Raw genomic sequence first — 70,597 nt, forward strand, 5'->3', positions numbered from 1 at the left:
AAGGCTCCGCTGATAGCCAGCTGTAGCAGTGGTATAGGCGCAATTAATGTACTGTATACATTCTGCCTGCGGCTATGCAATCCTGACCTGTTCACCGGACGTGCTACCTGTCCCAGACCTATTATTTGACCATGCTGGTCATTTATGAACATCTTGGCCATGTTGTTATAATCTCTACCCGGCACAGCCAGAAGAGGACTGGCCACCCCTCATAGCCTGGTTCCTCTCGGTTTCTTCCTAGGTTTTGGCCTTTCCTAGCCAACGTGCTTCTACAACTGCATTGCTTGCCGTTTGGGGTTTTAGGCTGGGTTTCTGTACAGCACTTTTGAGATATCAGCTGATGTACGAAGGGATATATAAATACATTTGATTTATAGTGTTGTGGCTTTGCTGGCATCCCACTTATGTCTCACTGAGATTTACATGCTTAATTCACCACTGGTGTAGAGACGAAAAAACAGTCTTGAACAGGGTGTAACAGTAGAAATTGCATTAGACAATATTTGCCGCAAAACAAATTCCTTTATTAAGTGTACAAAACATGTGCAAAAATAGTGACTCATTGGAAGAAATACACAAGCATGGCTTTGCCCTAAGAGACCTACACATCAGTCATGAAAAGACAGTGAATACATACAACTGGACATGCGAAAACTATGGTTGACAGAAAGAGGGATGATCCCAGGCTGCAGTCGCCTATACTACAGAATATTGCAAATTGTGGCCTTGGTTTCACAGCATTTGATAAGTACCAAGTAAGTGCCAGCTAATCAAACAAACTGCACATTCATCAGCATTCTCCCTTTGATTTCTGCTGCATCGTGCAAAAAGAGTTAATTAGGAATGACCTCGATGAATGACATTCACAGTTCATCAAATCAAGCACACAGACACCCTTTTGGCCCATGAGCTACTTATGAAATTACCCAGCTCTTTCCTTCGTACTAAACACACACATACAAATGCAAACACATGACAGGGCCGACTGACTAAATCACAGGAAATGACCAGTGTCACGAGAAATTACTGAAAGAGATGTGCAACTTTTTGCAAAGAAGCTAATCATGACTAGAACTACATCAGCTAAACGGAAAAATCTGGCATGCGATGAAAATACTATTTGAGCCACTCACACCAAACATGAAAACACATCTAAATGCTTAACACTGACATATGCGGAAGGGGTTGTATATAGTGTTAGACGTGAATTGAGTAGGGAAAAATAGTGGTCACAAACGGGGAGAAGCGGTACTAGGTACAGCAGTACTACATCTGAGCCATGAAATCAGGCCTTGTCTACAGAAATCCTATCCAATTGCAACTATGGCACTAAAACGCATGACAAGACACTGAACAAGATGCTAAGCTTGACCTAAACTGTGGTTTAAAGGCCTCTTGGGTTGTGCAGCAAAGCAATAGAGAAAGGCACACAGCTTGTGGATTTGGGGTGGATATCCAAGACGCCTCCCAAACCCCAAAAGTAGCACAAACACAAACCTCCCCACAGACAAATCAGAACACTAGTACGCCACTCATCCCGAGCCATCCTTTACCACCACCTTCCCCCTCTCCTTTACAGTATGGTGCACTTTTGCTTCTTCTTCTTGTCCCCGTCTTTCTTGGTCGTGTCGGCCTTCTTGGGCCCGTAGAGGCTGGAGAAGCAGGCCTGGGCGGAGACGGGCTCCCTCAGACTGAGCAGCCACCTCCCCTTGCCGTAGTAGGCCAGGGAGCCGAGCTCCATCTCCTCCACCAGCTCTCCTTCCTGACCCTCTTTCTGTAGCGCTAGGATCTCCAGCAGGTCAAAGCCAGTCTGCTGTGGCTCAACCCCCTCCGCACAGCCCAGGGTGATGTGGGCACGGCTGCCTGCGGGCAGGGTGGCGGCAGCCGGGACTAGAGGGACTGCCTCCTTCTCAGCGTCGGCAGGCCACAGGGTTAACTGATCCTCAGAGAGTGAAACCCGGGCACCAACAGTGCGAGGTGTGACGAAGAGGGCACTGAGGGACAGCTCGAACGCAGAGCCATACAACTCTTTAACAATCTAGAGTGGGAAAAGAGAAAGAGGTCGTTTCAAAATGGTCCCCCGAAAAGTGAAAATGCATTTAAACAACGCACAGTTCAGATTTTAAATTCATAAAACAAGGCCAATTTGAGCTGTGTAGTAAATGGGTTAATAGGATGAGGATGCATTTTACAAATATTTCCCATCACCAATATACACCAAACAAAAATATAAAAGCAACATGTCAAGTTTGCCCCATGTTTCATGAGTTGAAATAAGAAATTATCCAAACGCACAAAAGGCTTATTTTGTGCACACATTTGTTTATATTATATCCGTTTGTGAGCATGTCTCCTTTACCAAGATAATCCATCCACCTGACAGGTGTGGATTTCAAGAAGCTGATTAAACAGCATGATCATTACACAGGTGCACCTTGTGCTGAAGACAAAAGGCCACTAATTTGCAGTGGTGTTACAACAATGCCACAGAAGTTGAGGGAGCATGCAATTGGCATGTTGACTGCAGGAATGTCCACCAGAGTTGTTGCCAGAGAATTGAATGTTAATTTCTCTAGCATAAGCTGCCTCCAACATGATTATAGAGAATTTGGCAGTACGTCCAACCGGCCTCACAACCGCTGACCACATGTAACTATGGCAGCCCAGGACCTCCAGGACCGCCCAGGACCTTCACCTGCGAGATTGTATGAGACCAGCCACCTGGACTGCTGATGAAACAGATTAGTATTTGTCTGTAACAAAACCATTTTATGGGGGAAAACATTCTGATCGGCTGGGCCTGGCTCCCAAGTGGGAGGCCCACCACTGCACCCCTGCCCAGTCATATGAAATCCATAGATTAGGGCTTAAATTAATATATTTAAATCGAGTGATTTCTTTATATGAGCTGTAACTCGGTAAAATTGTTGCGTTTTATTTTTGTTCAATATTCTTTCAGACTTACTGGTTTGTCTGCATATTCCTTGGCTCCCTCAGCCTTGCCATAGTCACAGAATTTGGTAGTGCAATGAAGAGCTCCATTGGCTTGGAAATACTGCTCCAGGTCCACCTCTTTCTCAGCCTCAACAGTGACTGAAAAAAACAAAGCAAGCTCAGTTGTCACAGTCAAGCTCAAGAGACTAAAATCTGATTTAGATATAAACAATATAATTGTGTGTATCACAAGACAGTTGTGCTGAACTCACAGTCAGGCAAGTGCTTCTTGAAGGCCTCAAGCGTGTCCAATGTCTTCAGGAAATCCATGGACGTGCACCTGACCTTGTCCTGGATGCCAGGGAGAAGGAACCAGCCAAAGAAAAGGGGCAGGGATGTCTCCTCAAGAGGAACTTTCATGGCCTGGATCTGGGATTCCTCTAGCCCCCGCAGAGTTCTCTTGGCCAACTGTGGCAAGTCTCTGCTCCACTCAGTGCGGGGCTCCAGAAACATGGCCACCAGCCGGTGCTGCTCTGCTACCTCCCCCAGACGGGCCAGCCGATCATGGGTATGGTTGGTGTCATCCACCACAATCACTTGAGCAGATGTTCCTACACTGCAGCAGGCTACCACAGCATCGTCAAAAGCCTTGTACCCATCTGCCGATGCTTCTGGACTCTCTGGTTTCACACCATGGTCATCAGCACAGCAGACAGTGCAGAGACCCTGGTAGCTATCTGCAATGGCACGTGCCAAGAGGCTCTTGCCGCTGCCGGGGAGGCCTCGGAGGATGATTAGAGTGCGAGAGGTGCGAAGGGTGGCTTTGGTCTGCTCATGCTCCAGGAAAGCGAAAGACAAAGTGCCAGGAGCAGGGACCTGCTCGACAACTTCTGCCTTCTGCTGCTCCACTGCATCACCTTCTGCCTGTTTCTCTGACCCGACTTCTTTTTCAATTTCAGCTTCTACCAGTTTCTTTTCCATCACAGTCTCAGCTGCTACTGTCTTCTCTGCTTCCACCATCTTCACAGTCTCAGCTGCTACTGGTTTCTCTGCTTCCACCATCTTCACAGTCTCAGCCGCTACTGGTTTCTCTGCTTCCACCATCTTCACAGTCTCAGCCGCTACCGGTTTCTCTGCTTCCACCATCTTCACAGTCTCAGCCGCTACCGGTTTCTCTGCTTCCACCATCTTCACAGTCTCAGCCGCTACCGGTTTCTCTGCTTCCACCATCTTCACAGTCTCAGCCGCTACCGGTTTCTCTGCTTCCACCATCTTCACAGTCTCAGCCGCTACCGGTTTCTCTGCTTCCACCTTCTTCACAGTCTCAGCCGCTACCGGTTTCTCTGCTTCCACCTTCTTCACAGTCTCAGCCGCTACCGGTTTCTCTGCTTCCACCTTCTTCACAATCTCAGCTGCTACCGGTTTCTCTGCTTCCACTTTCTTCACAGTCTCAGCCGCTACGGATTTCTTTGGCTCTGGTTCCGGTACAATTTCAGCGTCGGTCGCTCTGTCTGCCTCCACTTCCTTTACAGTTTCAGGCTCCGCTGGCATCTCTGGCACCACCTCCAACACAATACCAGATTCTGCCTGATTCTCAGATTCCTCAGGCCCTTTCTCTTCTGGTTCGAGCAGTTTCACGTCCTCAGATTCTGGCTGTGTGACAAGCTCGGGCGCTGCCTGCTCAGACAGTTTAACAGCCTCTGGGACGGGTTCTGCTATTTTCTCTGGCGCAGTTTCAATGTTATTCTCTGCTAGAGGCTCTGGTGTTCTCTCTGGCATTGGCTGCTTTTTAGGCTCTGCGGTCTGGATGTTTTCACGTTCTACGTACATTGCTGTAGCTGGCTCAGAGACCTCTGTTGAGCTCTCTAGTTCTGGTTGTTTTTCTGGGTACTTCTCTGCTTTAGTCACAACTTCTGTAGAGGTCTCTGGAACCTTCTCAGGAGATACAACCATTTTCATTGGGGATTTTTCTGCTTTAGGCGCCGTCTCTTGCGTTTCTTCTGACGGTCCTGATTCTGTAACCACATCTTGCAAATGCTCCATTTCTTGCCTCGTCACTGGTGATTCTGCAGGATCTATTGGAGAGTCGTGTTGTGACTGGGGGCAGTCTCCTGCTCCAGTCTCCTGTTGCTCTCGAGTCTCTGATGCGGTGTCCAACACCTGGTTCTGCTCAGCATCCATATCTGGGTTCCTCAATGGACCTAATGATAAACACTGGTTTAGACAAAAGACTTAACGTGAAAATACATGCAATGATATGATACAAAATTAAACTCATACAAATTCAATACTTAGGGAAAACAGGAACTTTATCAAAATAAAACTGTACAGCATACAAACAATGCAATGGCGCTGGAATTCATTTAAACTTCAAGCTGTTAAAAAAGACGAAATTTGACAACTCTTCCCTTGTGCAAATATTTGGGATACCACACTTATCTTAGTGAGGGAGTCAAATTATATACTTTGGTTTTTCTAATAAGCGTTAAAGGGAGCAGCAGATTCCTTATTTAATTACTGCACTGCAGCGGTTTCGCTGTGTCGCCCCTCGAGTCCTGCCGACTCAGTGCTCATCGTGGGCAAGGCCTCTGCCAGGTTTGACAAAGGCATTGGGTGGTTGGCTTGGCTCTATCGACCTGATTAATACATGGTTTAAGCACAGCTGGCATATTTGGAGTGGTGTGTGAGACGAGGATGTGTGTAATGTATGCCTTCATGGCTCAATTCTCAAAATCCACATAACCGGCTGCATTATACGTGTAACGTTAGGTGGGGAAGACGTAACTGGGAAAGAAACAAACGTCAATTAGAATGCATGAACATTCATCCATAAAACCGATCAAATATGCATCACCAATTTAGTACGGAATTAGATTGATTAATTAAAAAGATTCAGATATAGGCTACGCAAAATTGGCGAATAAAAAGTAGAGGCGTGCTCAGCCTCCGAAGACTAGGCCGGGGTGAGAAATGAACACCTGCGACTGATTAAACCAACCTTTTGTGTGGACAAGGGCTCGTATAGCCTCTTTAAAAACGCACTTGAATAAAAATCGCAAGTAACACCAAGAAAAGTACGCAGAAATGATAATTTTTGAGTAACAGACGGTCAGTAGCACAATGGACTACTGGTTGGTGAAATTAGACGACAAAACAAAAAAAATCATGGTCATCCCGTTACAGGCTAGAAAAGTTGCCCAAGAAACAAAACGACATTCGAATCAGCTCAAATGCCAATATTTATAGGAAGTGAATATTTAGTAAAAAACAGTCAGATGAGAATAATGTTTAAAGTGCAACAGTGTAAACGCGGCTACTATCATCTAACAATGAAATGGTGAAACGGGGAGTGGCTGCAATGCAATCACCACGCTACAGATAAAACTAATTCAGCGTGGCAATGTCATGTCCAGATTTAGATGCCACATTTGAACAATAACGGTAGCCTATTTCAAAGCTAAAGAAATTGTATGTCTGAAATGCGACTATTTCTGAAAATGTTGATCACGTCAGTCAAGTTCCAAGATCGTACAATATGACAGCAGCTTCTAATCGGGCGATTTAGGATAACTACCATATTGCTATGAATGGGACGAGATTACCGACGGATGTTTCTTACCGTGCCTGTTGTGTCAGGAGTATGCCGCTGACTCTGCAATTTAAGCGTTTTCAAAGCTGGCAAGCAGTGGAGAGTAGGCGCTCCGCGCAGAAATCTGCCCACAACACGCAGGAAACAAAACGGAAACTACTGTCTCTTGAGCACGCGCAAGGCTTCGTGCTCTTGAGGGTGGGGTGCTTCCTATCGTTTGCGCGCCCCCGCTCTTATCAACGCGAACGGCCCAGCAATGACAATGTAGACCTGGCTCCTGGCTGAGAATAAAGTTAAATATGAGTTTAGTTGAATTGAAATTCCACAAGCCATGGCAATAATGCCAGAAAGTCTGATAATTCATGGCATAAGTGACAACAATGAGTCATTTTATATTTTGGCAGTTAATGATTTTAGGTCCACTTCCACAACACATACTCCTTGAAAAATAAAGCTCTGTATAAAAATGTTTCCAGAAACGCATGTTTCGTACAGGAAATTTGCTCAACAGTTTGGGGACTTTATGAGATTAGTTGAGTCTAATCAATTTCTGATCTGATCTGAACATGGCAGGATTTCTTAATACCCATATTAAGGGAACCAGCTACCTAGTGAATAACAGCATTGTCAGCATGCCATTCTGAAACAATGATATCAGAGTGCAGAAGTAAAGGGAACGAGCCTTGTTATCAGATAGAAAAACACCACAGCGAAACGTGTACACAGTTCTAAAGAACTGTAAGATGACTTTTGACTGGGTGCATTGTGCCAGTCAGTACATGTCTGTTGTTTTTGTCTCCAATGGCCTGCTTATATGCACATTGGCACAGGTAATTAAACCCAAGTTACCCAACACCTGCTAGCAGGTTCTGCAGAAAAATGTGCCAGATCAGCAAAAGTTCATGAGTTTCATAAGGCAATCGAAACACATCTTACCCATCTTCCTAACCTATATTTCCTTGTATAAAGCTTCTGGGCAATTCTCTCGGTCTCTCAGATATTGTTAATCTAATTAAAACTACCATGTGTGCCAAGTGCCAACAACTCAACACACAGTAAGTAATTGCTTTCTGGATCATTAGTCGGTGGCACGTTACACTGCAAACAAAAATGACTCCAAAACACTAGGCAAGGCATAACAAAACACTTTATTAATGAGACACTACAAAACACTACATTGGAAACGGGCATTTATTGCAATACTACAGGAAACACATAAATGAAAAGGAAGACTTCAAATTATACTACATAGCTGTAATGATTGAATCCCTGTGTAGATGAATAATAGATTTTCAAAGTAATACATCATAGGATAAATCGATTTTGTTCCCACCCAAGTGAAGTCCTTTCCTCAGCTGTATCTCCTAAGTTTATTCTGTAAGGGGTATGTACATTTTGTATGTGTGCAATGTTTCTATTTCTAAATACGTAAATCAAAAAATAAAATAAAAGTATGCAAAAAAACTCAAGTGGAGGTCAGAGAAGCATGTTTAAAAGACTGTTTTTATTACATTGTCTTTGAAAATCTGTCTGTGGCTCCTCTTCAGTCATCTTCTAATGAGCACTCATAAACGTTGCCTTGCCTCACGGAGAGCCTAAATAAGGGCATAAAATATTGTATCAGTGAGCCATTGTGATTTGACAATAGGAAAGAAGTGACTTGAATTGACAAGGATGATCAGGTAACCTTCTGGATGGCATCCCTAGCAGGGTCATCCTGGAGAACCTTAGCCCTGTCCAAAGCTCTTTCAAAGTGGGCAACACCGGATTTAAAGTTGCCAAGCTTCACTGGGAGGGGACACATAAGGAAATGACTGTTAGGACCAATTTAATGCTATGACTAAGATCAAGTAAACCAAGACTAATCACAGTCTCCATGAAATCAACACTCGATTTCATAGAAACTTTGGACACAACACTCGTGTCCAAAGTTTCTATGAAATCAACACTCGTGTCCAAAGTTTCTATGAAATCAACACTCGTGTCCAAAGTTTCAATGAAATCAACACTCGTGTCCAAAGTTTCTATGAAATCAACGCTCGTGTCCCCAGGTTGTAATTCAAAAGAATCAGCATTGATCAGAATTGCACGGACATTTTGCCATTCAACCCCAGAAAGTCAAGGGAAAGGGGATACCTAGTCAGTTGTACAACTGAATGCATTCAACCGAAATGTGTCTTCCACATTTAACCCAAACCTTCTGAATCAGAGAGGTGCGGGGGGCTGCCTTAATCGACGTCCACGGCATCGACGCCAGGGGAGCAGTTGTGGGGGTTTACTTCCTTGCTCAAGGGCAGAACGGCAGATTTTTCCACCATGCTGGTTCGGGGATTCGAAACAACACTGTACCAACACTCTATCCTCTAGGCTACCTGCCGCCCCTCAATGAAACCACAGTACATAAAAAATAAATTTTATTAATTTGATCAAGCTCAGACATGAGATAATTATATTTTCTTTAAGAGTCTGTAAAGATGAACATAAAATACATGCCAGGGAGCCTTTGCTATACACATCACAACTTATCAACGACTCAAACAAGGGAAGGGTTCCTCCACACTTCTACCTGCACTTACTCTCGGACTGTGCTACCAACACACAGGCGTTCAGTTGCCACTTCTCATCAGCGATTTCATCGGCCACAGCGAGTGAGCGAACGCCGTAGTCCCGGGCCTCGGTATGACGCTTCAGCTCCAGGTAGCAGCGGCCTATCTCATGGAACAGCCAGGTCCTCTCCAAACCGCCACTGGCCAGGGGGATCTTTTCCTCCCAGCTGAGAATGGAGAAGCAAATACACAAACACAGTGAATAGAATGACACAGTGAATCCATACATTAGGAGTCCTTTGTATTAAAGAAAACTATTTGCTTCATCACACAATCAAAACAGATAAAAACACAGATGTGATGCCATATACTTTGAGTTTCCACTTACGCATCGATGGCCTGTGGGAACTTTCCTATTCTGGCGTACACTCGGCCAACATTATCAAGTGCCCTTGACTTTGCCTCTGGGAGTTTGCTGTTGGACAACAAAGAAAGTGAAAGAACACTGTTCAAAAAATAAGATGCAGTGTGTGAAAAGCACTTGATTTGAAATGTGGGTTGTTAGACAATCATATACTCTCCCCTACGTATTTATTACGTATTTTGGCTCTATACGCCAGCATTTTGGACTTGAGATCAAATGTTTTATATGAGGAGACAGTACAGAATGTCACCTTTTATTTGAGATTATTTTCATACATATCTGTTTTACCTTTTAGATATGAATGCACTTTATGTATCTAGTCCCCCCATTTGAAGGTGTCAAGTATTTGGACAAATTCACTTAGTGTATTAAATGGAGTCAAAAATGTAGTATTTGGTCCCATATTCCTAGTACGCAATGACAACGTCAAGCTTGTGACTCTACAAACTTGCTGGATGCATTTGCTGTTTGTTTTGATTGTGTTTTGGATTATGTTGTGCCCAAAATAAATGAATGTATAGAGAAAATAATGTATTGTGTCATTTTGGAATCACTTTGATTGTAAATAAGAACAACGTTTCCGAACACTTCTACATGAATGTGGATGCTATCATGATTAAGGATAATCATGAATAATGATGAGTGAGAAAGATGTACAAAGATCATGCCCCCAATACATGCTAACCTCTCAACATAAGAGGGGAAGTTAGCATTTGATCTCCAAAATCCTGCCGTATAGAGCCAAATTAAACATTTTAGCCTCACTATCAAAATAAATGCGTAGTTGAGTGTACCTTTCAGACTGAAATTAAGTGTCCACTCCACAGCACTCACCATTGTCTGGCGAGGTCCAAGTCCTTCAGATGGTTGTCTAGGGCTCTGTCCATTTTCCCCAGGTCAATCAGGGCATTTCCAATGCAGCTGTGAAGGTTCCCCAGCACCTCTTTCTTATTGGGAACCACCTCCTCTGACCAGCATTGAACTGACTTCAGGACCTCCCGAGCTTTCTTCAGGCTGCTCTCTGCATTGCCTGCAGTCAAAGCTTAGAGGGGGGGAACATCTGTTTACTATTGACCAGGATGTATTGATAAGCATCAAACTACCATATTCATCCTTGGGTCTGTTCTGTCTTACCTGCATCAATCTCTTCCAGGCTCTTGAGTACAAAACGGGTGGGATCAGAGGGAGGGTTCTGCCGGGTCTTGTTCCACTTCTGCTGCATGAGCTTGCGGTCTCTCTCCCGTGCGTAGATGGGCTTCTGCTGGCGCCAGAACTCAGTGCGTGTGTCCAGATAGGTGATGCAGTTGAGGATGAGGTCCTGCAGTCTCTCCCCATCCCGCATCTTACCTTTCACCAAGTCTGGAGGCCATTTATGACTTTGACTTTAATTGAATATTTGCCCTTTACCACACACACACTGGGCTCTGTAATTCATGCTGATAATAATGACTGTGTAAGGGAAATTAAAAGACACGTAGAGGCCAATTCTCCAGATAGGGTAGGTGATAAAAGAGCATCTTCCCAAGTGTGACAGTGTATTGATTGTGTACTGAAACTCAAAGGAAATAGTGAAAATACAAGAACATGCTAAGTAAAATATGTTTGGCTGCGCCACCTTCATCTTTCAGTAGCTTCTCTAGGTACTCCTTATCGCTGTAGAGCTCTCCCAGAAGCTGCTTGGCTGTCTTCTCACTCTTAGGCGTCTTCTTGTTCTGCTGCCTCATCTCCCTTCTCAGGGGGTGAATCAGCCCCTTCGGTCGTCCCTTCTTCACCTGCCAATCAACCCCACACACAGAATTCATCATGAGGATGACATACATGTCGAGGTGGGAGGAATTATGAAAAATATGCCGCTTATCGTCTCAAGGCTTTACCACTGACTCACCTCATCGGCCTTGTGGAAGAAGGACAGGTCGCCCTTGTTTTCCAGTTTCACAGATGAGGGGCCTGAGGTGGTAGAAAGGTAAGATATTTAGAAAACCAGATGGAAAACTTACAAAAACGGCATTAATGAGAACAATGAGGTACTCAATCTGTTGGTCTTTTACAAAAATATTTTTTGACCCAGTACTTACTGCCCACAGAGTTGTCAATAGCCTCTTGGGCCTTCTGGATTCCCAGTCTAAATTCCTGCAGCTCTGGCCTCAGTTTGTGCCCCCTGTGGTAAAACACCAGGGCAAACTCAAAGTCTCCCATGGTGTATAAAGCTTCCGCTTTCTGATACAAACCCTGGGAAATGAGGAATACAAATAAATCAATGGATTTTGCTTGGGAAATTATGACTAAACAGAAACAACAGTGTGCCCTAGTGGTCATTGAAAATAAAAAAGATTTGAAATTCAGTACAGTAGCTGGCCAACAGGGGAATCTGTTCCGTTCCAAACAAAACAGACAATAAAAAGCTTCCCTGAATAACACTGGCTGAGAGACAATACAATGACAGCTACACAATAAAACCAAAGGCTGAAAATAGAACAGGGCTGAATAATGATGCCCAATGTTTAAATTGCACCTTGAAGAATTCTTTGTCCTCCTTGAGAGAGGCCTCTGCATCCCTCAATGCATTACCAGAATCTCCCATCTTTACATAACATTTGGATCTGGCAACCAGACAATTTTTGTCATCTGGCTGAAGAATCAATGCCTGAAAGAAATGTATGAACTGTCATTAGCTACGAATACAAACTTGACATACATGCAGTGTAGACTTGAGTAGCAAAAACGCCACCAGCCACCGACTGAGGAGACAGCCCAAACGACTTGGCAACCAGCACATGCGTTTTCGATTGACAGCTGAGTAACAGAAGAAATTGTCTAAATGCATATACACAGAGATTGCATTCAACCACAGCAAATTGATTATATGGTCATCGCTAAATAGCTAGCTATAAGTGGCTAAATGTTTATTGTTTAGCTATCATTAGAGCTACCCCACAGATATCATCTTTCCTACTAGTCCCTTCCTGGACACCCAAGATTTAGCATTACAAAAATCATGTGATCTAAGGTCATGATGTTTTGACTGCAGTCAACTGCAAGTTTCTTCTCATAACTTCATCCATCTCTTGCATTGTGGGAGGCTCTATTGCCAACCAATCATTCGTTTTTTTTTACATGACCAAAGACATGACTGAAACAGGAACCAACTGTGCCGTGATGTGAATGTGATGTTTGAGGCGCTCTCTCACTAATTGATTGTACAATGTACACACGTATGATTTCCGTTTGTGCTTAGGAGACATGTTTTTTTCAACATTATAATGAAAGCATTTTATAAACAATGGCAACACTGCCATGTTGATCTGAGCCTTGCTGTTGGAAAACCACATTAGTGTCCGACTTTTGGCTGTGTGAGATATACCTCCCCAGTCGGTTGCTTTAGCCTTACCACTCAAACACGCCCACTCTTTTCACCATTTCTCCCAGTGGGCGGTGCTATCCATCATGGTGGGCGTGGGTTTCAAAGTGCAAAGACTATCCGATGAGCGTCCACGTTCAACCGAGAACCCTCCACCTGGGACCTCTTTCATACATTTCAGCCAGACTCGACCCTCAGGACCCAAGGGGTGCACCTATTGGTTTTTGCCCTAGCACTACAGAGCTGATTCAAATAATCAACTCATCATCAAGCTTTCATTATTTGAATCAGCTATGTAGTGCTAGGGCAAAAAACAAAATGTGCAACCCTCGGGTTTACAATTGCACTTTCATATCAGTACATCATTTCGCTGTATTTGAACTAACAATAGCTAGCTACCAGTGGAGGCTGGTGGGAGGAGCTATAGGAGAATGGGCTCATTGTAATGGCTGGAATGGAATAAATGAAACGGTATCAAACATTTCAAACATATGGAAACCACGTTTGACTCCGTTCCACTTATTCCAATCCAGCCATTACTCAGAGACTGTCCTCCTATAGCTCCTCCCACCAGCCTCCACTGCTAGCTACCAAGTGGGTGGACCAGTTTTCCCAAATGTGAACAGTGTGTAAATTAACGTCAAGTTTTGCTTGCTAGCCAAACAACAACGGCAATGCCACTATCAAGACAATATACTATGAAATATATGAAACTGATCATGAGTAGATTTAATTTCACTACGATTGGTAGGTCAACATGCAATAATACCTGTATACTGTCTCTCACTGACATTAATAATTTGCATTGCTGGCTTCATTAAAAACAGTTAATCTGATGGATTTTGGATGTCCTTGGTCTTTTTTTTACACGAGGCCAACTTTAGCCTATTATCCTGGAGGCATACTTACACACCCTGTCTCATTACTTTGCGGGAATGATATCTTTCAACTTTAAACCAGGGTCAGCATTATGGGCGGGCCTTAGGGGGCCTGGTCGCCCTACCATACCTCCTTGCCCATCATCCAAATAAAAAAAATGTCAATGGGGGAGGATGGCCGCGACGTGTAATGGCGGTGGGGCAAGAGAAGCATGGCAAAAATGTTGGACAAAGGGACGAGAGGTCGGAAAAGAGATATTGGGGGTAACAATATGATGTTACTGTTGAAATGGTTGTTGACATGCTGAACAATCCTAAAGGTGGAGTGTTTCAACAGGATATAGATCAAGTTTAATGGGGTTGGGGTGTGGTAAAAGTTAGGGATTTATTTGGTTTTTAATTTTATGTTCATGGTAGTACAGAATAGGGACAGATCATGATTGATCGTACATTCCAGCACAGTAGGTGCACTTTAAACGCTTGTTTGCGGACCATCATCATATTATATCGAAGAAGAAGAAGTGTAATGGCGACTGTTAAGAGTTTCTTGAGTCGACGCTACATGGCGGAAAATTCAAGAACTTTGATTTGCTATGCTCTCCAGAGCTGAGGGCTGTTGAAATGAGTGATAACTGGGGTGGTGTTAAATGTTGAGAAACAACTGAAATTGAAGATTCCCGGTGTCTGTGACGCCTGCCGTTTGGTGTGACGCAGACCCGGTGGAGAGCGTGGTGAAACAGAGAAGATACTGTCTGTCCTGCTGAGTTTTGATGCAGAGTCTTTACCAGACAATATCAAGTTAGGAGGTGTCAGATATCCTGTGGGAGCTTTGGTCCCGACCCCTAGTTTGGTAACAGCTGCTGTACAGTAACCAAATAAACATCTGCATTTTGAGACAGTATTTTTTTTTTATTGAATTAGAATATATTTTATTAACAAAAACACAAAGATGTTGATGAAAAAGTACTGTAGATGCTGTTTTTCATTTTTTATAATACTGGGCTTGCAGTAGTAATGGATGTGAGTTACAGTTCACACCTTGATGAGCAATTAAATTGGACAATAGCTAGCCAAAACGCTCATAACAGCTAATTAGTGCTGGAAACTAATTTGAATGATTGTATAGAAACACACATGCCACATAACAAACAGTTACCTTATAACAAAATAATCTATATCATAAACTGCCTCAATGGCACCCTATCAAATAGAAATGAGTTTAGATGAATATATGGCTTAACATCTTTATTTAACACAGTGTGAAACTGAAGTTTATAAAAAAAAATACAGTTTGCTGCCCATTAGAAAGAAAAGAAGGCGACTAATTTATTCTAGATAATCGTTCATTCAGTTAAACCCATAAAACTGTCGACAACGTGGCCTTATTTTGTAGTCTTACTGTAGGTCCGCAGTAATTTCTTTCAGGCTGGAGTAGATGTGCTCAAAAATGCTCTCTGGTGGTCTGAATGAGCATTAACAGCAACAATGGCTGACAGTAAAATACTATGATTTCACACACTTTAAAAGGTGCCTTACCATACCGCACTGCAGCACAATGCAACTACTAAATTAGGACCCACTTCACATTATATACGCAGCAGTGCCGGTTTGTGCCGTTGAAGATTATGGAGGATTTTGTTTTATGACCATGGCCTTATTTCTATTACAGCATATTGGATGACTCTCATTCATATTCCCATTCACCCAGCTCAATGTAACATCAATAGGTGTAGGCTACTACATGTTACTCAAATTTGCCAAATACCAATCAAGAGATTGCTACAACCTATAGCCTAGAAATGAAAGTTTATATTGTAGGTGCACAGGTCGAGAGACAAATTGGAGTAATCAAGGTGACAGAGACACATTCAATACCGCCTTGCACACTCTTGCCTGCATCTGGGGTGTAATCTTTAGTCCAAACAGTTGCAAAACGTTTCAAGAGTTTCTATTGGACAAATTCAGGTAGGTCCCGCCCCATTTCGTTCTGTTTAAGAATTTTTTTGCCAAAGAATCGGCAGAGTGAATACACCCCTGATCACCCACAGTTCAATTTCATAGCAGCCACATAGAGCATTATCACTTTGCTTGTTGTAAAATTCCTTCTCGCATCTACAAGCTTTCCTTCTTTCACTTTTTCCCTTCACTTGTGGACTTCAGTACACAACACAACAGCTGTCTGTGACTAGGCACAAAAACCTCTCCATGCCAAACCTTCACACCATAACCCCTAACCGCTACACAACCTACATCGTCACCATTTTAAGGTTATAGTAAAACAAAACAAAATAGAACCAACGCATTGGTACACCCACAATCCAATCCCAAGTGTACAATCATGCATCACAGTGTACAGCAAGTAGTTTAGCAGTTAAACCGGTGGGTCCCGGTGTCAATACATTTATAAAACCAAAACATTGACTTGGAAGAGTTGCAGTGTTGGATAGCCTTAGCCAGCTAGCTAACATAAAAAGCATTCCTCTCTGTTTGAGTCAGGATATTTGGGTAGGCTAAATTAGCTGCATTAGCTAAGTGAAAGATAGACTAAGAAGAAAGAAAATACAACGAAATATAGCCAGCTCGCTCTCTCTATCTATGCTGCTTCAACTATTGCCTTTCTTTCTGAGTCAACTACTCACTACACTTTATGCACTGCAGTGCTAGCTAACTGTAGCTTATGCTTTCAGTACTAAATCAATTATCGGATCCTTTGATTAGATGTAAAAGTTGTTAGTTCATACTGCAAGAGCTCTGATAGGTTGGAGGACGTACTCCAGGTGTAGTCATAACTACTGCGAAAGTCTATGGAATGGGGTGAGAACCACGAGCCTCCCAGGTTTGGAATTATTGAAGTTTTGAATTACCCAACGAAAACGTGCAACTGCGACTCACACGGGCCATTGTTTATTTGAAAAAAACATGGCCCTTTATAATGTCCACTTATGTACATATGCTGTATATAGCATCTTAACATTTTAAAACAAAATAGATAAATCATTTGTCCAGCCTTTGCTGCTACGCTTGCAGATGTGCATAATATGCTGCGACCCTAATCAAAAAGTATTTAACAACTCCAAACAATAACTTAGCTATAGGTTGTAAAATGTCAACTTAAAACATGTTTTTCATTGAATGAAACATACATTTTATGGGTGAACACCTTATAGTTTCATTGCATTGACATTCCCAGCATTAGTTAAGTCTGTTTTTGTTCAAAATATTAAGTTATTGAAACTGAAACAGTGCATCCTGAATGAATGGCAGCAGCAAACATAGTACCAGGCCAGCTGTGATTTACAACCTGATAGCAAAATGTTTTGGACTACCAAGAAATGCATTGGTGAATTATATTAATCATGCATTGAACTGCATCCATCTATTCTCCCAACAATGCCTTACTTTACTTCATGGAATTTTGAGTTAAATAGAACCAATTTTAAAACCTCTTATAAAGTTGGTTTTGAAGCATAAACTGTGAATTTGATGTTTTACTGATATTATAATTGCCCATTAGTTTCATATCTGCAAAGTAGTTAAAATGCTGTCAGTTCCACTTTAAATACTTCAAAATCAATTAATTATACAGTATTTGGTTCTCTGAGCTTAACACCACTAAGCACAAAGTAAAGAAAACTGTGACCTGTAATATTTTTTTTAAATATGTGCCAGAAATATATTTGTGCCTCTTTTTCCAAGAAGAACCGTAGTGATTGGATCAGATGTTATCAGAGAATAAAGAGTTGATAGCCTAAACATTGTGGCCATTCGGGTATCTCTGGTGGTTTAGCCATCTATCAAAGTTTTGTTTACAATTTTGTGTAAGAAATATTATAGAAATGTGAATACTGAATGTGTTATGATGAGAAGAAATTCAAGGAAACAGCCAAGAGACCTAGAAACTTATTTCAATACATTTTATTTGCAATGTCCAACAATGAAATATGGTATGAAACAACAGATTTTATTTTCTGTGTTTTCTTTTATCTTTCAGTATGTTTATATATTGTCATCTTTACAGTACAACCAATAAATATATAAAGCACTTCCTAAATAGCACTGAGCCATAAAAATGCATTAACATTTTATTTAATTTTTAAAATAATTTTACCCCTTTTTCTCCCCAATTTCGTGGTATCCAATTGTTTTAGTAGCTACTATCTTGTCTCATCGCTACAACTCCCGTACGGGCTCGGGAGAGACAAAGGTTGAAAGTCATGCGTCCTGCGATACACAACCCAACCAAGCCGCACTGCTTCTTAACACAGCGCCATCCAACCCGGAAGCCAACCACCTGGCAACCTTGGTTAGCGCCCGGCCTGCCACAGGAGTTGCTGGTGCGCGATGAGACAAGGATTTCCCTACCGGCCAAACCCTCCCTAACCCGGACGACGCTAGGCCAATTGTGCGTCGCCCCACGGACCTCCCGGTCACGGCCGGTTACGACAGAGCGCGAACCCAGTCTCTGGTGGCGCAGCTGGCGCTGCAGTACAGCGCCCTTAACCACTGCGCCACCCGGGAGGCTATGCATTAACCTTTTAACCAGTAGAAATAAGTGCAAGTACAAAGTATTTCCTGAATAGCAAATTGTATTCAGTGATACTTATACATTTTGAAAAGTCCTTTATACAAGTCCCTCACTTTAGTCAATCTCTTCAATGGTTGGGCCTTGGGAGCTGACACCAGAGCTGGTCCGTGCCTGATCTCCACAGCAACCTGTGGGCATCCCTCCCTGCTGGTATAGCTTGGTAATGATAGGCTGGCATACTTTCTCCAGCTCCTTTAACTGATGCTCATACTCCTCTTTGTCGCCTAGCTGGTTGTTCTCCAACCAGGAAATGGTCTGGTTGCACCTGTCCATCACTTTCTTTTTGTCCTCCTCGCTGATCTTGCCTTTCATGTTGTCGTCCTCCACGCTGCTCTTCATATTGAAGGCGTATGACTCCAGGGAGTTCTTGGCTGCCATCTTCTCCCTCTGTGCATCATCCTCAGCTTTGTATTTGTCAGCGTCCTGCACCATCCTCTCAATATCCTCTTTGCTGAGCCGGCCCTTGTCGTTGGTGATGGTGATCTTGTTCTCTTTGCCCGTGCTCTTGTCCACCGCTGCTACGTTCAGAATGCCGTTGGCGTCGATGTCAAAGGTCACCTCGATCTGAGGGACTCCTCGTGGGGAAGGGGGGATCCCAGAGAGCTCAAACTTCCCCAGGAGGTTGTTGTCCTTGGTCATGGCTCTCTCTCCCTCGTAGACCTGGATCATGACCCCGGGCTGGTTGTCGGAGTAAGTGGTGAAGGTCTGGGTCTGTTTGGATGGGATGGTGGTGTTGCGTTTGATCAGGGCGGTCATGACCCCTCCGGCGGTTTCGATGCCCAGGGACAGGGGAGCCACATCCAGCAGCAGCAGGTCCTGGACGTTCTCAGACTTGTCGCCAGATAAGATGGCCGCCTGGATGGCAGCGCCATAGGCCACCGCCTCGTCTGGGTTGATGCTCTTGTTTAGCTCTCGGCCGTTGAAAAAGTCCTGCAGGAGCTTCTGGACCTTGGGGATCCGGGTGGAGCCTCCGACCAGGACGACGTCGTGGATTTGGGCCTTGTCCATCTTGGCATCCCTGAGGGCTTTCTCCACAGGCTCCAGTGTTCCCCTGAAGAGGTCAGAACACATCTCCTCAAAACGAGCCCTGGTGATGGAGGTGTAGAAGTCGATGCCCTCAAAGAGGGAGTCAATCTCAATGCTGGCCTGGGAGCTGGAGGACAGCGTTCTCTTGGCCCTCTCGCAGGCTGTCCTCAGTCTCCTCAGAGCCCGCTTGTTCTGGCTGATGTCCTTCTTGTGTTTCCTCTTGAACTCCTCCACAAAGTGACTGACCAGGCGGTTATCAAAGTCCTCCCCGCCCAGGTGAGTGTCTCCAGCTGTGGCCTTCACCTCAAAAATCCCATCCTCGATGGTCAGGATGGAAACGTCAAAGGTGCCCCCACCCAGGTCAAAAATCAGGACGTTGCGTTCCCTGGACTTGCCTTTGTCCATGCCGTAAGCGATGGCTGCCGCCGTGGGCTCGTTGATGATCCTCAGCACATTCAGCCCAGCGATCACTCCAGCGTCCTTAGTGGCCTGTCTCTGTGAATCATTGAAGTAGGCAGGGACTGTGATGACTGCATTGGACACCTTCTGGCCCAGGTAAGCCTCAGCGATCTCCCTCATCTTCACCAGGACCATGGAGGAGATCTCCTCTGGGTTGAAGGATTTGTTCTCACCTTTGTAATCGACCTGAACTTTAGGCTTTCCTCCGTCGCTGACCACCTTGAAGGGCCAGTGCTTCATGTCAGCTTGCACGACCTGATCGTTGAACTTTCGGCCAATCAGGCGTTTGGCGTCGAAAACGGTGTTGTTGGGGTTCATGGCCACCTGGTTCTTTGCTGCGTCTCCGATGAGTCTCTCAGTGTCTGTGAAGGCCACATAGCTGGGCGTGGTCCTGTTGCCCTGGTCGTTGGCGATGATCTCCACTTTGCCATGCTGGAACACCCCCACACAGGAGTAGGTGGTGCCCAGGTCAATGCCGATAGACGGGCCTTTAGCTGATGACATCTTGATGGTTTGGAGTTAGTTGCCTACAAAATAATGAAATATTTTAGAAATTGATATTATTCTATGAAAACCTAGGTGCAAGTAATGTCAATCTCAACCAACAGAGATGTTATCCTAAATATACTTGAATAACAACCAGACCTGGGTTCAAATACATGCGTTCTTAAGTATTTGTAATTCTTATTTTCTGTGTATTTTAATATTTTCAGATAATCTGGTCACTTCTATTTAAAGTATTTTCTAATAATTTCATATAAATACAATTTGAAACTATTTTCAAATACATTTCTAATACACCTAGGAACAAACAATTCTGGGTTCAAATGCATGGAATATTTAAATATTTACATTTTTAAATACACTTGTCTGTGTATTTGAATATTTTCAAATACATGCCAATTCTTTCCAAATATATTTCCAAACACATTCCAATATTCAACTATTTATATTTCAAAATGTACTGTTATTTGAAAGTCCTTGAAAAACAATAATACGCATTTGAACCCAGGTCTGATAACAACACTGTTGTCAATGTTTGTGTTATATATATTAGTGTTATACACTAATACTGGCCAGGCACATATTCAGTGGAGTTGAACAAAGACAATGGCAGACACAATCATTTCTGCTAATCTATTACAGAGAAACTCTTTTCACAACAGGCCTACATTTTTTTCTATGAACACTCCTGAATAATATTGTATTATCTTCACAGAATTAGAGCAGATTTTCTACATAGCTTCATGTTCTATTTCTATCAAGTTTATAACTGTCACGGCCATTATGAAAATAGGGTACTGAATGAATCTCTTTACTTACAGTTTATGAATGTAGAGGTCTTTCGGGCGTGGCTCTTCTCTTTTCTTGCTTTCTTTCTTTTCCCTTTAGTATTCTCGTTGGGTCGATGATTGAATCTGAATGTACTTCACCAGAATATATACCATCCCCATTGCCTGAAAAAAAATAACTTATGATTTCTAGACATTTCTCGAACGCTCTGACTACATTGCCCAATGAGAGCGCAGCATTCCAGCGCAATGACGCACCTGCAAGGCGCATGCATTGCACGCGCAGGAAAATAAAGTTATCGTCTTTCCAGAGCTTTCGAGAGGTGCGGAGACCTGTCTAGAACGCACACACACAGCACACAAATAATGAAACCATTATTTGTCTTGATTAAAATAATCAAAACAGTTAATGATTCAAATGTCAACACAAATGGAATAGCATACGATTCAACCTTATTCAGTCGACGTTTCAGTCTATCGGTTACACTGCAGCTCCTCAACAGTTCACGAGAAGTCAGTCAATAATTTTTGTCTCACTAATGAATAATATATATGTATTGTAAGACAGTTGAGTGCCTATAGGCATACAAGCAACTCACCACAAGTTAATGTGCCTCCAGGGAATATCCTTTTTTTGTATTAAAGCCAGAGTATTTAAGATATCCAGTATTCATTTTTAAATGAAAGACAAATGATGAACACACCAGCTAATCCTTCTCTATTCTATTCAATGCTATTCTGTTCTATACCATTCTAGTCTAGCCTATTCCTTACTGATGGCCCATTAGTTCACATTTGCTTACCACAAACAAGATATCCCCATTATGGGGATATCTTGCTTATGCTAAGCAAATGTGAACTGCTTGTGACATTCTCCTGTGAATTTTAATGACAAAAAACACAAATGGTAGCTAAAGTATTTGCTAATACACTTGGAAAGTATTCAGACTCTTTGACTTTTTCCACATTTTGTCACGTTACAGCCTTATTATAAAATTGATTAAATTATATTTTTTAATCAATCAACACACAATACCTCATAATGACAAAGCGAAAACAGGTTTTTAGAAATTGACACATATTTATTAAAAATAAAAAACAGAAATACATTATTTACATAACAATTCAGACCCAGATACTTATCAGACTTCGAAATTGAGCTCAGGTTTATCCTGTTTCCATTGATCATCCTTGAGATGTTTCTACAACTTGATTGGAGTCCACCTGTGGTAAATTCAATCGATTAGACATGGTTTGGAAAGGCACACACCTTTTTCTATAAGGTCCCACAGTTGACAGTGCATATCAGAAAAAAACCAAGCCAAGAGGTTGAAGGAATTGTCCTTAGAGCTCCGAGACAGGATTGTGTCGAGGCACAGATCTGGGGAAGGGTAGCAAAAAATGTCTGCAGCATTGAAGGTTTCCTAGAACACAGTGGCCTCCATCATTCTTAAATGGAAGAAGTTTGGAACCACCAAGACTCTTCCTAGAGCTGGCCGCCTGGCCAAACTGAGCAATTGGGGAAGAAGAGCCTTTGTCAAGGAGGTGACAAGAACTGATGGTCACTCTGACAGAGCTCCAGAGTGGCAATGGGAGAACCTTCCAGAAGGACAACAATCTCTGCAGCATTCCACCAATCAGGCCTTTATGGTAGAGTGGCAAGATGGAAGCCACTCCTCAGTATAAGGCACATTACAGCCTGCTTGCAGTGATGCTCCCCATCCAACCTGACAGAGCTTTATAAATTTGCTTAAATTTTAAAAACTGTTTTTGCTTTGTCATTATGGTGTACTGTGTGTCAATTGATGAGGGGAAAAAAAAACAATTTAATTAATTTTAGAATAAGGCTGTAACGTAACAAAATGTGGAAAAAGTCAAGGGGTCTGAATACTTTCCGAATGCACTGTATTGTAAACATAATTCCCATGTAGCAGTAGCTAGTTGTATTTATAAATACATCAATATGAGAGGTATTTATTGCTCACAAAATTCACAGACGGTGGTGATCGCAACCTTTCAAAAATATTTTGTGACCCTCCGTCTATCATGGAAACATGATACAAATATATACTCCGTTCATAACCAGAGATGGGAATTGACCAATTATGAAGTAGAGTCATACAGCACCTGCCCGCACCCGCTGGCTTTCTATCCGACTCGCTATCGCAACAATTTCAAAGATTTTACTGAGTTACAGTTCATATAAGGAAATCAGTCAATTGAAATAAATTAATTAGACCCTAATCTATGAATTTCACATGACTGGGAAGGGGTGCAGCCATGGGTGGGCATAGGCCCACCCACTGGGGAGCCAGGTCCAGCCAATCAGAATGAGTTTTTCCCCATAAAATGGCTTTATTACAGACAGAAATACTCATTGGCACCCTCCCCACACCCCCTCAGACGATCTTACAGGTGAATTAGCTGGATATGGAGGTCCTGGGCTGGTGTGGTTACATGTGGTTTGCAGTTGTAAGGCCGGTTGGACGTACTGCCAAATTCTCTACATCGTCGTTGGAGGCAGCTTGGTGGACAATCCTGCAGTCAGCATGCCAACTGTACGCTCCCTCAAAACTTAATACATCTGTGGTATTGTGTTGTGTGACAAAACTGCACATTTTAAAGTGGCCTTTTATTGCCCCCAGCACAAGGTGCACCTGTGTAATGATCATGCTGTTTAATCAGCTTCTTGATATGAAAGAAATAAGCTTTTGTGAGTATAGAACATTTCAGGGATTTTTTATTTTAGCTCATGAAACATGGGACCAACACTTTACATGTTGTGTTTATATTTTTGTTCAGTGTAGTTTGAAGAGAGCAGAGTTGGAGAGACTTGCACTTTCTCTTGAGCTATTTGTATAGCCTACCTTTTAGGAGTGGGACGATTTTTAGACAGAGACTAATATGGATGATCAATATTTATTTCAAGACAATGTAGTAAACTATAACCTAATCATTTAGGAAGTAGATTTCCTTGGAAAGATAACTGCCCTGTGTCTCTCTGCCCATGCAGCTAAAGCCTACTCTGCTTAATTGAGACCACATGAGCACCTATGGTTACTGAACTTGAAGCAGCAAGAATGACGACAGACTTGTACTAGGTTTTGCTTATTATTATTATTATTTTTTAACTAGGCTAGTCAGATAAGAACAAATTCTTATTTTCAATGACGGCCTAGGAACAGTGGGTTAACTGACTATTCAGGGACAGAACGACAGATTTGTACCTTGTCAGCTCGGGGGTTTGAACCTTCCGTTACGAGTCCAACACTCTAACCACTAGGCTACCCTGCCACCCCTTATAAGATAGAGCCTACCTTTTAGGAGGACGATCTGCAGGCAGAGACAAATAAATCAGTAATCAGTATTTATTGAAAATGAAAAGCACAACTCTCACTCACCATGTTAGCCTATGCGCTTTTCGATGATGATAAAACATTTTGATTGCACCTTGGTTGAACGCCCTCCACTTTTTTCCACTATCAATATTTATTTACACACACTGTATAAAATCATAGTCTAATCCTATTTAAGTACATTTCCTTGGAAAGATAACTCCCACGTGATTTTCAACCCATGCATAGGCAGCCTACTCTATTTCAATGAGACCACACATATACTAGGCGCACTTGAACTCGCATGCCCGACTAGGAGAGGAAGGCCACTGAAGTTGAAGCAGCTAATTTTTTTTACATGAAAACAAATGTTGACCGTGAGACAATGATCTCTGTTGGGACCAAGATAATTGCGGCCTGCAATTGGGGGCGTTCCTGCATGTAGACATTCCTATATCTGCAGAAACCCCTCTTTATAATTATATTGGTCAACTTTTAAGCTAGGAGACGGAAGGTGGGCGGTGTGCCAGTACAGTAGGTTGGACGCACAATACGGTTGGATGCCAGCTGCAGATAAACCCCACAGAAGAAGGTGCGGCAACGGTAGATAGCTGGCCATAGACCAGTAGACAGTGTCCTTCGTCCCTGCCTGTTGGGCACTGTTTTCTCGCAGTTCTGTTAACAACGGTGAGGGCAGGTGTTTGGGAGCGAAGGACACTGTTATTTTAGCAAGATAGTCCGGTACACAGCAGGTGGGAGGCGGGGGTGACACCAAGTGCTATCTAGCTAGCATGTGGTGAACCTAACTAGCAAGCTAGCTGTGCTAGTGGGAGGCGGGGGCTACTGGTAGACAGTGTCTTTTGCCCCCGCCTGTCGGGAACGGTTTTCTCCAGTACACGGCAGACAGGGGCGACACTGTGTGCTAGCTAACTACCACATGATGTTGGTCCCGCCTGCTGCGTGCGAAGGACCATGTCTACAGCTAGCAAAGCAGGGGAGGGGTGTCCATTCAGGAACCGATGGGGCTTGGTATGATATGTTACGAATTGGCAAAACGTATATGTTGAAATCAAATCTAATTTTATTGAACACATACACGTGTTTAGCAGCTGTTATTGCGGTTGTAGCGAAATGCTTGTGTTTCTAGCTCCAACGGTGCAGTAATATCTAACAAGTAACATCTAACAATTTCACAACAATATACACAATACACACAAATCTAAAGTAAAGGAATGGAATTAAGAATATATAAATGTCAGAGCGGCATAGACTAAAATACAGTAGAATAGAATAGAGTATATACACGAGATGAGTAATGAAAAATATGTAAACATTATTAAAGTGACTTGTGTTACATTAGTGGCCAATGATCTGAAGTCTATATAGAGCTGCAGCCTCTAATGTGCTAGTGATTGCTGTTTAGCAGTCTGATGGCCTTGAGATAGAAGCTGTTTATCAGTCTCTCGGTCCCAGCTTTGATGCACCTGTACTGACCTCGCTTTATGGATGATAGCAGGGTGAACAGGCAGTGGCTCAGGTGGTTGTTGCCCTTGATGATCTTTTTGGCCTTACTGTGACATCGGGTGCTGTAGGTGTACCGGGGGGAATGTAGTTTGCCCCCGGTGATGCGTTGGGTAGAATGCACCCACCCTCTGGAGAGCCCTGCGGTTGTGGGCGGTGGAGTTGCCATACCAGGCGATGATACAGCCTGACAAGATGCTCTCAATTGTGCATCTGTAAAAGTTTGTGAGAGTTTTCGGTGCCAAGCTACATTTCTTCAGCCTCCTGTGGTTGAAGAGGTGCTGTTGCGCCTTCTTCACCACACTGTCTTTGTGTGGGTGGACCATTTCAGTCTGTCAGTGATGTGTACGCCGAGGAACTCCACCTTCTCCACTGCGGTCCCGTCGATGTGGATAGGGGGTGCTCCTTCTGCAGTTTCCTGAAGTTCACAATCAGCTCCTTTGTTTTGTAGATGTTGAGTGAGAGGTTATTTTCCAGCACCACACCCCCAGGGCCCTCACCTCCTCTCTGTAGGCTGTCTCGTCATTGTTGGTAATCAGGCCTACTACTGTTATGTTGTCTGCAAACTTGATGATTGGAGGCGTGCGTGGCCACGCAGTCATGGGTGAACAGGGGGTACAGGAGGGGGCTGAGCACGCATCCTTGTGGGGCCCCAGTGTTGAGGATCAGCGAAGTGGAGGTGTTGTTTCCTACCTTCACCAACTGGGGGCGGCCCGTCAGGAAGTCCAGGACCCTGTTGCACAGGGCGGGGTTCAGACCCAGGGTCTCAAGCTTAATAATGAGCTTGAAGGGTACTATGGTGTTGAATACTGAGCTATTGTCAATGAACAGCATTCTTACATAAGTATTCCTCTTGTCCAGATGGGATAGGGCAGTGTGATAGTGATTGCATCGTCTGTGCATCGTCTGTGGATCTATCGGGCGGTAAACAAATTGAAGTGGGCCTAGGGTGTCAGGTAAGGTAGAAGTGATATGATCCTTGACTAGTCTCTCAAAGCACTTCATGATGACAGAAGTGAGTGTTACGGCGCGATAGTCATTTAGTTCAGTTTTCTTGCTTGGGTACAGAAACAATGGTGGCCATCTCGAAGCACGTGGGGATAGCAGACTGGGATAGGGAGAGATTGAATATGTCTGTAAACACTCCAGCCAGCTGGTCTGCGCATGCTCCGAGGACGCGGCTAGGGAGGTAATACGGTCGGCATTTGATTGTGAGGTATTCTAGGTCAGGTGAACTAAAGGACTTGAGTTCCTGTACGTTATCACAATCACACCATGAGTAGTTAATCATGAAACATACACCCCAGCCCTCCTTCTTCCCGGAGAGATATGTATTCCTGTCTGTGCGATGAACTGAGAACCCAATTGGCTGTATGGACTCACACAGTGTATCCCGAGAGAGCCATGTTTCCGTGAAACAGGGTACGTTACAATCACTGATGGCTCTTTGGAAGGAAATCCTCGCCCTGAGCTCATCAACTTTATTATCTAGAGACTGAACATTAGCGAGTAATATACTCGTAAGCAGTGGGTGGTGTGCACACCTCCTGAGTTGGACTAGAAGTCCACTCGTTATACCTCTTTTCCGCCGGTGGTGTTTTGGATCAGCCTCTGGAATCAGTTAAATTGCCCTGGAACAAAGGATCCGATTCGGGAAAGTCATATTGCTGGTCGTAATGCTGGTGAGTTACCACCGCTCTAATCTCCAAAAGCTCTTCCCGGCTGTATGTAATAACACAAAAAAATTCTGGGCTAATAATGCAAGAAATAACACGTAAAAAAAATAAAAATACTGCAAAACTGCCAAGGGGCTAGAAGCACGGCTGGCCTTTTTTTTTATGAATTCCATTTTGTTGTGGCTAATGTTAGCTAGGTTAGGGTTACGGTTAGGTTAAATGGTTAAGGGGAGGGTTAGTTAACATGCTAAATAGTTGCAAAGTAGCTCAAAAGTAGTGAATAGTTGAATTTCATAATTAGCTAAAATGTTCAAGTTGTCCATGATGAGGTTTGAACATGCAACCATTGGGTTCCTAGACGTTCCCGTTATAAGCCTATCCACCATCCCTTAAGTAACCTTACCAAACCTAAAATCAAATTTGAGTGTCACGGATTTACGTTAACTATGTTACGTCTAGTCTATGAGAACAGGCTAATGTGTGCAGCCCTCTACGGCGAAGTTGTAAATAGTAGTCGGATGCGATCACGTGCTTTGAACTCGTTGAGAAACGCTGATTGGCTAATGACCAACAACCTGCATAAACCATATACTAAAAGTACAGCGATCATGTTTGTAAAAACATTATATGGTTTAACAACCATATTAATACAATTATTTTATAAATGACTTGTTGTATCATTCAACTTCCGAAAATGTCCTTAATAGGTGACGTGAGAGCCGGAGTGCAGGCTGATTGACGAGGTTCCCACTAGTAAAATTATGTTAGCTACCAGTTGGAGGGGTGTTCCAAGTGAAGTTTTTTTCTGGTCGTATGTGGTAAATTCACATTTAGCACTTGGTTACGAACGAAGCAATACAATAGTCCTCACTCTACCTATTCCTGCTTCCACCCTCTTCCTACTTTTGCCAATCCTCTCTCCCACTAACGTTAGCTAGCTAACTTTACTAGCTACTGTAGCTGCTAGTTACCAACACACAGAGTAAAGTTAAAGCCATACCGTTGAGTAGCTTTCAATGGCTTTGACATACTCTCCTTTCTGGTACAACTGGTCCCCCTCGGCCATGTAAGTAGAAAATGTGCTTTTGGGTCCTTGGTCTCCTTCATTGTCAGACATGTTTGCAACAAAGTCCCAGTGGTATCCTAGCAACCAACATAAGTCTCTCGATGGGTCATTCTATGTCGTCACTAGTTACCACATCCACAAAGGCATAAACCCAGCCTATTTCTACAATTTATCTTCTTAAAACGTGATTTTAAACCTAACCACACTGTTAATATTTTGTCTAACCCTAACCTTGAACAGTTACATATGCATAGGATTTTTTACTCATTCACCACCTGCCATCTCTCCAAAACGCCACAAAAAGTCTGTCTTGCATCCCAAAATATTAATTTTTTAGCACTTTCTTTGAGTTTGGGGTACACCTCGAAAATAAAGCCAAAGGAAATCAAATAAAAACGCAATACAAACATTGACAAAAGGGACATTTGAAGGGTGAAGGGGGGAACAAGAGGCCTACTTTATTTACATGGCTGTTTGATAAAGACTCCATAGTCAAGACTGTTGAGGGCTTCATGAGAGCAAGTCCAGGATGGGGATGCCTTCCTCTTAAAAGTGCACCAAGAGATCTTAAAAATAAGATCAAAACCTCTACCATCCATAATGGCATAGCAATTGTATGATGAGCTCTTTATATTAGCGGCATAATTTACACAGGGCATTGGAACGCAGGCCTGAATAGTTTAATACTTCTAGGGTCATAGCCCAGACAACCTATACATTATACCAGGGTATACTTTTAAACAGCATGGGGAAAATAAGATGTTAACTCATTTGACAGTTTGCCTAGGCACGTTCTAGATAACCCCAATCAGACCGTATGCATTATGTGTGCTGGGAGTGAGATGATACTTACTGTACTAGTTGACTGAGTGGTTGCTCAAGTTCAGCATACTAGGGTACACAGCCAGTTAAATATAGATGTCCACACAGTATCTTATAAAATGGCAAGCACAACCAAATTCATTTCCTGAGTTTGTGCCAAAAGGATGTTGTTCATTGGTGCCCCTTTTCAGTCTTTTCCATTATAGAGGAGCATCCTCATCTCCTGGTAGTGGCTCAGACAGCCAATTTACAATAAATATACATTAAAAAAAATAAGAAAACAGTCAAACTATCAACACAAATAAACACTTTACATTCCAGTAAAATGTACAATGTAGCAACCGGTGAATGGCAACATCAAACATAAAACCTGTGGCGAGGAAGCTTACCACAAGATGGCAACAGGCCTGGCATAGTACACCAGCACAGCCATCTTCTGACTGTACTTAAGCAGTAGTTTATGGATTTAACTCTATTTACCCCAGGCTGTTATGGAAAATAATTAACTGTTCATATAACATGAAATGGAGACAACTTTCATTAAGCAATCATCCACAGCTGCTAAGTCATCTTTTGGTTGTTGGGTATAAAGTAGGCTGCCCACACAACATGCAAGTTGTTCAGTTTCCCATGGAATTTTGCACCATTAAATACTGGGCAATATATGCATGCTTTGAATACGGCTTGGACAGTAGGTCAAATGTAGGAGGTTTGTAGGTCCCCAGGTTCTTCTCAGATTGCCCCATCTTGAAGTCACATCTTGGCCTGAGCCTTCAGAAGGCCAGATACCTGCACAGTCCCGTTTAATAGTTCCATTATGAGTCATACTTGTTTGGGCCAACATTCTTTTTATACAAATTTGAATTTCAATGTTTTTATTGTTTGACAAAATTAAACCAAATATCAAAATAGTATTAGTCTTCAATGGATCCTTGCATCATTCGTTTGTTGCATGATGTGATTTGACAGCATTATTCATTCAGGTAATGACAGAGTCCAACTGAGGAACAGCCAGACAAATTAAAAATGAGGGTGGAGTTGGGGGGTGAATCCATTTGAATAGAGTCCATGATTGAGCTACTGTATAAGTACTAGGATCCTCCAATTAACCAAACTGGAAGAAAAAATTTCCTGGTCCGGATGCTACAACACAAAATAAAAGTGTATATTATTCAACAGAATCTGAAATAGGCTGAATTTATTATTTGTTAAATTGTTTTTAAAAAAGTACTGTTGTTTCCTACAGCAGTTTGTATACATACATTGATTAGCTTCAAAACTATAGCCCTGGCCACCTCCACCACCAAAGAATGCCTTGAAAATGTTGTTGGCGTCAAAATCTGCTGGGGACAGAAACACATTATGAGGATCAACATCACAGCTGAGGGAATCAGCCAGTACAATCTCAGCACAAATTCATAAAACTAACCCTGTAAAGTTAACGTGGTAAACACCCATTTACAGCTCTGAAATACACATGGCTGAACCCAGTTGATTTTTAAATCAAGTAATAGTAATTTAGTCCCTGTTAAAGCTGAAATGGGGGGGGCACCACATTTCACCCCAGCACCTTTGTTATTGTTGACGAAACAGCGCAGAGGAGCAGCCAGCGTTGTAGTGAATTATATATTTTTTGCATTCCAGCAGTTTCAGCCCCTTCCCCCCGGCTGATCTCCAGCCCTCACCTCCCATGTTGCCCGTGTCGTCCTCCAGATCGTGACCACTGTCGTAGCGGGATTTCTTCTTGGGGTCAGACAACACGGTGAACGCCTCGCCCACCTCCTTAAACTTCTTCTCCTCTTCCTTCTGAATCTCAGCACTGGCCGAGCTGTGACGGTCTGAGAGAGAGACAGACAAACCAGGGCCGTCAGTCAGGGGAATTTCCCCTTTGCATAGAAATACATCTCCTGACACTTATTTTGTTATATTAGTAAAATAGACTGGATAGTTGAACTGAGAAATGGGCTCTCTTAGCTACCTGGATGGTGCATGAGGGCCCGTTTACGGTAAGCCTTCTTGATCTCGTCCTCTGTGGCGTTCTTGTCCACTCCTAGCACCTTGTAGTAATCTTTTCGCTTGCTCTTCTTCAGCTCCAACTGTGCATTCTTCAGGAGGTGCTTGTGTTCTAAGGAAAGGAGTTAAGAATGAGACGACAAAGATAGTATTAATAACCAAGAGCAGTTAGAGCACCGTAACAGCAGGAGGAGCTATACAGTAATTCCACCCCTTAGAGAACGACACCTGAGACACTGCGTCATAACAGGGTGTGGGGGGGAAAACAGGAGTGTGAAGCAACAGGACCCAGACAGAGAGGTAGCGTGGCGGCTGGGATGGAGAGAGGGGTGGTTGAGTCACACCAATGAGACAGACATACCTTTTGTTTTCTCTGTCTGGTAGACCTTCTCATAATCCCTCACAGCCTCATCGTACTCCTCCTTGTCCATGTAACTGAACACAGAGATATATAGAAACAAGCTTGAGGGATCATAACCATATCCAATGAATATCCATATTCTTGCTTGCTCTCTAATAATAAGAACTACGGACATATTGCTAGGAAACTAAGGTAGATTGACGTACCACTGTGCTCTCCGTAAATAGGCCTTGATGTAGGTCTCATCCAGCTTAACTGCCTTTGTGCAGTCTTCAATGGCCTGGTCTATTTTTTTCAGCTTTGGGAAGAAAAAAATAAAATAAGAGAAAAAAAGGAAATAAGAGAGTAAGAGGACTGGGGAATGTGCAAAAAAGCACGAGCCAAAAAAAAAGATGCTGGCCTAGTTCTAGATAGAGAAAATGAAGCAAAGTGCAGAGCACTGCTAAAAATACACACAGTAAGAGAGGCCTCACTGTATGAGAGGTGTGTGCGAGTTTGTGGCATACATTGTTAGTATGTGCGCACGTGTGAGCGAGAGAGTGAGTATGCGGGTGCCCATGCAGAAGGCCACCTTCACAGCCAGTACTGTAGCGCTACATTGGTCCATATGAGTGACTTCCTGGAGGATTTACAATCTAACAAGCTACACATGCTGCCAGGACACATTTTGAGTTATACAGGTATAAGGCCTTTTAAAAATCTGTTTTGCAAAGAATTCGTGTGGAATCACAGAATCCAGACATTAATACAGAATTCAACAACACTCAAATGTATTTTACTTATTGGGAAATCAACTAAATATATTGAACTTATTAGGAAATGCATTAATTTGTCCAAGACATGCATCAGTGATTCAGTGAACTTTCTGAAGAGGCAACGGCTCAGGAATGCCTGTGTGCGTGCGGGTCTACCACTTTGTGTAGTCGTTAGTGATGATGCTAATATCACAACAACCATCTTCTGGTATATGGAAAGGCTTTCCCAAAAACATACATTTAAAATATTAAACACACAAAGTAGCCTACGCCTGCCTACCTGGCAGAATAATATCATGGATTATCAATCCAGCGGCCATTTGTTTTACAAACTCTGCAATCACATGAGCGCTACAGAAACATTGTGACCAAAAAGGTCTCTAGCTTTGCACAGTTGAATTAAAGGGTAAGTATACCCAAATGTGGTTTAAGCATGGTTGTGGACAATAATAAATACATTTGGATGTTATATCAAGTGTGATTTAGAGAGCGAAAACCTGAAGGAAAAAACCAAACCCTGGAAAAACAAAATTTGGGAAAACACTAAACGGAATCAGGCAACAACAAAAAATGCAAACATTTTATAGGGACCTAAATGTATCAAATATCAGCTGCCTGGCTGAAAAGGCAAAACAACCACGGTGTAATATAAAACAGCAATAGCTCCTTTGCAAGCGAACAGAGAGCCTTTCAATGAAGACTAAAATATTAATAATAGGCCGAAGTGAACTGGGGACCAAAATGGCAGAAACACCATGGCTGCATAAGACAAGACAACATGGTATGGCAGATGAGAGGGGTTCTCCTCCTGGTGATGTGTGTTTGAGCCTCACCTTAGATCCCACAGTGCCCCTGTTACAGAAGAGCTTAGCATTGGTTTTGATGTTGTTGGGGTCTATAGTCAGGGCCTCAGAGTACAGCTCGTAGGCCGCATCATAGTTCCCATCCTTGAAGGCCTGGTTCCCATCTTCTTTCTTGGCTTTGAGTGCTTTGGCATTCTGGGTGGAAAAGAGAGAGCACTTAGCAACCTCTGCAAACTTAATGTGTCAGCAAGCCAGTAGTGGAGACTAGAGGTCGACCGATTATGATTTTTCAACGCCGATACCGATTATTGGACCAAGAATTGGTTAAAGTGCTCTGTGGCTTCCTTCTTACAAAAAGGTAAGGATGGAGGCAATTAGTCCACATTAGCATAATTATTAGGCAGGTTAGTTGAGCCTAATTGCAGGGCTAGAGTCCTGGTGGCAGGAGGATGGAGGACTCACTCTGCAGGCCAGGCGAGCCTTCTCATGGTCAGGGGCCATGCGCAAGGCCTGGACAAAGAACTGGACAGCCTTGTCAATACAGTCCTCATAGTACAGACAGAGACCACGGACGTACAGGGCATCGCCATTAGTAGCGTCCATCCGCAGGATATCACTGAGAGAGGAAGACAAAGAAACAAGTCTTACATGACAACACACATTTCCAATGGTGTGCATCAGCAAGGGAAATTGCCTTTATTTAATGGTTTTCAACAATGTCTTGTTTACCTGGCTACCGACTGGGCCTCTGGGTAACGCCCAAGCATGGCCAGACACTCTGCTTTCAACACCTTGAACCGATGGCAGGCTGAGGCCGACTCCAAGGCACGGTCCATGCAGAACACAACCTGCATAGTCCAGAGAGAGAAACACGGTCCTATCAAATCTAGCACCAATCTGCCCATTCCCCCAAATAAGGATAACAATCTGCTTGATAAAAGACAACATGCAGCCAAGAGCCTACCATCCTGAAGTCATGCTTTTCAAATCCTATTTCAGCCATCTTTTCATACTCCAGGACGGAATCTGCATTCTTTACCTGAAAATAGATCCAAACTTGAAATCAAACTTATGCTTTTATATAAAGGAAGCCACTACACGGCATGATGTTTTCCTCAATCTAAGCAAAACTCATGGAATATCTGTCACAGTTAAAGGATTTCAACTACTGTAGAGCAATTAGCTCTTTACAATGCAATGCTGTTAGGACCTAGTCTGCCAGACAAACTGTCTGACCCACCTCCTGCTGTGCCTGGCTGTTGTCAGGCTCCAGTTCTAGAACCCTGTGGAAACAGCGGCTGGCTGCCATAGCGTTGCCCAGGGACAAGTGGCACTTCCCCTCCCGTAGATGACCCTGTGGGAAAGTTGACTCACAGTTAACAGGCAGGAACACTGACACAGGCAGGGAGGAGACCCACCCACAAACCATGACTCAGATCTTTCCATTACCTTACCGTTGTACTCATCCAACTGCCAAACATATTATGAGATGAGACAAACCGGAAAGTCTGACTAACTTGTCTGCCTAGGAGCTAGCTGGGTATTCAAGGCCTGCTACGCCTGGTGGCGGACCCTACCTTCATGAAAGTGTCGTCGAGCCGCACTGCCTGCTGGGAGTCCTCCAGCGCCTCTCTGTGCCGGCTCAACATCATCAGCGTGGCCGCCCGGTTTCCATAGTAACTGGCATTCTTAGGACACATGTCTGTCGAGAACACATTGGAAAAATAAATAAAATCACTCACTGTCATTAACAAGAATAGATGATCCTCTCCCCCACAGAAAACAAGGATGTTACCCCTCTCTATAAAGAGGATATTCTTTGCAGTTGATATCACTGATGGAATTCTTACCTATGGCCTTGGTGTAGTAGTTGAATGCTTCAGAGTAATCCTTCTTGATGTAGTAGGCATTACCCTGCTCCTTGAAGCTCTCCGCTTCCCTGGATGACAGAGAAATAAGACAGAAAGAGCTTGACAATGAGGCCATTTGTTGACATTACCCAAGAGAGAGTTCTAAGAAAACTGCATAATGACAGGATGTAGGGACGGGCATGACTAATCGGGTACTCAAACTGACATCAAAACTCCATCTTTAACCAGAGATCACTTTTTTTCCCAAATACTGTAAAACTATTTGATCAATTTCATCTTGAAGACAACATTCATTTGCTTTGACGCTAGTGTTCGATTTGTGGGGGACACACACACGCACAAAGGAAAAAGAATCACAGTTCTGCTCCCTAAATTCCCTTCCCCCCCCGTGTCTCACTCAATTGCATTCGGACCTCTCCCTCTACACATGCGTTTTGGAATAATTGCATAACTTTCCACTTAGGCTACTTTGGTGGTTGTCACAAGTTACCACAGCCAAAATTGTCTATATTGTAAAAATTCATAAATAAAATGAGCTATTTGGTCTTAATTTAAGGTTAGGCATACCGTGAACAGAGTGGCCTTTTCCCATTTATCTCACTTTGTTATTTGAAAATGAAATGAACTCCAAAATATTGCTATTTTTAAAACAATCCTTAGAGAGTTGTTGCAATTTCTGTTTAATCCACCAGAAAAGACAGAACAAATATGGTTAAACTGAAATACTAATAGATAATAAATAAAAAAAAATCAAAACCTGTTTTTTTTTTTTTTATGTATAATTTCTTGTTAATTCTATCATAAATAGGAGTGGTGTTGTCACACATGCAGCTAGCAAACATAATAGAATGTCTGCTAAACCCAAAACTACAACCAACTAATTGCAGCCTTACCGCAAAAACAGAAGAGCGAAGTAGAAGGGGGAAAAGTAAGGTACTTGTCTTTTGGCCCAAGACTGCAAGAGGGAAAGATTTGATGTACCGATTCCATGGCAAAAACTGATACACAAAACAGCATTGGATTCAAAACTTAGAATTGTTTTATTAAAATTATAAAAGTGTATTGCAACCAATACACACACATACATATAGGGGTTACAACCATCCTAGCTGTGCAGATTTTGCTTCAAAGAGAGAGTCATTAGATCATTTGTTTTGGTACTGTCCACATGTAGATTGTTTTTGGTCACAGGAATGGCTGAAGAATTGCAACATTTACCCAGAGCTAACTCTACAAATAGCACTACTGGGTGATTTAAAAAAAGTCAGTCAACCGATCAATAATACTTTGAGCAAACTTTTACATTTAAATTATATTCTGTAGAAAGGAATAGAAAGGTTCAGAACTTCTGGGAAACATTACAGCTGAAAAATATATGGCAAATAGAAGAAAAAGGGGATGGTCTTCAGAGATAGATGGGAATGGTTGAGGGTAGCTGAAGGATGTGATTAAAAACAAACAAAAGATAATACTAAAATAGAATGTGTCCGTAAAATGTACACTGCTCAAAAAAATAAAGGGAACACTTAAACAACACAATGTAACTCCAAGTCAATCACACTTCTGTGAAATCAAACTGTCCACTTAGGAAGCAACACTGATTGACAATACATTTCACATGCTGTTGTGCAAATGGAATAGACAACAGGTGGAAATTATAGGCAATTAGCAAGACACCCCCAATAAAGGAGTGGTTCTGCAGGTGGTGACCACAGACCGACCACTTCTCAGTTCCTATGCTTCCTGGCTGATGTTTTGGTCACTTTTGAATTCTGGCAGTGCTTTTACTCGAGTGGTAGCATGAGACGGAGTCTACAACCCACACAAGTGACTCAGGTAGTGCAGCTCATCCAGGATGGCACATCAATGCGAGCTGTGGCAAGGTTTGCTGTGTCTGTCAGCGTAGTGTCCAGAGCATGGAGGCGCTACCAGGAGACAGGCCAGTACATCAGGAGATGTGGAGGCCAACAACCCAGCAGCAGGACCGCTACCTCCGCCTTTGTGCAAGGAGGAGCAGGAGGAGCACTGCCAGAGCCCTGCAAAATGACCTCCAGCAGGCCACAAATGTGCATGTGTCTGCACAAACGGTCAGAAACAGACTCCATGAGGGTGGTATGAGGGCCCGACGTCCACAGGTGGGGGTTGTGCTTACAGCCCAACACCGTGCAGGACGTTTGGCATTTGCCAGGGAACACCAAGATTGGCAAATTCGCCACTGGCGCCCTGTGCTGTTCACAGATGAAGGCAGGTTCACACTGTGACAGACGTGACAGAGTCTGGAGACGCCGTCGCGAACGTTCTGCTGCCTGCAACATCCTCCAGCATGACCGGTTTGGCGGTGGGTCAGTCATGGTGTGAGGTGGCATTTCTTCGGGGGGGGGGGGGGCGCACAGCCCACCATGTGCTCGCCAGAGGTAGCCTGACTGCCATTAGGTACCGAGATGAGATCCTCAGACCCCTTGTGAGACCATATGCTGGTGCGGTTGGCCCTGGGTTCCTCCTAATACAAGACCATGCTAGACCTCATGTGACTGGAGTGTGTCAGCAGTTCCTGCAAGAGGAAGGCATTGATGCTATGGACTGGCCCACCCGTTCCCCAGACCTGAATCCAATTGAACACATCTGGGACATCATGTCTCGCTCCATCCACCAATGCCACGTTGCACCACAGACTGTCCAGGAGTTGGCGGATGCTTTAGTCCAGGTCTGGGAGGAGATCCCTCAGGAGACCATCCGCCATCTCATCAGGAGCATGCCCAGGCGTTGTAGGGAGGTCATACAGGCACGGAGGCCACACACACTACTGAGCCTCATTTTGACTTGTTTTAAGGACATTACATCAAAGTTGGATCAGCCTGTAGTGTGGTTTTCCACTTTAATTTTGAGTGTGACTCCAAATCCAGACCTGTGTGATTTTGTTGTCAGGACATTCAACTATGTAAAGAAAAAAGTATTTGATAAGAATATTCCATTCATTCAGATCTAGGATGTGTTATTTTAGTGTTCCCTTTATTTTTTTTGAGCAGTGTATATAGTATGTGTAAGCTGGAAGTAGAAGCCTAACGCCTCAAACACACCGACAGCCTCATTGTGCTAAATAGTATGCAGCATCCTCTGGATATGTATGCAACAAAAGTTCAACATTCACCTTCTGCTACCATTTCTGCCAAGCAGTCTGCGCATACAGTTTGACGCATACGTTAAATAAATCCAACGTATGCACCACACAGAATACACTGCAACAGCCTCTGCAATGCAATGCTGCAAGGCAAACGCAGCTTTTCATTGGAAATTAATGCAATTCTGGTGTACCAAAATTCAACGACACTGTCGGTGTGTTGTTATCCATTAGTTTACTCCAATTAGGGGAGGTAGGGTTAGGAGAAAATACAGTAAAATATATGGGGCATTGGAAATGATGCAGACAATTACATTGATAGTTACAATCTATATGCAATATTAAAGCTGACCGACTCCCTAAAAAAAAAAGGATTAGGTTTAAAATCTGATTTTCCAGAGCAAAATTGTGGAAACTGGTAGGGTTTAACTTTGTGGCAACTACCGTTAGTGTTGACCTTACTTTGCAATTAGAAGTCGATAGACATTTTCAGTGTAGAACCTGCCAAAACATTAGTTTTAGTAAGACAAAGAGCATATTTTTTTAAATCAGAATCATTACGCCTACTCACCAAACAGATGCCCTGGCCAAAATACATCCACATGCAGTGTTCAATGTAGAATTGTTCATCCATTTAGAAAATTCCAAGGAACAGGCATAATAAACTAAAAGTACACATATTGTTTTGTAACCATTAATACTTTTTTCAACTAGCCAAATTAGGCCCTGTTTCAAATTGTCACTGAGAACAACAGGTCCAGACGTAAATCACTTTGCATTATTCTGTTCCATTTTTATATTACATCATGTTTTTTTACTATAAAATAGTTGTCGACTGTGATAAGGGCTCAGGAAATAATAGCGTCTTGTCTTCTAAATTAAACACAACAGGGCTATGACATTGCACAGCCATAGGCTTCTACATGCAAGTGCCACACAGCTGAGGTTACTACCTTTTTGAAGATTGGGTTCCATGATATAATATAACCAGTTGGTATTACAGAGTCAATAAATAAATCATAAATGCCACTTTTATTGACTGAATAATAAATGATCAGATTTAGCAGTTAGGATTAGTGTACTCCAAAAAATATAATGTAAGTACTCGGTTAAAAAAAGGTCAAATTCCCATCCCTAACAGGTCATACTGTATCATCCACAGAGACCAAGTAAATGTGAAAAAGGACCTTGAGGAAAACCTCTAGGTGCATTTGTGAGTAATCAACGACTTCATCCCAGCCTGTGTCGCAGACTGCAAGGAGGTAGGATATTACATGATACTGCATATTATACATAACTGCTGACAAGCAAAACACAGACAAGAGACAATACTAGGATGAAAGGTCTTCTTTAAATGATAATTCACTCTGGTTGTAGACCAGGGCTAATCTAGGTCTATGATAGACCAGTAGTGTTCAGGAAGCAATCTGATATTCTACTGTTTCCAAACATGTATGCTGGAAGAGTTAACCTTGGTGTGCAGGTGGGAGAGGGGGTAAGGAGCTGCGAAAATTATCTAAACATAGAAAGAGCCATACCAGCAGGCAGTGAGGGGTCTCAGCCAATGGAAATAGAGGTAGTGGCCACAGCTCACAAACAGAGCAGCTATCTGAGCTCAGTGGGAAATACAGAGGCAGATCACCAGGGAGCACATGGCAAGACAAGCCAGGAAGAGGGCAACTGCCATTTTCTTGGAATCTTTATTTATTTAACTAAGAACAAAAAAGTTAAGAACAAATTCTTATTTACAAGAGTGGCAGAACTGAAAATAAAGGCAATTTTCCAAGACAATGCCTTGCCCTTGTTAATGTTCTTGAGGAAACAGGACGGTTACCCCTATATCACCTGATCATAACACATTGGTTGGTTGTTGAACTTGTGGCCCCCACTGTTGCCAAGAGGAAAGTTGAGAGAATTACTAGTGGTAGGAATATATTAGCTAGGCCCAGCGTCATTAATTTATGGATCTGGCTAGGCCTAGCTGACAACCTCGGATACATTCACAGTAAAAAAAAATGGCTCACCCTTCAGGCATACCAAGAAGACCATGTCAGTCAATAGTATGTTACCTCATGCAACGCCTAACTTATCTCTTGTCTCGTTCAGGTCATCAAGACCTGAGAATGTTCTGGAAGAACGTCACTCAGCGAGGACAATCAGTGGGCAGAGTGGGGCAAGATTTTGGGGACTTTTCTGGGTCGTGCGTGGGTACATAACAATACTAACAGTTATTTTAGCTAGCTAAGTAAATAATTAGCTTAACACATTTGGTTAAAAAAAATATATGGAACAAAAACATTAATCATAGGCTTTGCGACCGTCATAGCTAACGGCTACTTAGCTAACGTTAGTTAGCCAACTAGCTAGTACAATAGCAAGCTAACGTTAGCTAGCCATAACAACACACGACGGTGCAAACTTTGTCACAAACTGTGACTAACTTTCTTGGTTAGGTAACATTAACACAACAGATAGTCAACTTTATTTGTTGGTATGGATTTTTCAAAAAGAGAAATGGCTAACCGGTTAGCAAGGCCTAATTCCCGTGTGACACAAAGCAAAAGCAAACCAACACTAGCCAGACCAAGATTATAATAACATGACAATGGCACGAGAACACTCAAATCTAAAGTGTAACATTTGTTGTACATTTTCCCGCAACGTACCTCTCCAATTCCTCGTCGCTGAGTATTTCCATTTCAGGATCCATAGTCACATCGCAGTCATCAACCGTCGCCATTTTGCTGGGACTGAGAAGGGGAGGGGGGTGATTGACAACTAGACAAGACGATCACTGAAAGTTAGTCCTGTATTTTTAACTGAAACCTGGCAGTCCCAAAACCTTTTAGGTCCACCAGCATCTACTAAGCTAACATATTTAATTGTTTAAGATGGTCATACCAAGGATCATTTAGATATTTGATTTGGAATTTTAGGACCAATTTATGTATCAAAAATAACATATTGTATTTGGCCTTACTGCTATTAGCCCATAGAAACACATTGGATAACAGATTTATACATGGAAAAACATAGGCCAAAATGAAGTTTTGAATCGTCTACCCTTAATAATATACAAGAAAGATCAGGCAACTTTTTATTACATTTTTTTTACACACATATTTAACCCTTATTTTTAGACACTAAACTACTTCCATATATACTGCCATTAATTGTTTTAACTGGTACCGGGCTACCTTCAGGCGAGTGTTGTGAGGCTTACGTCCTAAATCAAAACAACCGACATGAGTTCGTGAGAGACTCACCTTCATCATATCAGTGTGTAGGCCAAACACTTCGGAAGCTACAGACAGAAAGTGGCAGATAGGCCGTAAAGTCTCACTTTAAAATGTTTTTTCCCCCAATAGTTTTTGTCCCACCAGGAGTTGGCATTGGCAAGAAAGCAGAAACAGGCCCCCAGCCAGGGTAAAACAATGCATGATCGGACAGGCTATTTTGTCAGTAAAAATAGAGTAACATTGAACTAGCTCGCTCTATTAAAATAGAAAATGTTAATGTATTCCATCCTCTGCAGCTGTGGCTCAAACAAGTCTTACGACCATCGGACGCTAGAGGTCTCAGTTACTAAAAGTAGTGATGAAGACGTTACGTAAGCATTGTAAACAGGAAGTCTTTTTGGATAGTGGTGTCTGGAATTTACGGGAGCGCTGTATTTACATTTTAAAGGTAAAAATATTTTAAGCAAATTAAATGTTGAATTGAGTTATCTGTACGAACATAACAATGGACAATATCACTTAAATATAATAGTTAGCTAACTAAATGCATGCTACACGTTAGCATGTAGCTAGCAAGCTAGCTACGGGTCCTAATAATATCATGTTCTGCTACGTGAGGGAAAACGTCCTACCTCTATGACTTGTAAGAAAAAAAGTGTGTGTGTGTGTGTGTGTGTGTGTGTGTGTGTGTGTGTGTGTGTGTGTGTTTTGCTAGCTGCAGATACATCTGTCATCTGACTTGTTATTCAATTACAGAGTTGCCAAGAGACTGATCATCATCATGGGCAAGAGTTGTAAAGTGGTGGTGTGTGGTCTGGCTGCCGTTGGCAAGACTGCTGTCCTGGAGCAACTGCTGTATGCCAATCATATTGCGGGTAAGCAATTAATTCGTAAGACCTAGCTAGATCAAGGACAATGTTGATGTTTTGACTACACAGATCATCTGTCCCATTTGATATCCAAAAGTGCTCTCCCCCCCTAGGCTCAGAGCCCATGGAGACCCTGGAGGATATCTATATTGGCTCCATAGAAACAGACCGTGGCACTCGAGAGCAAGTGCGCTTCTACGACACCCGGGGTCTTCGTGATGGTCTGGAGTTCCCTCGCCACTACTTCTCCTTTGCGGACGGTTTTGTTCTGGTCTACAGCATCGACAGTAAGGAGTCCTTCAAACGCATGGAGGCCCTCAAGAAAGACATTGACCGCTACCGTGATAAGAAAGAGGTAAGGACTTTCAAGGACTTTCAAGGACTTTCATCGATTTCAATGGTAATTGTAAAGCACAGTGTAATGTAGGCAAGTTAAATAACAGCGCAGACTTCAGGACAAAACAGACCCTGCTGATGAACGGCCGTCCTATCGCCTCTGACTGCAGACCGTCAGCCACCTTTATTGTTTGTTAATTTCCTGATGGTCCTACGTGTTGAATCACCACCGCACATCAACAGCCAGCAGGTTATGTACTACGCGTGGCGACATTCGTTATGGTGTGTCTTGTCCTAAAGTTCTTATCTACACACCACACTCCACTTGCTGATATACAGGTGATGTGAGGTTGTGCTAAATGGATGAGATGATCTGTCCACAGGTGAACATAGTGGTGCTGGGCAACAAGCTAGACATGCAGGAGCAGAGGAGAGTGGACTCTGAAGTGGCCCAGTACTGGGCCAAGACAGAAAAGGTGCGTCTGTGGGAGGTGTCTGTGGCTGACCGGAGGACCCTCATCGAGCCTTTTGTCCACCTGGCCAGCAAGATGACCCAGCCCCAGAGCAAATCATCCTTCCCTCTCAGCCGCAATAAGAACAAGGGGAGTGGCTCTGTCGATAGCTGAGGGATTAGGGGGGATGGAAGAGAGAGTGAGGATTGATGAAGAATGGGAAAAAGTAGTAGGGGAAACGCAATAGACTGATTGTTAGCCTATCACAAATACAGACAATTTTATGTCTGCACAAATGTACACCGACTGAAACAAATGGTTTCATGGAGATTTTGACGGATATTTAAACTCATATTTGACCATTTAGACTGATCTTTGACGACAAGTAAATGTTGACATCAAAAGTAACGAATGGATAATCAAGAGGGTTGTTTGTATCATGGAGGATACATAAGGGATTATATTACTGTTAGTTAATCAGGAGATTTGTTACACTACTGGCATGCCATCTACTCAGATGAAATATGGAAACTATTTTAGCATGGATGATCTGAATTTTATTTTAAGTTAGAGTACATGAAACAAATCCATATTTATTTATTTTTGAATCACTTTTTTCCCCCAATTTCGTAGTATCCAATTATTAGTAGTTACTATCTTGTCTCATCGCTACAACTCCCGTATGGGCTCGGGAGAGACGAAGGTCGAAAGTCATGCGTCCTCCGAAACCCAACCAAGCCGCACTGCTTCTTAACACAGCGCGCATCCAACCCGGAAGCCAGTCGCACAAATGTGTCAGAGAAAACACTGTGCACCTGGCGACCTTGGTTAGCGCGCACTGCGCCCGGCCCGCCACAGGAGTCGCTGGTGCGCGATGAGACAATGATATACCTACCGGCCAAACCCTCCCTAACCCGGACGACGCTAGGCCAATTGTGCGTCGCCCCACGGACCTCCCAATCGCGTCCGGCTGCGACAGAGCCTGGGCAGGAACCCAGAGTCTCTGGTGGCACAGCTAGCTCTGCGATGCAGTGCCTTAGACTACTGCGCCACCTGGGAGGCCGCAAATCCATATTTTGAAGAATTAAAAAAACATTCCTCTATTCTTTTAGTGATGTCAGAAATGTTACTGCCTTTTGAGATCGCTTTGAGTTTTAGAATGACATTATTGTCTAAAGATTTGAATTGTGGCTGACAGACTAGTCTCTTGGTGAACAGGGTGTTTGAAGAGCTTCATGCCTGCTGGACAGGCCCTGAAGAGCTCTTGACCACAGCCTAAACTCGCTGAATTATCTGTACATTATCAGAAACTCCTTACTGTCCTTGAAAACCATGGGGTATTCTTGATCTTTGCTACTGAGCTATGTTGGTCAGACGAAATGCAAATGTATTTCATTTTCAGATTATTTAACAGACTGAAGCTATTTAATGCCATGTCAGGGTCCATAGTTACAGTGCCTTGCGAAAGTATTCGGCCCCCTTGAACTTTGCGACCTTTTGCCACATTTCAGGCTTCAAACATAAAGACATAAAACTGTATTTTTTTTGTGAAGAATCAACAACAAGTGGGACACAATCATGAAGTGGAACGACATTTATTGGATATTTCAAACTTTTTTAACAAATCAAAAACTGAAAAATTGGGCGTGCAAAATTATTCAGCCTCCTTAAGTTAATACTTTGTAGCGCCACCTTTTGCTGCGATTACAGCTGTAAGTCGCTTGGGGTATGTCTCTATCAGTTTTGCACATCGAGAGACTGACATTTTTTCCCATTCCTCCTTGCAAAACAGCTCGAGCTCAGTGAGGTTGGATGGAGAGCATTTGTGAACAGCAGTTTTCAGTTCTTTCCACAGATTCTCGATTGGATTCAGGTCTGGACTTTGACTTGGCCATTCTAACACCTGGATATGTTTATTTTTGAACCATTCCATTGTAGATTTTGCTTTATGTTTTGGATCATTGTCTTGTTGGAAGACAAATCTCCGTCCCAGTCTCAGGTCTTTTGCAGACTCCATCAGGTTTTCTTCCAGAATGGTGTTGTATTTGGCTCCATCCATCTTCCCATCAATTTTAACCATCTTCCCTGTCCCTGCTGAAGAAAAGCAGGCCCAAACCATGATGCTGCCACCACCATGTTTGACAGTGGGGATGATGTGTTCAGGGTGATGAGCTGTGTTGCTTTTACGCCAAACATAACGTTTTGCATTGTTGCCAAAAAGTTCAATTTTGGTTTCATCTGACCAGAGCACCTTCTTCCACATGTTTGGTGTGTCTCCCAGGTGGCTTGTGGCAAACTTTAAACGACACTTTTTATGGATATCTTTAAGAAATGGCTTTCTTCTTGCCACTCTTCCATAAAGGCCAGATTTGTGCAATATACGACTGATTGTTGTCCTATGGACAGAGTCTCCCACCTCAGCTGTAGATCTCTGCAGTTCATCCAGAGTGATCATGGGCCTCTTGGCTGCATCTCTGATCAGTCTTCTCCTTGTATGAGCTGAAAGTTTAGAGGGACGGCCAGGTCTTGGTAGATTTTCAGTGGTCTGATACTCCTTCCATTTCAATATTATCGCTTGCACAGTGCTCCTTGGGATGTTTAAAGCTTGGGAAATCTTTTTGTATCCAAATCCGGCTTTAAACTTCTTCACAACAGTATCTCGGACCTGCCTGGTGTGTTCCTTGTTCTTCATGATGCTCTCTGCGCTTTTGACGGACCTCTGAGACTATCACAGTGCAGGTGCATTTATACGGAGCCTTGATTACACACAGGTGGATTGTATTTATCGTCATTAGTCATTTAGGTCAACATTGGATCATTCAGAGATCCTCACTGAACTTCTGGAGAGAGTTTGCTGCACTGAAAGTAAAGGGGCTGAATAATTTTGCACGTCCAATTTTTCAGTTTTTGATTTGTTAAAAAAGTTTGAAATATCCAATAAATGTCGTTCCGCTTCATGATTGTGTCCCACTTGTTGTTGATTCTTCACAAAAAAATACAGTTTTATATCTTTATGTTTGAAGCCTGAAATGTGGCAAAAGGTCGCAAAGTTCAAGGGGGCCGAATACTTTCGCAAGGCACTGTATTGTGCAACATTCCATGTGTGTGTCACTGAACAAGAAAGATGCCTTGGCCTAGTTTGGAGTAGTTTTTTGCTTTGTGACTATTCACAGATCTTTATATTTGTGTTATGTTTTGACATTGTTCATCTCTGTCTTTATGTCTGTATTATTGAAGTGCATATTATTTTCATGATACATATTGGGGCATTTATACTCTGATGCAATATACAGCACAGTATTTATCTTTTAAAATGTTCTGGAGACTGGATAATTGTTTGCATGTCGTGTAAACAAATAAAAAGATTCGCTCGGCGTCTAAGTTGACGCTGTTGTGTATCTTTGATTTGCATGATTTATGAAGAAATTAAACATAATACAAACATTTTAATGTCTTAATTAAAATATTCCTACATTGCTGATTGCGGTGCCATCGCCACAGATCATTCCCATGAGCTAGGATAAAGATCTACAGAGATCTCTAAACTTTGCTCAAATCCATCCAAACTCTGCCTCCATGTCAGAAACGTGGAGAAGGAGAGAGAGGAGTCAGAGTAGTGTCACAGAATAGCTCATGCATTTTCAAAGGGCAACATTTTAAAGCAGCTTCGATGACCAACGATTCAACTTATTTTCTCTCACTGCTGTGTAGCAGCTCCCTGGGGGGCTGGCGGGTAGCCTAGTGGTTAGAGAGGTGAGCCAGCAACTGAAGGGTTGCCATTTCAAATCCTGGGACTGACGGGAAAATCAGGTAGGAAATGAGCTGGCTACCAGAGGGTTTCTGGTATCAAATCCTAGATTCCTTCAGTTGTGCCTGTAAGCAAAGCCCCAGTTGTGCCTGTAAACAGCTCCCTGGTTGCTGAGTGTGGCAGCCCCTCACACCTCTCCAACAAACCTGTATGTGTGTCTTTTGGAGGGGTTGGGTTAAAAGTGGAAGTCAAATATCGGTTGGACCTTGTGTGCAATTAGCCTTTTGTTCTTTAGTGGTAATTGCTGTGAGTACATCTGTACAAATCCATTATAAAGGCTTCGTCTCTGCCTTTGATGTAAGATACTTCAGACAAGATTCTTTGTAGTCTATATTTAACCTGACATTGACAACAGTCAGGTTAGGTATGATTCCTTTCCCCAGTAATGAATGGCATTGGTTCTGTGGAATAGACTGCTGAAACATCTATTTTATACCGTTGGAACTATACATCTAAATATTTCAAGCACAAAAGAAAACCTATTTTAAGTGGCCATTTTATGTTGAAACAGTGTTGTAGTAGAGATAGGTCCCCGTGGTGATGAGAATTCTGCCCTACATACACTGAGACAAGGTCAGACATGTTTATGTAGAGCAAATGAAGCTGCCAACAGTTCCACATGGACCAGCTGACTGGAAAGGTTAATGTAAGCTAATGAGAAAACCTCAAGTGGAACGTTTCGGAATTGATACTATACTCACCTTCAGAGCACAAGCAGAATGTTGTGTCTCAGTTCAAACAGGTTGTTTTTAATGACGAGCCAGTGTGCTGATGATGTTCTTTACTAAGAAATTGTGCATTTACTGAGTCACATGTATGGATCATTATAAACTATCATAGTGTTACAACCCACATTTATTGTCTTCTTACACAGTACATAAGGTACAATAACTTTAACACAAAACAGCCTCAGGACCCTATATAACCCGCCACACTCTCATACATTTTCTTATCTACGTTTAACAGAGGGCAATGAACCATAAAACATCTCACTCTCTATATTGATCTTCTGTTAAAATGTGACATTTACCACACGGCTTGAAATACACACTGTGAATACTGCGGTGGGAGCGAGGGGAGCAGTAGACTTGTGACCTGTCCCCGTTGTGATTTATGAACGCACCTCTTCAACTAGACTACCGCCAAAACCATTTCCCCAAGGATGACACTAAGACAAAAAAATACCAAGGCAATGTCCTTTTATCTCTACTCCAATAATGTTTTACTGTCATAGCAAAAAACACCAGATTCATCTTCAGTGCTGCAGCTGAGCATCTAGCTAGGCTCCCCCAGGGACATGCAGGACCAATGGGATTTCTCCCTCTTTCTTTTTACAGTGGAGATTATTTATCTCAACCCTGGCAGTTGCTATAGTGACCTTCTAATCGCAGCATTTCCCTCCCAGCACTATGTCTTCAAGAGGAAGTGTGTGATTTAAGGGGTTGGATAGAGAAAGGCCAGCACACAGGTTGAACAATGGACTCGTGATTTGGCATGATGATGTGCCCCATGTGGCCATTCTAACTGTTTGACCCCCAGCCTCTGGACCAATACAACCCAAAGTCAAGGTCAGTATGTCCAAACAGGTTCCCTGTTATAAGGCCAGATCTTTTTGATTATGAAGTCCCTCCAGAAAGCTATGGCTACCGTAGCCTGCTGCAAAGATAAAACTGTCACAGAAGAGATTATTTCTTCCTCTTTACAAGAGAGGTATGAATTTATGGCCATGATTTGGTGGCAAGAGAAAGGTCAAATGTTTCTTATGACATAATGATTTTGATGCTCTGCGACAGATCAGCATTAACCGGGCCCCAAAGCAGTTGGTGCAGCTCATTCCACCTGAATACACAGAGGGCTAGTTTACATAATCTGCTGTAGGACAATACCTAATGAATGTAAACACACATGTCACTTTGAACAATGTTTTAAATATGATTTGATCATGCTGCAAAGCACTGTGCTGTGCTGTGCGTGTGGTGGATCTAACAGCTTTGACATTAGAAAGCGGGACATGTCAACAAGTCGTCTGGTTCCAGTCAATCGCTGGACTTAAAGGTCAATAAAATACAAAGTGAGGCAGAGGAAGTGAAAGATCTAATCGATGTATTTCCCTATCCACCTTCTCCCTCTGTCTATTTATCTCTCTCCCATTTATTTCTCTGTCATTCATATCCAACCTGGCATTATCTACACAGATGGAACAAAAACAACATTTTAAGCAAAGACATCTTACTCTCTATTCCACCTTACAATTCCTATTGCACATCATAAAGATCACTGTAGTCAAATGTACTGTGAACATAGTGACAAAGGTGTTACAATAAATACTGGCCATGTCCCCTCATAGAATATCTTCTACATCGTAGTACATGTTTTGTAATGTACCACTGCTTTTAAATGCAACACAAGGGCTGCATTTACACAGGCAGCCCAATTCTGTTTCTTTTTTCTCCCACTAATTGGCCTTTTGGTCATTCACATCAGATTTTTAAATCAGAGCTTTTTCAGAGCTGGTCTGATTGGTCAAAAGACCAATTAGTGAAAAAGAATATCAGATTTGGGCTGCCTGTCTAAACCCCGCCAAGCAGCCACAGATATTGGGTCAGCAGGTAGCCTAATGGTTAGAGTGCTGGACTTGTAACCGAAAGGTTGCAAAATTGAATCCCCGAGCTGACAAGGTAAAAAATATGTTGTTCTACCCCTGAACAAGGCAGTTAACCCACTGTTCCTAGTCTGCCATTGAAAATAAGAATTTGTTATTAACTGACTTTCCTAGTTAAATAAAAGGTAAAAAAATAAATATTGACATGTACTGTATAACTTGACATACACACTGAACTGACTCCGTGTCCTTGTGGGGTTGATACAGAGAGGGAGGACCCAGGGACTGACAGACTGGCCACCACAGCAAAATAAATGGGTGTCACTCCAAAGTATTCAGGTAGAGATCAATATATCATTGTAGGGGTTTGGGGAGAGGTCTGGCAAGTTTCTTCTGTCCCCACTGGCTTCAGACATGGGTATGATCACTTGACCTTCCCTTGTTTTGGCAATGGGAGAGGTGTGTTTGTGCTTACCTAACGTTTACACATGGGGAGAGCTGGCATAAGGACCTACAGTGGTAGTGAGAACAACATTGCTGTCCAACTACATTAAGAGAACGGGCTCCCCTTCCAATAAAGGACATGGATGGGAAGCCAACAAATTAATAGCTGTTTGAACTAAATTCACATCATTATGGTATGCTTGTTACAGTTCATTACAGTCCAGAAGAGTCTCCAGACAGATGTGGCTTTGGTGATTGGCACTATTATGGCAGGAGACTGACTCTGGCTTCAGTTCAGACAACAAGAGCACATGACACAGGACCTGCTCTGTACACAAAGGACAGAGAAAAGCTGTGAAGAACAGCGCTGAGCTGAGCTGTGGTGGTGGTCCAGAATCCAGTACCATTCCATGATATTGTTCAGAACCTAATCTCTCTCCATTATCTGGAGCCGCTCCAGAGTATGATGTTCTGCCCACTGAAACCACCTGGGTGTGAATACTGTGCAGATAATCCAGAATATCATCCAGACTGTTGTTCCTCAGCATGCCACTCCTTTCTGTGACAATAGCCCTGTTTATACCTGCTGTTAACATGCGACCTTCATCCTGATCTTGACCTGATCTTGCCTGTTTACACTTATAAGACCTGATCACAATCTGATCACAATGCATCTTTTAATTGTCTACACTTCTCTAAAATGTGGGCACAATCAGAATGTGAACAAGATCAGGACAAAGGAAGCAGGTTGGAACCAGGTATAAACAGGGCTAATGAGGCAGGACTCAGATGGGGACCGACACCTTTCTCCATTCGCTTATCTTTTATCTTTGCAGTGTTGAATGCCTGCTGTGAAGACTAACTTCTAAAATAGGGGGAAATGAGAGCTGTGCTTTGACATCAGTGATATGCAGATCCTATACCAGGAAACTCAGTTCTGAGAAACTCCAGCTCCTCCCACCTCACAGGCTGTAGCCTCAGTCAACATGGCTGCCTTGTAGTTTCATAGCCTGCCATTACATACAGCACATGTTCTTTTACTGGAATAAATGGATCACTGGTAGACTGATAGATAATTGACATTTCACCACACTGCAATTGAAGAGAATGTGATCATAGTGCTTTGTTTTATCCATGGTGTCTCTTTCTATAATAAATGGGACACATCCCTTATTATACCCAGGACTGAGCTCTGTATCTGGGCTGGTCTACTATCCATGGTTCCCTTGGCTGTGCACAGGGATGGAGGAGTGAAAAAGAGAGACACGGACACACCACAATGTCCTCCTATATGATCGTCATATTCCATGTCTGAACATCTTACATCCAAACTTCTCCAATCCTGTTCTGCATGGCTATTATTTCACTTCATCCACAAGAACAGTGCTAGACCCATTTCTACGGTGATGAAGTTTGAGAGGCTCTGATTGTGTGGATGATTGTATGGTATTAATGTAGCTGAAACTGTAAGCCCAGAGAAGGACAGAAACTGACCAGTGGTTGACACTCTTGGGATATACTGGATAATTACATCTGAAAGGCATTTTTCCCCCCCACATCTATTGTGTTGTGGCGCTAATAATTAAATTCCATAATTCAGTTCAACTTTGAACAAGGGAAAAAAATCACTCAACCATTTTTCGATTCAACATTTGTCTCTTTTGTAGGTTAAAAAACAAGTACAGTAAAACCATGTAAATAAAACAAACAAGAAAAAACAAGCAAAGTATTTCTCCTTTCCATGTACAGCGTGTGTCTGCTGTAGCCTACAACAACAGTCTAACCTCAGCTAAGATAGTGTTTCATCAAGATAAAGATAACAATAGCAACTTTGATAAAATGTCTATATTTACTCTATATTTTCTACATAGATCATTTGCCTTCTCTAGATGTATTTATTTAATAAAAATGTCCTTAAAATGTCTGAATACCATAGAGTTCCCATGTAATGATAGATAGATAGACAGACAGAGAGAACACTGGAGATCAATAGGCTGGCTGGTTCACTGAGTAACTTACTGTGACTGGAGAGAATCACATTGGTATGGCAAAGAGACCTGATGGCTTGGTTTAATATTCCCATAGACAAAGGCCTCAGAAACATGTACAGAATCAAAGAGATTTAAAAAGATGGAGGAGAAACAGTGCTGGGTTTGATCTAGAAGGGCAATAACAAGGTCTTCACTGCAGGTGGCGCTGCTGCGTCACACACATGGAAATACTATTGCACTGACTGAACTGAAGGGAACAACATAGCTGCATAGGATTTCCCCCATTTTGCTGTTGCTAAAGCAGACTGGTTGGGTGTAAGTGTTGGGATTGGTAATAAACCAGCAAAGAGAGTTGGTATTGGGATAAATCAGGAGACCCAAGTATTGGGGCCGGTCTGGTGGGGCTATTGAGTGTTTGTTTAAAGGTGGGTCTACTTGTTTAGGAGAGAGGGGTATGGGAATATGATTATGTGTTCTACTGCACTTGCGACATCAATAACACTGGCTGTTCTGTGTAATCCATATAATCGCCGTGTCCTGCTCCTCTGTAAGGTGAAAGCCCAGCAATGTCAACACAGAGAGAGGGCTGAAGCATCATGAGAATGAGATTGACCATCAAGGAAAAACGCATCACAACAACCCATCAGTTCAAATTACTCTTGGAATTGGCCTTTCAAATACAGTACGGTAGGCTGTAGAGCATCTCTGTAGAGGTATAGATACATTGTTCAGAATCAGATAAAGCCATCTCCCCACATCCTATATTCTCCTACTGTATAACCGTTCGAAACACGGACACATTGATTGAACATATTGCTTTAAAAATGTAACTAGATCTGAGATTTAGATTCAGACCTGTCTCATGGATAACAACAACAATAAAATTGAATCGTTATAAGTTGATTGTTTGTGTGATTGAAAAAGGCTAAATCAAACTCTCGTGAGTTTATGAAAAATCACACCAGGAACAAGAACAAAAAACTAGAACATATTTTCATTGCTTTCATAAGTAAATCTGTTTAAGGTGCTTTTAATGTGGTTGCCATGGCACTGTGCTTTGTTTCTTTCCCTCCATTCTTGATGATCCAATCGGTGATCTGGGAAATGTGTTCTCACCCCCCCCCCCCATACATCTCTGCACAGTGGAAACCTTTAATCGAAGATTGTAAACCCATCAAGTAATTTCTACCCCTTAGTGGTTTTTTTGAGCAAGGGGAAATTGTCATTCACTGCTATCCATCAGCTCCTGCTGAGATAGCTCAAGAGAAAATTAAGGACTATGGCTCAGGGAGTACAATTGGGGGATCAAGCACTATAAAATCACTGGGATACAGGGAACCATGGCAGATTATAATATAAGACAGCTAGGCTTTTAAAAATGATTTTGTGCTGCCTGTTCCGCAACGAGAGAAATAGAGACAGTCAGAACCAATGCACCAGCACTGCTACGGAGCAAAGATATTTAATGAGGCAGATCTGCAACTTGAGACAAAATCAAGTTGACAAGCTGACCTTTTCAGGACCTTAATGAGTGCTTAATTCTGGGGATGCAGGGTAAAAAATGAATTATGAAAGGCCATGTTGGGCTGTGACTCAGAGAGAGAGAGAGAACGAGAAAAATAAAGAGAGAGAGAGAGAGAGAGAGACAGAGAGAGGGAGAGAAAGAAAGAGAAAAAGAAAGAGAGAGGGAGAGAAAGGGCTTAATCATCTATTCTACACATCAATTGAGAGCTCTGGGTTCCAATGACAAGAGCCCAGTAACGGTTTGGGAGATAGGGGCTTGGTGGAAGGGTGTTGGTGTTAAAATATGAGTTCATATAGTTCAGACAGATCCCACTCATAGACTTGGGTCCGTAGGACTGCAGATCTGCAGCGCCACATATGGCTGAAGAAAGTCACAAGCTCAGAGAGCATTGGGCTCACCTGCTAGCATCCCCAATATCGACCCATAACAACAAAAAGCAAGCCAACCAATTATAGAAACAATGTTCTGAGGAGTAGCATGACGTAAAGGGACCTTATTTGTGGCAACCACACTAAACAGATACATCTATTTTTGTTCTCTAATAAATTACACAATAATATTAAGAATCCAAACCAAATCGACCCATGAAATGGCTGTTTAAGAGAGAGGCCTCCTGGCTGCACCAGTCTGTCCATGGAGGTGTGTCCTGTTCCTCAGGCCACCAACCACAGAAGAAGGAGACAGATAGGGTGTGGTGGAGAGGAGGCAGGGCCTTGGCATTGGGGGTGTGTCCTCCATGACATGAGCAGTTGTTAGCCTCGTTCTCTCTGTTCTCTCCATCCTGGTTTCTGTGGTCTGCATAGTTTGTGCGTGGCGTGGCCCTCGTCATGTGGGTCACAGTAATGGAGGCAGGGCAAGGGGGTTGGTAGAGGGGGACAGAGGGACGGGGGGCTGTACTGTGTCATTAATAAGGGGAGAAGATGATGGAGGGGTGCGTGGCCCTCAGGGGCCCCGGGGCGGGCCGGAACAGGGTGGGGCTCAGGAAGGGCGTCTGAAAGAAGGTGGTGCCCGCCGGGTGGCGCAGAGCCAGAGGATTGGTTGCCATGGTGCACAAGGTGGGCTGGGTGAGGGGGCTGGGCAGGAAGCCAGTGGTCAGGCTCCTGGTCAGTTGCTTCTGGAAGGCCAGTTTGGTCTGAAGGAGAATAGGAGAGAGCAGAGGAGAACAGAGACAGAGAGTGCATGTCATTTCTTGAAGCGCACACATTTACTCAAAGTAGAGCACACATTTGCTCAGCAAACACGAATTCCCAGGGAACATTGCTCTTTTAGCACACATCGTTACCTTGGCTAAACATGCTCGTACATTTCTCCATACTAATATCCGTTCCCTCACCACAACTAGGGGACTTATGAACACTCTCACACAGTCAAGACAAAAGAACAAAAGACTGAACCACAGACACACAGACATGCTTAAACTCCAAACCCTTTACAAAGTTTACATTAGAGCAATCTTTTCTGGTGCTGTTCAATTCCCTGCACCTAGCCAGTTCCAGTGGTTAAGCCAGCTGTAGCCCTGACAGCCCACTTCTCCCCTGTCCCTGCCTGCACTGGGCCCTGCCACTCACCTGAGTAGAGAGAGAGGTGAGGTTGTACTGGCTGAACATTTTCTTCATGGCAGACACGGCCCCGCCTGCATACCCAGTCCATCTCACAGTCTGCAGGGAGGATGGGAAGAGGGGGAGGTAGAGGAGATGGAGATGCAGAGGAGGGAGAAATAGGGATGTGGTGGTGGGGTGGAGCGGAGCGGAGGAGATGGGGACAAGGAGAGGTTCAAGGGGAGGTGCGCACATGACAGGAGCACAAAAGTGATTAATATAGAGTGCTGATTCAGGCTGCATGCTTTGTCAGTAGCGGTAGTGCTGGGGGTATTTCAGCCTCCAGTCTCAGGTACACTACCACAAAGCAGTGTCCTTAACCTCTCTGACAGCACAGGCATACAGGCAGGCAAGCTGCTTCACAGGAGAGACAACCCCCTAGGGAGTAGCAATGAGGTGTGTGTGTGTGTGTGTCAGGGTTGGAGACAATTACATTACAATTCAGTCAATTCAGGAGATAAAAATACATTTTATTCAGAGATCAAACATGATTGGCCATTATTTTCTTAGAGGATTTTCCAAATGTATGGGTCTTAAACTTGAATTAACCTCAAACCGTGCGTGCAACTGCGCGTGTGTCTACATGAACATTCATGTAATGGATGTGTGTGTGTGTGTGTGTGTGTGTGCGCGTGTGCCGTTTCTCACCGATAAGCTGGAGGTAGGCTGGCTCTTGTTGTGGGGACTGAACTTGGGTTTGGGGGGCTTTCCTGCCAGACGGTCCTTGTGTCTCCTGCTGTTCATGTGCTGAGGAGATCAGAGGAGAAACGTTAGTCTGCTAATCTAGTTATTAATGTTGGATTTATCTAGTGGACCATGCCTGATCTACACTGAGTGTACAAAACATTAGGAACACCATTCTAATATTAAGTTGCTTTTGCCCTCCTTTTGCCCTCAGAACAGACTAATTATGTCTTGCCCATTCACCCTCTGAATGGCACGCATGCACAATCCATGTCTCAATTGGCTCAAGGCTTAAAAATCCTTCTTTAACCTGACTCCTCCACTTCATCTACACTGATTGAAGTGGATTTAACAATTGACATCAACAAGGGATCATAGCTTTCACCTGGTCAATCTATGGTCATGGAAAGAGCAGGTGTTCTTAAGGTTTCGTACACTCAGTCAACCGTATTGTACACTCAATATGCACTATCTGAAAAAAATATTTAGAGGACGCAAAACCACAAAGAAAACCTACTACAACTTCCCTCTATCTACAGTATGCACGTCTATTTCTCTCTCCTCTGTTCTACTATCAACTGGCTAATCCTAGTTCATCAGAGGAGGTTTTAACAGTGCCATTGGAATACACTACTAAGGCTTGTTGTAGGCAAGGTTGCTACACATGCCCATATATATACTGTATCTTTTCCATGACCAGCTCGTCTGAGAGAGCTGCAAAACTTTCCAGAACCATCCCATCATACGATTACATCTACGATTGACTAAACATCACCAGGGAAGCAATTACCCGAAACAGCCTAGAAACGAAGTTCAATAAAACCATGTGCCTAGATTACCACACCATAAACACGTCAATTAACATACGTCTAACAGCTCGCACAGGCTCAAATAGACAGTTCTGAGTGAATCACCATACCATCTGATATACATCTGCTTAGTGTGGGAATGCTTTTTCCAGAATGGCTTTATTGTAATAAAAATGCAGTCGCTGGCACTGTGCCAGGTGAATTCAAACACACATTTCCACTGCTAGCATCACCTCAGGAATAGTAAACCTTCTACTGTGACATGTGTAAAGAGCATTTAATAAGTTTGTTATTACATCATGGGTCCTGTGCTACCTTTAAAAGTGGGAGGGCTGAGGTAGTGACGCCATAGGCACAGTGCATTCGGAAAGTATTCAGACCCCTTCCCTTTTTCCACATTTTGTTATGCTACAGCCTTATTCTAAAATGGATTAAATATTTTTTCCCCCTGATCAATCTACACACAATACCCCATAACGACAAAGCAAAAACTGTTTTTTAGAAATGTTTGACAATTTATTAAAAATAAAGAACAAATACCCTATTTACATAAGTATTCAGACCCACGGACAACCATCTCTGCAGCACTCCACCAATCAGGCCTTTATGGTAGAGTGGCCAGACGGAAGCCATTCCTCAGTAAAAGGCACAAGACAGCCTGCTTGGAGTTTGCCAAAAGGCACCTAAAGGACTCTCAGACCATGAGAAACAAGATTATCTGGTCTGATGAAACACAGCAGTGGATTTCGAATAAGTCTCAATGTCCTTGAGTGGCCCAGCCAGAGGCCGGACTTGAATCCGATCGAACATCTCTGGAGAGACCTGAAAATAGCTGTGCAGCGACGCTACCTATCCAACCTGACAGAGCTTGAGAGGATCTGCAGAGAAGAATGGGAGAAACTCCCCAAATACAGGTGTTCCAAGCTTGTAGCGTCATACCCAAGAAGACACAAGACTGTAATCACCGCTAAAGATGCTTCAACAAATTATTCAACTGTAAGTATTCAACTTACAGTTGAAGTCGGAAGTTTACATACACCTTAGCCAAATACATTTAAATACATTTTTCACAATTCCTGACACTTAATTCCTCAAAGAATCCCTGTCTTAGGTCAGTTAGGATCAACAATTTAATTTCAGCTTTTATTTCTTTCATCACATTCCCAGTGGGTCAGAAGTTTTCATATACTTAATTAGTATTTGGTAGCATTACCTTTAAATTGTTTAATTTGGGTCAAATGTTTTGGGTAGCCTTCCACAACCTTCCCACAATGAGTTGGGTGAATTTTGGCCCATTCCTCCTGGCAGAGCTGGGGTAACTGAGTCAGGTTTGTAGGCCTCCTTGCACACACACACACTTTTTCAATTCTGCCCACAAATGTTCTATATGATTGAGGTCAGGACTTTGTGATGGCCACTCCAATACCTTGACTTTGTTGTCCTTAAGCCATTTTGCCACAACTTTGGAAGTATGCTTGGGGTCATTCTCCATTTGGAAGACCCATTTGCGACCAAGCTTTAACTTCCCGACTGATATCTTGAGATGTTGCTTCAATATATCCACATAATATTCCTCCTCATGAAGCCATCTATTTTGTGAAGTGCACCAGTCCCTCCTGCAGCAAAGCACCCCCACAACATGATGCTGCCACCCCCGTGCTTCACGTTTGGGATGGTGTTCTTCGGCTTGCAAGCTTCCCCCTTTTTCCTCCAAACAGTTATGTTTGTTTCAACAGATCAGAGGATATTTCTCCAAAAAGTACAATCTTTGTCACCATGTGCAGTTTCAAACCGTATTCTGGCTTTTTTTATGGCGGTTTTGGAGCACTGGCTTCTTCCTTGCTGAGCGGCCTTTCAGGTTGTGTCGATACAGGACTCGTTTTACTGTGGATATAGATACTTTTGTACATGTTTCCTCCAGCATCTTCACAAGGTGTTCTGGGATTGATTTGCACCTTTCACACCAACTTACGTTCATCTCTAGGAGCCAGAACGCGTCTCCTTCCTGAGAGGTATGACGGCTGCGTGGTCCCATGCTGTTTATACTTGCGTACTATTGTTTGTACAGATGAACGTGGTACCTTCAGGCATTTGGAAATTGCTCCCAAGGATGAACCAGACTTGTGGAGGTCTACAATTTGGCAGAATTTTTTAAAAACTTTCTCATGATGTCAAGCAAAGAGGCACTGAGTTTGAAGGTAGGCCTTGAAACACATCCACATGTACACCTCCAATTGACTCAAACGATGTCAATTAGCCTATGAAAAGCTTCTAAAGCCATGACATCATTTTCTGAATTTTTCCAAGCTGTTTAAAGGCACAGTCAACTTAGTGTATGTAAACTAATGACCCACTGGAATTGTGATAGAGTGAATTATAAGTGAAATAATCTGTCTGTAAACAATTATTGGAAAAAGGAACTTGTGTCATGCACAAAGTAGATGTCCTAACCGACTTGCCAAAACTAGTTTCTTAATACATTTGTGGAGTGGTTGAAAAACAAGTTTTAATGACTCCAACCTAAGTGTATGTACACTTCCGACATCAACTGTATGTAAATGTCATATTTCTGTTTTTTTAATTTTATATATTTGCTAAAAAAACTATTTAATCAATTTTAAAAGAAGGCTGTAATGTAACAAAATGTGGAAAAAGTCCATGAAAATAATTAGTCCAACCAAGAAATCAAGTGTTCATTTTGTTTGAAGAGGTAGTTCTATAGTCTGCCCTGTCAACATCTACTGTACTGACATCATCTGTCTGTCTGTGTGTGTCAAATCAAAATGTATTTGTCATGTGACAGGATACACTTGAAAAAGAGATTTCAATCTCAATGTGACCTTAAATAAAGGATGAATAACTGATAACCCCACACAAAGCCAAAAACACTGCAGGACAAGGGTCATTTGAATGAGAGTCTTATTCGGTTAGCACTCTATCAAGCACTTCTCAGGGTGTGCAAAATTACCTACAAACCCCCTCTCTTTCCTCTTCTCACCATTCATGTCACGCAAACAGCGCCAGGAGTACTGAGTAGCCCAGAGGGTCATATCTCTCCCTGTCTATCTCCCATACCCCATGGCTACGTTCACAATATTTTCCACTCTTCCCAGCCATTTTGAGCTCCATCAATTCAGAACACTGTCAGGACACGTTTAGTGGAGGAGGAAAGAGACCCAGTGTGTCAGATCTCCACATAGACTAGTGGCACACTGGCCTCACTGTGAGAGAACATGAAACCAGATCTTGTCCAGTCCAATCACCTGAGATCCACTCAGGAAGTCAACATATGAAATTATACCTCAGCTGTTTCACTTCTCTCCCCACTGCTGAACCCTGCTCACCCTGTGAAACCCCCAGTCCTCCCCTGCCACCCTCCCCTCGACCCCGAGCCTCCTCACCTGGCTGAGCTGGGTCTCCGAGTTGACGTAGATCTCACACACCTCGCAGTGGAAGTTCTTGCTGGGCACCCCTACGCTGCCCTTTGTGCCCAGGCGCTTGCTCTTGCAGGCCGAGCGCCCCCCAGCCCCCGCCATCTTCCCCCGGCGCCGCGGCTGGACGCTCTGGCCGTCCAGCATTTGTTTGTGCTTCGTACCTGGAGGAGTGGATTTGGAGGAAGCGAATGTCAGATACACTCTGGAGCAGGTACAGTATATATATATATATATATATATATATATATATATATAGTTGAAGTTGGAAATTTACATACACTTAGGTTGGAATCATTAAAACTCGTTTTTCAACCACTCTACACATTTCTTGTTAACAAACAATAGTTTTGGCAACTCGGTAAGGACATCTACTTTGTGCATGACACAAGTAATTTTTCCAACAATTGTTTACAGACAGATTATTTCACTTATAATTCACTGTATCACAATTCCAGTGGGTCATTAGTTTACATACACTACGTTGACTGTGCCTTTCTGGAAAATTCCAGAAAATTATGTCATGGATTTAGAAGTTTCTGGTTGGCTAATTGTCATAATTTGAGTGAATTGGAGGTTTTACCTGTGGATGTATTTCAAAGCCCACCTTCAAACTCAATGGCTCTTTGCTTCACATAATGGAAAAATCAAAAGAAATCAGCTAAGACCTCAGAAAAACAATTATAGACTCCACAAGTCTGGTTCATCCTTGGGAGCAATTTCCAAACGCCTGAAGGTACCACGTTCGTCTGTACAAACAATAGTACGCAAGTATAAACACCATGGGACCACGCAGCCATCATACCGCTCAGGAAGGAGACGCGTTCTGTCTCCTGGAGATTAATGTACTTTGGAGCAAAAAGTGAAAATCAATCCCAGAACAACAGCAAAGGATCTTGTGAAGATGCTGGAGGAAACAAGTGCAAAAGTATCTATATCCACAGTAAAACGAGTCCTATATCGACATTACCTGAAAGGCCGCTCAGCAAGGAAGAAGCCACTGCTCCAAATCCACCATAAAAAAAAGCCAGACTACGGTTTACAACTGCACATGGGGACAAAGATCGGACTTTTTGGAGAAATGTCCTCTGGTCTGATGAAACAAAAATATAACGTTTTGGCCATAATGACCATCGTTATGTTTGGAGGAAAAATGGGGAGGCTTGCAAGCCGAAGAACACCATCCCAAATGTGAAGCACGGGGGTGGCAGCATCATGTTGTGTGGGTGATTTGCTGCAGGAGGGACTGGTGCACTTCACAAAATAGATGGCAACATGAGGAGGAATATTATGTTGATATATTGAAGCAACATCTCAAGACATCAGTCAGAAAGTTAAAGCTTGGTCGCAAATGGGTCTTCCAAATGGACAATGACCCCAAGCATACTTCCAAAGTTGTGGCAAAATGGCTTAAGGACAACAAAGTCAAGGTATTGGACTGGCCATCACAAAGTCCTGACCTCAATCCCATAGGAAATTGGTGGGCAGAACTGAAAAAGCGTGTGCGAGCAAGGAGGCCTACAAACCTGACTCAGTTACACCAGCTCTGTCAGGAGGAATAGGCCAAAATTCACCCAACTTATTGTGGGAAGCTTGTGGAAAGCTACCTGAAACATTTGCCCAAGTTAAACCATTTGAAGGCAATGCTACCAAATACTATTTGAGTGTATGTAAACTTCTGACCCACTGGGAATGTGATGAAAGAAATAAAAGCTGAAATAAATCATTCTCTACTATTATTCTGGCATTTCTTATTCTTAAAATAAAGTGGTCATCCTAACTGACCTAAGACATTGCATTTTTACGAGGATTAAATGTCAGGAATTGTGAAAAACTGAGTTTAAGTGTATTTGGCTGAGGTGTATGTAAACATCGGACTTCAACTGTATATATATTCGTCATTGGGGCAGAGAGAGAAAATTGCAATTTTAAAGCTAATTTCCTGCTATTCTACACATTTTCTGTAGATTTATTTTTTCTCAGTTTTAAAGCTAATAGCCTGTAATAAAAATAAATAAATCATGGCTTATGACGTGAACTTATGCTATCTGAGGGGGCTGCGGGGTGTGCTACGCCAGAGACTGTCGTGTTTGTACCACTGTTGTGTGCCTCCAGCTGGGATGTAGAGTTGACCGTGACCTTGCACACGGGACAGTGGAGGTGTGGCTTGATCCTCTTGGGGTCCTTGTCATCCTCACCCCCCTCTGTACTGGAAGTGTCCGGCTGGCTACCTGACTCCAGGACTGTTCCAGGGGCCTCTGGGCCTTGCTCGGGGCCACTGGTGTCTGAGGCTCCGCTCTCTGAGGCCTGTGAGGAGGGGGACACCTCACCCTGGGGCTCGGGGGACAGGGTGGTCAGCTCCATGGAGGACACCTCATATACAGGGGTCAGCATCACAGAGCTGCTGCTGCCGGGGCTTTTGCCCAGCTTCACAGCCTCACAATTCACCACTCGCTCCAGGTCAGCAGGCAGCAAATCTGGGGAGGGGAAGGAGAGGAGGCAGTGGTCAGTCACTGAACATTACACTGGTGGTTACGGACGAGCGAAGAGCTTAATGCCTGAAGAAAGCCACCGAGGTCTACAGTTGCTGTGTTAATCTAGTCTGTACCTCTGTACCTCTGATAGTATAGCTGAAATGCTAACCGATGAAATGCATTGGTAAATGCTCATTCCCAAGTACTGCCTTCAAACGCTTCATATTACACAACAGGTTTATAGATTATGGAAACAGATTGTAAAAGCAACAATACATTTGTGAGTGAAAAGTGACATCAAATGATGGTTGTTCTCATTTGAGGCTAACTTGGAGAATTTGCTCATTTCTGTTCAGTCATTTATCTATAAATGATCATGAAGAGTTTGAAGACAAAACATAGGAATGAACATTTACCAATGCATTTCATGTTAGTATAGCTGAAATGCCACAAAGCTATCAGTCTTTGTTATTAACCCCGAGGGACAGACTAGACTAACACCGGGTAGATATTTTCTCTCTCACTCTCTCTCTCTCTCCCTCTCTCCCTCCCTCACTCTCTCCCTCTCTCTTCAAATATCAACTTAAGGTCCTAGGGCTCAGTCAATTTAAACAAATGCATTGACTGCCGGGCCCAGCCCATAAGTCACTGGAGCTCCATTACGCATGCGCACACACACACACACACTTTGTGATGTTTTGGACTTCGGTGAGGGGTTTTTCGGCTGTTCAGTCACAGAAATGTTTTTCTGGAGGCAAGCCAAAGTTCGGAGCCGGAATCTACGCCCCTTCATCTGTGATTATTAAAGGATCCCTACTGTTGAACAAAGTCTTTGTCATTCAACAAGAGACGACTTGTTTTCATGCAAATTTTCCATTGAAAAATACTGCACCAAACATCTGTTAGATGTAAAATTGCGTGACTAAGATGTCTTCGGCAAAAACGTAAAAATTAATGACAGATTTGATTGACTATTTTGAGGAAGTGCATACTGGCTATGTCATCTCAAAATGGAAAACAGTACAATTGCCGTTATTTCTCGTTTTTAAAGTGAAGGCCTTTTAAGGGAGTTTGCGAGCACACTCGTTCGGTTCGGCTAGCAGAGTTCGGATAGGCTCCAGCCGAACTGAAGCACCCTCTCAAACATCCTCCACAATCCTACTGGCCCCATTGATTTTCTCTTCTAAGTCCCAGAGTAAATTCATCATGGAGATAAGGACTCTTCCTTATCGTTCTCCTTCCGGAGTAGAAGGAATCCTAGAAGGCTGAGATTAGATAATCCTTCCTCTCTGTAATGTAATGCGAGACTGAACCCAGGGAGATTCAGGTCCCCCCTCCAGCAGGGGATTGGTATGATCCTGGGCTTATGTGAAAGACAAAGATCGGGCCACCTGAGAAGACTCTGGAGGGGATGGATAGCGATCAATGGATTTAGCAGGAGGCCCAGAGAGGAGGACAGAGGATTGTGGGAATTAGTCCCTCCTCAGACGCCTTAAACTCATGAAGGGTTTTATTCTGAGCAAGAATGTTTAAGCTATCGTATCGGTGTTCACTTGAAGTGCCTTCAGAAAGTATTCACACCCTTGACTTTTTCCACATTTTTTTGTGTTACAGCCTGAATTTAAAATGGATTACATTGAGATTTTGTGTCACAATACCCCATCGTCTCTAAATTGAATAATTTTTTGCAATATGTTTACAAATTCATTCAAAATGAGAAGTTCAAATGTCTTGAGTCAATAAGTATTCAACCGCTTTGTTATGGCAAGTGTGAGTGGACCAAGTCATTTTGGTCAATACAAACACTCCAACATAATGAAAATCTCCCAAGGAAAAACATAGATCTTCTCGAGATGAAACAGGAACACAATACGATTATCATTAAACTACAACAAAAGTCACGGGTTTGTCACCATCTTAATGGTGCTTCATGGTTAGCTTCTCTCTCTTGGTAGCCATCTTCCAGAGATAGGTTTATCCTCCTTCTTGCTGGTTCCCTCCTCTCTCTTGTAGGGAAAAGATAATAGGTCATTAGTACCATCAGCTGTGCTTAATTGCCTCAGGTCCCCTTGACTCACATGCCTAGTTGGGCTACTATCCGTGAGTCCAGCCTGCCCTCTGGTGGTACTTCCACACAAGCCTAAATAAGCTCTGGAGTAAAAATGTGCTTAACAAGTCACATAATAAGTTGCATGGATTCACTCTATGTGCAATAATAGTTTTTAACATGATTTTTTGAACGACACCTCATCTCTGTAAGGTCCCATTCCAGTTACTACAAAGATGCTGGTGTCCTTCCTAACTAAGTTGCCGGAGAGGAAGGAAACCGCTCAGAGATTTCACAAGGAATCCAATGGTGACATTAAAACAGTTACAGAGTTTAATGGCTGTGATCGGAGAAAACTGAGGAGGGATCAACAAAATTGTAGTTACTCCACAATACTAAATGACAGAGTGAAAAGAAGGAAGCCTGTATAGAATAAAAATATTCCAAAACATGCATCCTGTTTGCAATAAGTCACTAAAGTAAAACTGCAAAGTGGCAAAGAAATGAACTTTATGTCCTGAATACAAAGCGTTAAGTCCCCTTGTCCGAGAGAGATTTACATGGTTATCAAAACGTCAGGGTAAGCCTACACGAAACACAGCGCTTATTTGAAGTGTTTCTAAAATTCCCTATGGGAAAATGAATGGTGGAAAAATGATTGGAACCATTTCCCTGTTTGACCACTAGGTTTTATGGGTATTACAACACCTCCACTGAGGGGCTCTATAAATACTGTATAAGGACTAACTCTGTAGGAACGTCTGGTAAGTTCTTCCCACATTGGTGCACATTATACAGATAGATATAAAACATGATCCAGCATGACTTTGAATTGTCCAACAACTCAAAATCAAATAGTATCCTTACGTCTTAGACCTCAAATGTCTTAAAAAGAAAAACGACCATGGCAGTGATGTTGCAGAGTAGCACGACACAGATACATCTTTGGGTAAGCACAAGGATTGCCTTTGGGCAACACCTTCTGTCAGTCAGTGTCCTCCTCACTCATTCCAAATGTTCCCTGACTGAAGTGACTGTCACCCCAACGCTGGCTGTCAGCTCTAAGGCCAGTGTATTGGCAGGGAAGAGCCCCACACTGTCTGAGGAGCGGAGGGCTACAAATCCCTCTCCTGCAAAGAATCGATGTTCAGATCGATGTCTTGTTGCGAGTCATTCGTTTATTTGACCATGGAAAGGCAGAACAGTCCAATTAAATCAGTGTGTAGGGCTCAGACTGTAAACCGTGCAGTATCTGAATACTGTAAACTGTAGAGTCAGAGAGTATTGACTACATGACAGAGCTGACTGTTGTCATAGAGCTAGTAGCTATATTAATATTCTGATTAGAAGACTGTTAAACAAGCTCACACACTAGCGGAGTAGTGGTGAGCCCTCACAACCATGTTCATTAAACCAGCAGTGTGTACGCACGCGCACACACACACACACACACACACACACACACACACACACACACACCCCAGCTTGTCTAGAATCACTAGTCCGTGACACTCTTAAAGAAAATGGACAACTTCCTCAAGGGAAATCCACACTATATTTCATCATTACAGAGGCGTCTGAGTTCTGTTCCCCTTGGAGACAGCTTCAACAAAAGAGTCAATCAAACGCTGAGGTGATTGATGGTTGTCATTGACGATGCCGGCCGGCCCAGTGTCTCTAGGCACCAGTATGCCGATCTCTCTCTCTCTCTCTCTCTCGCTCTCTTCTCAAATGGAAAATCATTCAATAAAATAATAATAATCATTTATATCAGCCTAATCGAGGTGTAGATTACATGACACATGCCAATGTTCTAACTTGTAACACAGCTGCTAGTGCATCCAATGGCAATGTCTGTAAAGTCAGCTAGTGTGGATATGATGGAATCTAGCCCTTGATTGGTTCCCAATGGGCGACAACATGGGCATTATGGTCCGATTGGCACCTGCCATGCTGAGTTTGATGACAGACAGAGATAATTTCAGTGTTAATTTTGAGTGTTCTCCAATTACAGTTCGGCATTGTAGCGCTCGCCGCCACTGGCTCGCTCTGCTGCATTTCAATTTCACATCGGGCCAATCACACAATGTGGCTTATTAAAGAGCGTACCTCCTTGCAAAATTGCCTCAGAACTGTAAAATGATTTACAACATAAAAAATAGGCACAGCTTATCTACTTTCTCTTTCCACCGCCTCTCTTGCTCCCTCTCTCCTCTACCCCATCTCTCACTACCTTTCATTTAATCTTATCTCTCATTTTCTACTATTTTCATCCCAGCCGCTGCATCCCCCCTTTCAGACCTTGCTCTACGACGACAGAATATTAAAATTAGATTTGATGAGAGAGAGCGTTATCTTGCTCCCAGTCCTTTGTCCAGTTTCTCCTCTCGGAGAGAGAGAGTGAGTCAGTCAGTGAGTGCTGGGGGAAAGGAAAGTGTAGACTCTCTCCCAACCCACACCTCACTTCACCCTGATACCTTCCTATCTCTTCTCACTAATATTCCCTCTAGCATCAGAAAGAAATTAGTTTGAAATTCAGGTCTTGCAGTAATATTTTTCAGGCCAGAGTGATGGAGGGATAGATGGAGGGAGGGAGGGATGAAGGAGGGATATACAGGATAGAGGAGGAAACTAGTCTGGCAGACAGATCCTCGAGTCCCATCGCTGCAGATGGATAAACAGGGCTCCTGATCCTAAATGAGATCAATCATGTAACGTAATGGATGCTCTCTACTGGCTTCATCAAAAGACTACCGCTACATTTCATTGTATTGGTCCCAGACTCAGGAGATACATCCATAGTCTAGTCAGGTCCATTGTGGGGAATTTCTCTCATGTCACAAACAGTACGCCTGCGTCCCAAATAGCACCCTATTCCCTCTGTGGTGTGCTACTTTTGACCGGTCAAAAAGAGTGCACTACATAGAGAATAGGGTGCCATTTGGGACACATACAAGTGTGCTGCAGTCAGATCATTCCTCGACTTCACAGAACTCTTTAGGAACTCCTGTACAGGGACCAGGCCTTTCTCTACAAGCATGGCAAACAGAGGGGAAGGGTGCAGGGAAAGTAAATTGAGAAAGTTGGGGGTAAGCAAACAATCCCCCAGGCTCAGAGCCACCATCCAACACCACGGGGGACAGATTGGATATAAGGCCCAGCTGGGAGGGACCTGGGGACCACTGGGGGTTATGATTGGATGTTTGGAGGCACCGCCATCCTATCCTCTCATACACCATGATCAGGAACATGGGTATGTGTGGGACAGGCCCTCCTGTTGTTAGACTTTAAACAGCAGACATTAAATAACACAGGGTAGAGCGAGAGAGAGGGGGGGGGAGAGGGAGGGAGGGACAGGATAGCATCAAGAAATAATAATGACAAAGTACCGGAAGAGATGAGAGAGTGATGGAGGGAAAGGGATGAGATGAAGGGAGAGGGATAGAGGAGAAAGATGGAAGGACCGGAGAGAAATGGGAGGAGAGGAGACAGATGAAAGGAAGAAAGAGGGATTAGGGGTGGAAAGTGATGGAAAGAAAGTAGATGGATAAGAGGTAGGATGGAGAAGACTAAAGGGGGAAAGAGAGGGATGGGGGAAGATAAGTGAGCAAAGGGGAAAAGCAGAAAAAAATCAACAGAAAAAAGGAGAGAAAATTTGAAAGAACGATCAACTACACAGAGTGAATATAGATAGGTTTCTGTTTTCCCCTTTTCTCCCTCTCAGTTAACTTACTCGTTGCCTCCATCGGGCTTGTGTCCATGAGTGCGGGGAGGGTCTCAGTGGGAAGTGTAACAGTCGCAGCAGTCTTAGCCCTCTCCCTGTCCCGTTCTCGGTCTCGTTCCCGGTCTCTCTCCCTGCCTGTGGACGTGGCTTCCCCAAGTCGACGCTGACGGTTCTTCTGGGTCTCCATGGCTTTCAGCTTCCGGGCATGCTTATGCCCCTTATAGTGCGCCTCTGCCTGGTTCTGAAAGGGACCCCACAGAGAGCAGAAACACCACAGGAAGGTTAGCAGTAGTACTTATCCATAAACTGCTGTAAGACATGCACATTGAAAACACTCAAATATACAGTACCTCTGCAAAAGTAGAGATTACATTTTCATCTTTACACACACAAGACCTGGGTTCAAATACTATTTGGGACATTTCAATTACTTTCAAAGACACTTGGAAGTGAATATTTAGATATTTTTTATTTGAAAAAACAAGTAGTTGAATATTGGAATGTATTTGGAAATATCATGGAAAGTATTTGAAAATACTCCAATACACTGACTCAAATGCACTCCCATGCATTTAACCCAGGCATTTGTAATAGGTTATTTCGAACATTATTTGAAAATACTTTTAAATGGAAGTAGTTGATTCGGGCCACATTATTTGAAAATATTAAAATACACAGAAAATAATTATTTAAATAACAAATATTCAAATATGTATTTGAACCCAGGTCTGACACATGCACAAACACACACACACATACACACACTGCTGCCTGTGTGAAGGAGAGAGTCTGTTCCTACCTGATAAGAGCACTAGCACAGTGGGAGGGCAGAGGTATAATTGCATGTGGAATGTGCAAAAAGAGACAGGATTCTATCTCTAAATCAGAATACTAAATAGGCACGCTGAGACAGACCCTGCAGACCGCACACATGCATGCACACACCACACAAACACAACACACTACATACCAAGCGTACTGTACACACGTGCATACACAAATGAACTGCACACACACCCAGTAGAGAACACATACATTCTGTCACATTCTCAGACACACTCAAAACACACACATACATTCTCCAAAATGGGCATTCACACTCCGCAGCACATTTTACCTTCACATTTAAATAATTCTCATGACCCAGCTCAATCCATGAGAAAATCCCCCGCTATCAGAGCAAATAGAAATAGCAGATGAATCGATAAAGACATCTCTCATTAAAATGTAAACAGGCTTTGAGCTGAGACCTGTATTAATACCACCTCAGCCTCGTTGGAGTGATGGATGACTACAAAGAAGGATAAATTATTGTTTCATTATTAACAAGGCATTTACATACCCCCACAAACACATACATACCCCCCACAGACAGACTCTCTCTCTCTCAAACAGAACCACAGCATTTTCACGACTTCCGCCGAAGTCGGTCCCTCTCATTATTTGGGCGGTGGTCGACGTCACCGGCCTTCTAGCCACCAACGATCCACTTTTCATTTTCCATTTGTTTTGTCTTTGTTTTACACACCTGATTTCAATCCCCAAATTACTGTTTCATTATTAAACCCTCTGTTCCCTCTGTGAGTGATTTGTGAGTGATTGTTTATTGTATTTTCGGTCTGTCATGGTGTGCGTGTATTTGTTACTTTGTATGTTTGACATTTTGAGTAAAAGTACGTTGATTACTCATATCTGCTGTCCTGCGCCTGACTTGCTACACCAGCTACACACAGGACCCATTACAACCATAAATCAAATTATGTTTGTTTTGACAAACTGCATTAGTTCTGGGTGGAGTGGTGTCAGCAATTCAAGCTTTCATCTAGACTAATGTTCATTACTGTAAGAATACAGTTTGGTACAATTTTCTCAAGTTTGTGATGAATTGTCAAAACTCTTAGTACAAAACTCCCAACTGGTAACACTTCTAACACAGCCAGTCTAACATTCAAAATCTTTCATTGTGCATTCATTTGGTTTGCAGACGTCTTTCGCCACACAACCATTGATACAACATATACGTTTACTGTGAAATATAATGAGTACATTAGTTTAATCACCAAAACACAACATAATGATATCTTCTCAATGTAGTTATTTTAACAACCAGTTAGCAATAGCAAAAATGTAAG

General features: G+C 42.9%; 6 protein-coding genes across 10 annotated transcripts in view; 1 reads left to right on the plus strand and 5 right to left on the minus strand.

Moving 5' to 3' along the window:
- Positions 1-502: 502 nt before the first annotated feature.
- On the minus strand, positions 503-6,869 carry LOC110538182 (uncharacterized). 2 transcript variants are annotated; one of them, XM_021624821.3, is made up of 4 exons: positions 6,554-6,869; positions 3,207-5,135; positions 2,966-3,093; positions 503-2,038 (listed from the first exon to the last, which is right to left on the minus strand). In XM_021624821.3, exons 2-4 carry the CDS (start codon positions 5,113-5,115, stop codon positions 1,574-1,576), a joined length of 2,502 nt encoding a protein of 833 aa, XP_021480496.3. In that variant the 5' UTR covers positions 5,116-5,135; positions 6,554-6,869; the 3' UTR covers positions 503-1,573. The 2 variants fall into 2 exon arrangements, with proteins under 2 accessions (XP_021480496.3, XP_036794132.2); XM_036938237.2 differs by having other exon boundaries at positions 3,207-5,148; positions 6,554-6,784.
- Positions 6,870-8,008: 1,139 nt separating this feature from the next.
- On the minus strand, positions 8,009-28,802 carry odad4 (outer dynein arm docking complex subunit 4). Of its 2 annotated transcripts, XM_021624822.3 has the most exons (11): positions 28,624-28,800; positions 12,006-12,137; positions 11,569-11,722; positions 11,379-11,440; positions 11,109-11,265; positions 10,628-10,852; positions 10,328-10,535; positions 9,458-9,544; positions 9,100-9,296; positions 8,211-8,311; positions 8,009-8,118 (listed from the first exon to the last, which is right to left on the minus strand). In XM_021624822.3, the coding sequence occupies exons 1-11, from the start codon at positions 28,738-28,740 to the stop codon at positions 8,089-8,091; spliced, it is 1,470 nt and encodes a 489-aa protein (XP_021480497.1). In that variant the 5' UTR covers positions 28,741-28,800; the 3' UTR covers positions 8,009-8,088. The 2 variants fall into 2 exon arrangements, with proteins under 2 accessions (XP_021480497.1, XP_021480499.1); XM_021624824.3 differs by lacking the exon at positions 12,006-12,137 and having other exon boundaries at positions 28,624-28,802.
- On the minus strand, positions 17,630-21,201 carry hsp70a (heat shock protein 70a). The gene is given in 2 exon segments (NM_001124228.1): positions 17,630-20,326; positions 21,123-21,201. A coding segment is annotated over 1 exon segment (1,935 nt). The 5' UTR covers positions 20,304-20,326; positions 21,123-21,201; the 3' UTR covers positions 17,630-18,368.
- A 311-nt stretch (positions 28,803-29,113) lies between the features above and the next one.
- On the minus strand, positions 29,114-41,176 carry LOC110538184 (dnaJ homolog subfamily C member 7). Of its 2 annotated transcripts, none has more exons than XM_036938241.2 (14): positions 41,099-41,176; positions 35,294-35,382; positions 35,021-35,145; positions 34,684-34,797; positions 34,408-34,482; positions 34,173-34,291; positions 33,906-34,059; positions 33,474-33,638; positions 32,092-32,183; positions 31,886-31,959; positions 31,490-31,636; positions 31,197-31,349; positions 30,774-30,851; positions 29,114-30,654 (listed from the first exon to the last, which is right to left on the minus strand). In XM_036938241.2, exons 1-14 carry the CDS (start codon positions 41,170-41,172, stop codon positions 30,617-30,619), a joined length of 1,497 nt encoding a protein of 498 aa, XP_036794136.2. In that variant the 5' UTR covers positions 41,173-41,176; the 3' UTR covers positions 29,114-30,616. The 2 variants fall into 2 exon arrangements, with proteins under 2 accessions (XP_036794136.2, XP_036794134.2); XM_036938239.2 differs by having other exon boundaries at positions 30,774-30,854.
- Positions 41,177-41,963: 787 nt separating this feature from the next.
- LOC110538185 (NF-kappa-B inhibitor-interacting Ras-like protein 2) lies at positions 41,964-46,772 on the plus strand. The gene is made up of 4 exons (XM_021624826.3): positions 41,964-42,119; positions 42,428-42,546; positions 42,654-42,895; positions 43,260-46,772. The coding sequence occupies exons 2-4, from the start codon at positions 42,453-42,455 to the stop codon at positions 43,500-43,502; spliced, it is 579 nt and encodes a 192-aa protein (XP_021480501.2). The 5' UTR covers positions 41,964-42,119; positions 42,428-42,452; the 3' UTR covers positions 43,503-46,772.
- A 5,046-nt stretch (positions 46,773-51,818) lies between these two features.
- Positions 51,819-70,597, minus strand: part of znf385c (zinc finger protein 385C) — a 202,686-nt gene continuing 183,907 nt past the window's right edge. For both annotated transcript variants that reach the window (XM_036938244.2, XM_036938247.2), the window contains 6 exons: positions 68,475-68,706; positions 62,317-62,697; positions 60,191-60,384; positions 55,945-56,043; positions 55,267-55,356; positions 51,819-54,830 (listed from right to left, as the gene is read on the minus strand). In XM_036938244.2, coding sequence (XP_036794139.2) covers positions 54,603-54,830; positions 55,267-55,356; positions 55,945-56,043; positions 60,191-60,384; positions 62,317-62,697; positions 68,475-68,706 — 1,224 coding nt within the window. In that variant the 3' untranslated portion in view covers positions 51,819-54,602. The remainder of the gene's footprint in view (positions 54,831-55,266; positions 55,357-55,944; positions 56,044-60,190; positions 60,385-62,316; positions 62,698-68,474; positions 68,707-70,597) is intronic.

The sequence above is a fragment of the Oncorhynchus mykiss genome, chromosome 12 (genome assembly GCF_057628025.1).
Source record: "Oncorhynchus mykiss isolate SJ-2025 chromosome 12, ASM5762802v1, whole genome shotgun sequence".
Lineage (NCBI taxonomy): Eukaryota > Metazoa > Chordata > Actinopteri > Salmoniformes > Salmonidae > Oncorhynchus > Oncorhynchus mykiss.

Coding starts and splice junctions, on each gene's coding strand:
- LOC110538184 (XM_036938239.2), bottom strand. CDS start 41,172: ATGGCGACGGTTGATGACTGCGATGTGACTATGGATCCTGAAATGGAA. Junction 35,383..41,098: donor AGCGACGAGGAATTGGAGAG/GTACGTTGCGGG, acceptor TCTGTCATCCAG/GGAAGCGGAGAGCTTCAAGG. Junction 34,483..34,683: donor ACAGCCAGGCACAGCAGGAG/GTGGGTCAGACA, acceptor ATCTATTTTCAG/GTAAAGAATGCAGATTCCGT.
- odad4 (XM_021624822.3), bottom strand. CDS start 28,740: ATGTCTGACAATGAAGGAGACCAAGGACCCAAAAGCACATTTTCTACT. Junction 10,536..10,627: donor CCTGGAAGAGATTGATGCAG/GTAAGACAGAAC, acceptor CCCCCCTCTAAG/CTTTGACTGCAGGCAATGCA. Junction 8,312..9,099: donor GTTGGTAGCACAGTCCGAGA/GTAAGTGCAGGT, acceptor GTCCCCTCCCAG/TGAAGCTTGGCAACTTTAAA.
- LOC110538185 (XM_021624826.3), top strand. CDS start 42,453: ATGGGCAAGAGTTGTAAAGTGGTGGTGTGTGGTCTGGCTGCCGTTGGC. Junction 42,547..42,653: donor GTATGCCAATCATATTGCGG/GTAAGCAATTAA, acceptor CTCCCCCCCTAG/GCTCAGAGCCCATGGAGACC. Junction 42,896..43,259: donor GCTACCGTGATAAGAAAGAG/GTAAGGACTTTC, acceptor ATCTGTCCACAG/GTGAACATAGTGGTGCTGGG.
- LOC110538182 (XM_021624821.3), bottom strand. CDS start 5,115: ATGGATGCTGAGCAGAACCAGGTGTTGGACACCGCATCAGAGACTCGA. Junction 3,094..3,206: donor CAAGAAGCACTTGCCTGACT/GTGAGTTCAGCA, acceptor TGTTTTTTTCAG/TCACTGTTGAGGCTGAGAAA. Junction 2,039..2,965: donor AGGAATATGCAGACAAACCA/GTAAGTCTGAAA, acceptor TTCCCACTCTAG/ATTGTTAAAGAGTTGTATGG.